The sequence below is a fragment of the Arachis ipaensis genome, chromosome B4 (genome assembly GCF_059453495.1).
Source record: "Arachis ipaensis isolate K30076 ecotype BB chromosome B4, ASM5945349v1, whole genome shotgun sequence".
NCBI lineage: Eukaryota > Viridiplantae > Streptophyta > Magnoliopsida > Fabales > Fabaceae > Arachis > Arachis ipaensis.
Window position 1 is genome coordinate 56,222,123 of NC_142439.1, and position 72,089 is coordinate 56,294,211.

At 39.5% G+C, this 72,089-nt stretch overlaps 2 non-coding genes across 2 annotated transcripts; both read right to left on the bottom strand.

The window, feature by feature from the left end:
- Window positions 1-32,233: 32,233 nt before the first annotated feature.
- LOC148567664 (small nucleolar RNA R71) lies at window positions 32,234-32,341 on the bottom strand. The gene has a single exon (XR_015881476.1). It is a non-coding gene; the product is annotated as a small nucleolar RNA R71 (small nucleolar RNA).
- An 8,541-nt stretch (window positions 32,342-40,882) lies between these two features.
- Window positions 40,883-40,990, bottom strand: LOC148567665 (small nucleolar RNA R71). The gene has a single exon (XR_015881660.1). It is a non-coding gene; the product is annotated as a small nucleolar RNA R71 (small nucleolar RNA).
- Between the last annotated feature and the right edge of the window lie 31,099 nt (window positions 40,991-72,089).

The window sequence follows — 72,089 nt, forward strand, 5'->3', positions numbered from 1 at the left end:
ACCTCCTATAGAATCCTGCATGCCCCAAAAAGCTTCTGATTGCCTTAACATTGGCAGGTGGTGGTAATTTTTCAATTACTTCCACTTTAGCTTGATCCACCTCTATTCCCTTGTTTGAAATTTTATGCCCAAGGACAATCCCTTCAGTCACCATAAAGTGACATTTTTCCCAGTTTAAAACCAGGTTAGTCTCTTAGCATCTTTTCAGAACTAGTGTCAGGTGATCAAGACAGGAGCTGAATGAGTCTCCATATACTGAGAAGTCATCCATGAAGACTTCCAAAAATTTTTCCAACATATCAAAGAAAATAGAGAGCATGCATCTCTGAAAGGTTGCAGGTGCATTACACAGCCCAAATGGCATCCTTCTGTAAGCAAACACTCCAGATGGACATGTGAATGCTGTTTTCTCTTGATCCTGGGGATCTACTGCAATTTGGTTGTAGCCTGAATAGCCATCCAAAAAGCAGTAATAATCATGACCTGCTAGTCTTTCTAGCATCTGGTCTATGAATGGTAAAAGAAAATGATCCTTTCTGGTGGCTGTATTGAGCCTTCTGTTGTCAATACACATGCGCCACCCTGTAACTGTTCTTGTAGGAACCAGTTCATTTTTTTCATTATGAACCACTGTCATGCCTCCCTTTTTGGGGACAACTTGGACAGGGCTCACCCAGGGGCTGTCAGAAATGGGATAAATAATCCCAGCCTCCAGTAACTTGGTGACCTCTTTCTGCACCACCTCCTTCATGACTAGATTTAGCCGCCTCTGTGGTTGAACCACTGGCTTAGCATCATCCTCCAATAGGATCTTGTGCATGCATCTAGCTGGGCTTATGCCCTTAAGGTCACTTATGGACCACCCAAGAGCTGTCTTGTGTGTCCTTAGCACTTGAAGTAGTGCTTCCTCTTCCTGTAGATTTAAAGCAGAGCTTATGATCACCGGAAAAGTGTCACCTTCTCCCAGAAATGCATATTTCAGGGATGGTGGTAATGGTTTTAGCTCGGGTTTAGGAGGTTTTTCCTCTTTCTGAAGAAGTTTCAGAGGCTCTTTCAATTCCTCTAAATCCTCCAGATCAGGCTGAACATCTTTAAAGATGTCTTCCAGCTCTGATTCGAGACTCTCAGCCATGTTGATCTCCTCTACCAAAGAGTCAATAAGATCAACTTTCATGAAGTCTTTTGGTGTGTCTGGATGCTGCATGGCCTTGAGAGCATTCAACTTAAACTCATCCTCATTGACTCTCAGGGTTACTTCCCCCTTTTGGACATCAATGAGAGTTCGTCCAGTTGCTAGGAAAGGTCTTCCTAGAATGAGAGTAGCACTCTTATGCTCCTCCATTTCCAGCATTACAAAGTCAGTGGGGAAGGCGAATGGCCCAACCCTGACAATCATGTCTTCAATCACGCCTGATGGGTATTTAATGGAGCCATCAGCAAGTTGGAGACATATCCAGGTTGGTTTGACTTCTTCAGTTTAACCAAGCTTTCTAATAGTAGATGTAGGTATTAGATTGATACTTGCCCCAAGATCACACAAAGCTGTCTTGGTGCAATTACACTCTAATGTGCATGGTATCATGAAGCTCCCGGGATCTTTAAGCTTTTCTGGGAAGCTTTTCAGAATGACTGCACTGCATTCTTCAGTGAGGAGAACTCTTTCAGTTTCTCTCCAATCTTTCTTATGACTCAAGATCTCTTTCATGAACTTGGCATAAGAAGGTATTTGCTCAAGTGCCTCTGCAAACGGAATCTTTATTTCAAGAGTCCTGAGATAGTCTGCAAAGCGGACAAATTGCCTATCCTGCTCCTTTTGGCGGAGTTTTTGAGAATAAGGCATTTTGGCTTTGTATTCTTCAACCTTGGTTGCTGCAGGTTTATTTCCTACAGAGATGGTTGGAGAAGCCTTTTTAGAGGGGTTATTATCAGCTCTTGTGTGTGTCTGATCCCTCACTGGCGTTTGAATGCTAGGAGTGGAAGCTGGATTGGCGTTGGACGCCAACTCATTACCTGTTCTTGGCATTTAAACGCCAGAACTGAGCATGGGTTGGGCATTTAACACCAGCTCTCCATCCTTTTCTGGCATTTGAGCACCAGAATCATTCCTCTCTGGGCTCTTACTGTCCTCAGAGGGATTTTGGATGATATTTTGCTCATCCTCTGTCAGTTGTTCTTTCCCTGGCTTCCTCTGCTCTGAAGCGAGGTATTTAATGTTTTTCCACTTCTTAATTAAACTGCCTGGCACTCTTCTGTTATTTGATTTGATAACTGCTGTTTTGTCTGATTCAATTGTGCCTCCATATTTTTATTATCATTTTTAGTGTCTTGTAGCATCTCCTTAAATTCTGCTAGCTGTTTTGTTAGAAAGCACAATTGTTGATTGAGTTCAACAACTTGTTCTGGAGGACCAAGTTCAGTAGATACTGCTTTGGCTTCTTCTTTTATGGAGGACCCACTACTTATGTACAGATGCTGATTTCTAGCAACTATATCAATAAGCTCTTGAGCCTCTTCAATAATTTTTCTCATGTGTAGAGATCCACCAGCTGAGTGGTCTAGAGATACCTGAGTTCTTTCTGTAAGCCCATAGTAGAAGATGTCTAATTGCACCCATTATGAAAATATTTCAGAAGGGCATTTTCTTAGCATCCCTTTGTATCTCTCCCAGGCATTATAAAGGGATTCATCATCCTCTTGTTTAAAGTCTTGGATGTCCAACCTTAGCTGTGTCATCCTTTTTGGAGGAAAATATTGATTTAGGAATTTGTCTGATAATTGTTTCCATGTTCTTATGCTTGCTGTGGGTTGGTTATTTAACCACCTTTTAGCTTGATCTTTTATAGCAAACGGAAAAAGTAATAGCCTGTATACATCCTGATCTACCTCCTTGTCACGTACTGTGTCAGCAATTTGCAAGAATTGTGCTAGAAACTCAGTAGGTTCTTCCTCTGAAAGACCAGAATACTGGCAGTTTTGCTGCACCATGACAATGAGCTAAGGATTTAGCTCAAAACTGCCTGCTTTGATGGAGGGTATACAGATACTACTCCCATATGCAGCAGTAGTGGGATTACCATATGACCCCAGAGTCCTTCTAGACTGTTCATTTCCACTTAGATCCATGATGGATAAAATAGAATTGATATGAATTGCAAAGAAAATATATTTTTAAATTTTTTTGAAAACCGAAATTAAAATAGAATAAAATAAAATAAATGAAAAATTGACTATAATTTCGAAAATTAGAAGAAAAAGAAATAAAAGAAAATTGAAAACTAAATTAATTAATTAAAAAAATTTGAAAAAGATGTGGGTGAGGATTTTCGAAAAAAATGAAGAGAGATAAATTGGTTAGGATGTTTTGAAAAAGATATGTCTTAAAATTAAAGATACTTGTAAGAAAATAAAATAAAATAAAAAAAAGAAAAGATATGAAAAAGATTTGATTTTAAGATTTGAGATTAGAAAAGATAAGATAAGCTAGGTAAGAGAAGATAAGGAATTTAAATTAAAAAGTTTTGAAATTTGAAATTTGAAATTTGAAATTTGAAATTTGAAATTTGAAATTTGAAATTTGAAAGTTGAAATTTGAAAATTGAATTTTTGAATTTTCGAAAAAGTCAACAATATAAGATAAGGATTTGAAAAAGATTTAAATTTTGAAAATTAGATTTTGAATCTTAAATTTTGAAATTTGAAATAAGATAAAATAAAATTTTGAAAAAGATATGATTTTTTTGAAAAAAATTTGAATTTTGAAATTTTTAAAACTAAGATAAGATAAAATAGAAATTTTAAAATAAAAATCTGAATTTTTTTGAAAAATTTCGAAATATTTTGCTCAAAAATAGTTAGAGAAGATATTTTTTTATTTTTGAATTTTATGATGAAAAAGAAAAACATACAAAAGGCACACAACTTAAAATTTTTAGATCTAATGCTCCTTGTTTTCGAAAATTTTGGAGGAAAAACTCCAAGGAACACCAAACTTAAAAATTTTAAGATAAAAACACAAGGAAGACTCAAGAACACTTTGAAGACTCACAAGAACACAAGAACATGAAGAAAGAACACCAAACTTAAAATTTTTAGAAAACCAAAATAAAATTTTTGAAAACTAAAGAAAAGTTAACAGGAGAATACCAAACTTAAAGTTTGGCACAAGATTTATTCAAAGAAAAATTATTTTTGAACAAGTTTTAAAAAGAAGATAGCCAATTACCAAGAACATAAGCACAACGCTCTAGCCAATTGAGCTATAAATTTAACGTGTTTTAATAAGGTATTTAATAAATAAATTTTTTTTAGATACTAATAATTCGAAAATGCACAAGAAAAACAAGAAAAATCACAAAACAAGAAAAACTAAAGATTAAACAAGGAAAATAAACAAGAACAACTTGAAGATTAAGAAAGAACAATGAACACAATTTCGAAAATTTAAAAGAAAATAAAAACATGCAATTGACACTAAACTTAAAATATGAAACTAAACTCAAACAGAAAAACTCAATTATCAGTTTATAACATTTTCGAAAAATTTAAAAAGAGAAAATAAGGATTTTAAAAAAATTTCAACCAAAAACAATAGTAGAAGACTCTAGACCAAAAAGAAAAATTTTTTCCTAATCTAAGCAACAAAATAAACCGTCAGTTGTCCAAACTCGAACAATCCCTGGCAACGGCACCAAAAACTTGGTGCACGAATTGTAAATCACACGTTTCACAACTCGTACCACTAACCAGCAAGAGCACTGGGTCGTCCAAGTAATACCTTACGTGAGTAAGGGTCGAATCCCACGGAGATTGTTGGCTTGAAGCAACCTATGGTTATCTTGTAATTCTTAGTCAGGATATCAATTATAATTATCAGTTTGGATTGCAAAAAATAAAAGAGCATGAATTGAATACTTGTTATGCAGTAATGGAGAATATGTCGGAATAGGATCCATTGATACTTTTGCGTCTGTCACTACGCCCAACACTCGTGAGTTTGAAGCTCGTCACAGTCATTCAATCCTTGAATCCTACTCGGAATACCACAGATAAGGTTTAGACTTTCCGAATTCTCAAGAATGCTGCCAATGGATTCTAGCTTATACCACGAAGATTCTGATTAAGGAATCCAAGAGATATTCCTTCAATCGAAGGAAGAACGGAGGTAGTTGTCAGTCACGCGTTCATAGGTTGAGAATGGTGATGAATATCACAGATCATCACATCCATCATATTGAAGTGTGAATGAACATCTTAGATAGAAACAAGCGTGTTTGAATAGAAAACAGAAATAATTGCATTAATTCATCGAGACACAGCAGAGCTCCTCACCCCAACAATGGAGTTTTAGAGACTCATGCCATCAAAAAATATGAAGTTCAGATCTAAAATGTCATGAGGTACAAAATAAATCTCTAAAAGTTGTTTAAATACTAAACTAGTAACCTAGGTTTACAGAAAATGAATAAGCTATGATAGATAGTGTAGAAATCCACTTCTGGGGCCCACTTGGTATGTGCTGGGGCTGAGATATGAGCTTTACACATGCCTAGGCTGTTTTTGGAGTTAAACACCAGGTTGTAACCTGTTTTGGGCGTTTAACTCCAACTTGTAACCTGTTTCTGGCGTTTAACGCCAGAATGCAACATGGAACTGGCGTTGAACGCCAGTTTACGTCATTTATCCTTGAGCAAAGTATAAACTATTATATATTGATGGAAAGCCCTGGATGTCTACTTTCCAACGCAATTGAGAATGCACCATTTGGACTCCTATAGCTCCAGAAAATCCATTTCGAGTGCAGGGAGGTCAAAATCCAACAACATCTGCAGTCCTTTTTCAGCCTGAATAAGATTTTTGCTCAACTCCCTCAATTTCAGCCAAAAAATACCTGAAATCATAGAAAAACACACAAACTCATAGTAAAGTCCAGAAATATGTATTTCGCCTAAAAACTAATAAAAATATACTAAAAACTACATGAAATTAACCCCAAAAAGTGTATAAAATATCCGCTCATCAACTGCCCATTGTAAAATTCTGCCTGCTAGATCTATTTTCTGTAATATCCCTTTTATGGGCTGGTCGGTCCAAACCTTAATGGTGTGAGCCTGGAAGGACGGGCGAAGTCGTCGAGATGTCAGTATGACAGTATAGGCAAATTTTTCTATTTTTTTGGTAGTTCAGCTCGGATCCTCGCAGCGCTTTACTAATGAAGTATACAGGTTGTTGCCCTTTGTCATCCTCTCGAACCAGTGCTGAGGCTACTGCCCGACTTTCTACCGCAAGGTATAATACGAGTGGTCGAGTTAGGATAGGTGGTTGTCCTAGGAAACTTTTGAAATCCTGGAAGGCTTGCTCGTATTCCATTGTCCATTCGAACTTCTTTCCTTTCCTTAAAGTGGCATAGAATGGGAGAGATCTTATCGCTGATCCTGCTAAGAATCTGGATAAGGCTGCCAATCTCCTGTTGAGTTGTTGTACCTCTCTGACACAAGTTGGACTCTTCATGTTGAGTTTGGCCTGGCATTTGTCTGGATTTGCTTCAATTCCTCTTTGTGTGAGCATGAAACCTAAGAATTTGCCCGCTTCTACTGCAAAGGTGCATTTTGCAGGATTGAGTCGCATGTCATGCTTCCTTATAGTGCCGAACACTTAGGCCAGGTCAGACAATAATGTCTCTTCACTTTGTGTCTTTATTAACATGTCGTCTACGTAGACTTTCATGATTTTTCTGATATGATCTGAAAAGACTTTATTCATTAGCCTTTGATAAGTAGCTCCCGCATTCTTGAGATCGAAAGGCATCACGATGTAGCAGTAATTTGCTTTTGGTGTTAAAAACCAGGTCTTTTCTTGATCTGGTGGATACATGGAAATTTGGTTGTATCCAGAATATGCATCCATAAACGAGAGGTATCTATATCCGGACGAAGCATCTACCAGAGCGTCGATACTTGGGAGTGGGTAAGGATCTTTTGGGCAGGCTTTGTTGAGATCGGTGTAGCCGGTGCACATTCGCCACTTCCCATTTGATTTTTTCACCAAGACGACGTTAGCTAGCCATAGTGGGTACTTGACTTCTCTTATGAATCCTGCCTCCAGTAGTGCTTGTACCTGTTCTTCCACAGCTTGGGATCGTTCTGGCCCAAGTTTTCTTCGTCTCTGCTGTACCGGCCAAGATCCTGGATAGACCGTCAACTTGTGACACATTAGCTTGGGGTCTATGCCTGGCATGTCTGCAGCTTTCCATGCGAAGAGATCAACATTATCTCGTAAGAACTGCACTAGTAATTCTTTTGCATCTCCCTTCAGGATCGTGCCAATATTAGTTGTTTTGTTCGAGGTGTCTCTGATCTGAACTTTCTCTACTTCACCTTCGGGCTGCGGACGGAGTTCTTCTCGTCTCTGAACTCCACCAAGCTCAATTGTATGGAACTCTTCTCCTTTGCCTCCGAGGTTTAGACTTTCATTATAACAGCGACGTGCCATCTTTTGATCTGCTTTTATCATAGCTATCCCTTCTGTAGTTGGGAATTTCATGCATAGATGTGGAGTTGAGACTATTGCACCGAGTTGATTTAGTGTTGTCCGGCCTATTAAGGCATTGTGGGCTGAACTCACGTCGACCACGATGTAGTCTATCTTGAGTGTTCTAGATTGGTTCCCTTTTCCGAAGGTTGTATGTAGTGACACGTATCCAGTGGTTGTACTGGGGTATCTCCCAGTCCGAACAGGCTATTCGGGTATGCTCTAAGCTCCTTTTCTTCTAAGCCGAGCTTGTCGAAGGCAGTTTTGAATAAGATATCGGCGGAGCTCCCTTGGTCTATTAATGTGCGGTGGAGATTGGCGTTTGCCAGTATGATGGTGATGACCATGGGATCGTCGTGTCCTGAGATGATACCGGATGCGTCTTCTTTGGTGAATGTGATTGCAGGGATGTCGAGTGCTTCCTCCTTGACATGATATACTTCTTTGAGATATCTTTTGCGGGATGATTTGGAGATTCCTCCTCTTGTAAATCCTCCGTGTATCATATGGACATGTCTTTCTGGCGTACGAGGTGATCGCTCAGTTCGTCCGACATCTTCATCCCTTCTTCTCTTTCTTTGCTCATCATCTCGGGCGGCCAGAAACCGATCTAGTTTTCCTTCTCTCACTAATTTTTCTATGACGTTTTTTAAGTAGAAGCATTCGTTGGTGGAATGCCCTCGGACTCGATGATATTCACAGTATTCGTTCTGATTTCCTCCTTCTCTTTTGCCTTTGAGTGGTTGAGCTGGGGTATCTTTTCTGTGTTACAGACTTCTTTGTAAATATCCACAAGGGACACCCGAAGAGGGGTGTAATTATGATACTTTTTGATTTTTTCCCCCGTTCGATCTTCCTTCCTATTGGATTCTTTATCTTTATCTCGGTAGGTGGAACCGGATCTCGAGGCTTCTCCAAGTCGGGAATTTTCTTCCATGTTGATGTACTTCTCCGGCCGCTCTTGCACCTCATCCAGAGATGTAGGATATTTCTTTGATATAGATTGGCTAAAAGGTCCCTCTCGTAGGCTGTTGATGAGGCCCATGATAGCGGCCTCTGTTGGCAAGCTTTGTATATCTAGGCACGTTTTGTTGAATCTTTCCATGTAGTTGCAAAGACTTTCCCGGTCTCCTTGCTTGATTCCTAGTAGACTGAGGGCGTGCTTAGCCTTGTCTTTTTGGATGGGGAAGCTGGCCAGAAATTCTTTGGCTAGGTCGTCAAAGCTTGAGATGGACTTAGGAGGTAAATTGTCAAACCATCTGATCGTTGTCTTCGTGAGAGTCGTTGGAAAAGCTTTACAGCAAACAGCGTCAGATGCGTCGGTGAGGTACATTCTGCTTCTGAAGTTGCTGAGGTGATGGTTGGGATCTGTAGTGCCATCATACAAAGTCATATCCGGGAGCTTGAAGTCCTTGGAAATTTTAGTTTTCATGATTTCCCTAATGAATGGATCTTGATCTTTGCGTGAGTTGTCCTCAGGGGTGGTCCGGGTAGCTTTTTCTTTGAGATCGGCTTCGAGTTGTAGAAGTTTATCTTCTAATTCTCGACGTCGCCTTACCTCTCTTTGCAGATCCTTGCCAACTTCTCGTTGATGCTGGCTTTCTTTTTTTAAGTTGCTTTAAACGATTTTGAAGCGCTTCTATTACTCTTGGATTTGATGAGTTTTTGTCTCCGTTAGATTCTGGAGTATCTTTTGGTGTAGCGTCTGCGTTTTTGTGCGGTGTTCTGTCCTCTAGATCTGAATCATGGTTGTTGTCATGGTCATCCGCCATGGTAATGGGATGACTTCCAGGTCCCCGGCAACGGCGCTAATGTTCCGAGGGTTACCTGAAGTTGGAGGTCGATCTCGGACGAGATCTTCTGTACTGGTCGGTGCTGACGTGTCCGGCTGGTGAGTGACGGCTGGAGCTGTCGTGTCCGACTTGTTGATCTAGCTGCACTGTTGATCCTTTGTCACCGGAGGGTGGGGGGTACCTGCAACAGACTCCGATGCTTAAGTTAGCATGGGTATTAAGCAGGTTTTTAGTAGAATCAGTGTATGAGTTATAACTGGGTGCTCCAGTGTATTTATAGTAGTGTGGGCTGACCTTTCTGATAAGATAACTTAGTTACTTATCTTATTTTAGGTGAAGTTAGCTTATCTTCAAGGGAACCGCCTTTATCTCTATAGGCTTGGATTGCCTTTGGATGTGGGTCGTGTTCCTCTATTTGGGCCCTTTATTGGGCTTTCCTGTCGATTTGGCCGACCTCTTTGAGAAGAAGTCGGATAGCCTGACCTGAAGAGGTCGGTCGCTTTGTCACTGAACATTTCGAGTCGGATAGCTCGACCCAGGGTGTGAACAGATACCAATACTGGAAATGGCAAATTACCCCGGGTGTGAACTTGACTCATCGCTTGCTTGACAAGAAACAGAATGTTCACCGGCCTTTCCGTGAGAACACACTAAACAAGCAGGGCGAGATCCGCCGTGAAGGACGAATTTTGGGTGCTAGGTAACACATAGTGGGATAGAATTTGGGCCCAAGCTCTAGCTTCTACAGTAAGGAAGTGAGCGTCAATGCTTTTGGGCCTCATCCGGAGTCGACCTTGGGTCCAAAATGTCTCTGGCTCAGCAATGACTCGGAGGATCGAGTCCCAATCAAATCCAAACTTCTCTCGCTGACGTAAGACTTCTTGGTAGCCATCCATGTCACTCGGTACCGGTAGGACATTAAGCACTTGCTGAATAGCCACTTCTGAAACTGAGACTTCCTCCCGGCGCATGTACACTGATTGAAGGGAGGAGAGATGGTAGTTAGTGTAGAATTCTTCCATCCAAGAGAGGTTGATCTCCCTTGGTTTCCTTAAAAGAAACGCCCATCCTCGCTGTTCAATGCGGGGTAGAATATAAGGAGCAACCTTGTCCGGTGGAGCAAGTAAATGCTCAGGATGATAGTTCCTCACAGTTGTGGAAGAGAACATAAGTTCACAGAAGCGGTTGGCGAACCTTGAAGAATCTTTTACCGGTTTACTGTTTTCTTTCTCATCAATAAGAGTGGGTATCTTAGCCTTCTTGGATAGGGATTTGGCTCCTAATGAAGAGTGTGCCTTAGAAGTTGATCTTTGTGGTGCCCTCTTTGCGGCCGGTTTCCTTGGAGCTTTCTCCTTGCCTTTCTTGGTGGCCATCCTGAGAAAGGAAGGGAAATAGGAAGACATTAAACCCAAAGAATCATTTTAACAAAAACATGCAAGTGAAGGATAGTAAAGCATGGGTCACAACACTTGGCATGGGATGCAAGAGGAAGTGAAGCATGCAAAATGGCATGAGAAGTGTAATCTCAAGCAAGTCATGTTCAATGAGTATCTAATTGGCAAGCAAAGTGGACTTAATGCGTAGAGAAGACAACAAGTGAATGATGGGAAGCATCCAATTGAAAGTACATTATTAAAAGAAACCAAAATGGCATTAATGCATTTTCTCGAACACTTGGCGTGCAATTATCAAGAAATGGGCAATTATGAGATACTCAATCAATATAACACCCAAAATGAAACATCAATCATCACATAAACATCACATATTGGCAAAGGTAAGGGAAAAATGACAAAAGATCTATTAAAGCAATTTAAACTCAAATTCAACATCCATGGAAAAATAAGGAAAAAGGAAAAGTAAGCAAACAGAAAATGAGTAATATAATCATGTAACTGAAAGAGAAACTAGGTAAAGCAACAAAAAGAATCCAACTAAGAGAAATGATGCAAAGAAAATGAAAGAAGAGAAATGGAAGAAGTAGAACCTTGAGAAGTGTAAAAGAACAAAGTTGAGTTTTTCTTTTGTGGAGATGAGAAAGAAATAGGGGAGATGTAGTGCCACCGGAAGAGGTGGTTGTCGCCGGTGAGTGGCCAGAGACGGTGGTGGTGGGTTATGGAAGGAGAAGAAGAGAAGGGGGTGTGATGGAGGAAGAAAAAGGATTAAGAAAAGAAAGGGGGTGAGAAAGACAGGGAGCGCAGTTTTAATAATGATTCGCGCAACCGGCGCGCGCGCACAGTGCGCTGGAGCGTCGGTAAGGGTTTTAGCAAGGGACACGTCCGCGGCAGTGGCGCGCACGCGCGAGGTCAGTTGTGCCTTTGGCACAGGACTCGCACAAAGTTGGCATGAGTCTCTGGATTTTGTACCAGAGTTGGTGAGTGACGCAGGCGCGCGGACGCACACAGTGCGCAGACGCGTGCTTGAGGGATTTTGTGACTGGCGCGGACGCGTCAGTTTTGGCACAAGATTGGCACAAGTGTGGCACAACTCTCTGGATTTTGTACCAGAGAGTTCAGATATTGCCATCGGCGCGGGCGCACACAGTACGCTTGCGCGTCGATGGGTGAATTGCAATGGTGCGTGCAGGCGGCAAGTATGCAGACGCGTGAGTGCCTGGCCCGAGTTGGGCACGAAGTGGGCATAACTCTCGGGTATTTGGTCCAAGAGTTGGAATTGCACCACCGGCGCGTGCGCGCAGTGTTCTGGTGCGTCGGTGCCCATTTTTCCTTTTTCTCTTTTTTTTTTCATAACATAACAAGACCTATTCTAACACATTCTTGGTAGGTGCTTAAGCTAGTAGTAAAGGAGAATACTTCACAATTCCATGCACTATCCAAAACATACTATTCTCCCTACTTCAACAATTCATCCATACCAAAATGATGAAAACTATATGAACATCCTATCTATTCACAAGAAGGATAAAACTAGCATTCCTATGCAATCAATCAATCATTAAGAATTCACAAAATCACAAGAATTTAAGGTTACAGACAAGATGGTATAAACAAGGAAGATCTTACCACGGTGGGGTGCCTCCCACCAAGCACTTTTCTTTAACGTCCTTAAGTTGGACGGTCCTTTTCTTAAGCTTCCTCTCTCCTTGGTGCATCCTCCAATAGGTACATCTCTAGCTCCTTTGGGGGCTTGTAGCCATGATACTTCTTCACTCTATGTCCTTTCACTTTGAAAGTTGCTTCACTCTTGGGATCAAACAACTCCACCACTCCATAGGACTTTATCTCTTTTACCTTGAAAGGTCGTTCCCATCTAGAATGGAGTTTGCCAGGCATGAATCGAAGCCATGAGTTGTAGAGGAGGACGTCATCACGTTCTTGAAAGTCCTACTTCCGGATGTGATGGTCATGGAATGCTTTAGTCTTTTCTTTGTAATCCGGGCATTCTCATATGATTCGTTCCTCAAACACTCAAGCTCCTCTAGTTGTAACTTCCTAGCTTCACCCGCCTTGGCTAAATCCATGTTGCACTGCTTTACCGCCCAATAGGCTCAATGCTCAATCTCCACCGGAAGGTGGCATGCCTTACCGTAGACGATCCAAAAGGGACTCATCCCTATCGAAGTCTTGTAGGCCGTTCTATATGTCCATAGTGCATCTCCTAACCGGAGGCTCCAATCCTTCCTTTGCGGATTGACCACTTTCTCTAAGATTCTCTTAATTTTCCGGTTGGACACTTTCGCTTGTCCATTTGTTTGCAGATGATAAGCAGTAGCAACCTTATGCGACACTCTGTAGCGCTTGAGCAATGCTTCTACCTTCCTGTTAAAAAGTAGGATCCTTGGTCGCTCACGATTGCTCGTGGCGACCCATAACGGCATACAATATAATTCCTAATAAAAGAAACAACGGTATTGGCGTTGTCAAGGTGGGTAGGTATGGCTTCTACCCACTTTGACACGTAGTCAAACACTAACAGAATATACAGATACCCACTAGAGTTCAGAAATGGTCCCATAAAGTCAATGCCCCATACATCAAATATCTCGCAGAAAAACATAGGTTGCTGAGGTATTTCATCCCTTTGGGATGTGTTTCCCGACTTCTAACACTGATGACAAGACACATATAACCGGTTAGCATCCTTGAACAAGGTTGGCCACCAGAATCCACAATCCAACACCTTTTTAGCGGTCCTTTGTGGGCCAAAGTGGCCGCCACATTCGGACGAATGGCAAGCTTCAAGAATGGGTTGGATTTCAGACTCCGGGACACATATTCGAATTACTTGGTCCACGCCTCTCTTCCACAAGTGAGGATCATCCCAAATATAGTATTTGGAATCACTCCTCAACTTATCCCTTTGGTTTTTCGAAAAAGTGGGAGGGAAGATTTTTGCAACCAAGTAGTTCACCATTGGGGCAAACCAAGGAAAGCTATCCGACACAGCATGCAAACTATCCAATGGGAATGAGTCATTGATCAGAAATGGATCAAATTTTAAATTCTCAATGCGGCTTAAATGATCCACAACCAGGTTTTGAGATCCACTCTGGTCCCTAATCTCAATGTCGAATTTTTGCAAAAGCAAGATCCAACGTATGAGTCTAGGCCTTGACTCATTCTTTGTGAATAAATACTTTAAAGCTGCATGATCCGTGTATACCACTATCTCTGATCCTAGCAAATAAAATATGAATTTATCTTAAGAGTGAACAATAGCTAGGAGTTCTTTTTCAGCAGTGGTATAGTTGGATTGTACTGCATCTAGTGTTTTAGAAGAGTAAGCAATGGCATAAGGGAGTTTACCATCGCGCTGTGCAAGCGCGGCACCTACAGCATGGTTTGACGCATCGCACATTATCTCAAATGGCAACGTCCAGTTGGGGCCTCACACAATCGATGCCATGGTAAGAACTCTCCTTAGCTCTCCAAAAGCTTTCACACATTCACTGTCAAACTCAAAATCCACATCTTTTTGGAGTAGGCACGACAATGGGAAAGCAATCTTGCTGAAATCCTTGATAAAGCGCCTATAGAATCCTGCATGTCCTAAAAACAAGCAGACCTCCCTCACAGATGAGGGGTGAGGTAAAGTGGTGATAACATCGACCTTGGCCGGGTCTATAGAAATGCCCTCATGAGATACTACATGTCCTAACGCTATACCTTTTCGTACCATGAAGTGACATTTTTCAAAATTTAAGACAAGATTAGTGTCAACGCATCTAGCCAAGACCTTGGCCAAGTTCTCTAAGCAACAATCAAATGAAGTACCATAAACGTTGAAGTCATCCATAAAGACTTCCAGACAATTCTCCATTAGATCGGAGAAGACACTCGTCGTGCACCGCTGAAAAGTAGCAGGTGCATTACATAGTCCAAATGGCATCCTTTTATAGGCAAAGGTGCCAAACGGACAAGTAAACATGGTCTTCTCCTGATCTTCAGGAGTAATATGAATCTGGAAGTAGCCAGTAAATCCATCAAGAAAGCAGTAGTGAGATTTACCTACCAAACGGTCTAACATCTGATCGATGAAGGGCAAGGGGTAATGGGCCTTCCGTGTAGCGGTGTTCAATCTTCTGTAATCAATACACACTTTCCATGCATTTTGTACTCTTTTAGTGACCATTTTACCGTCGTCCTTCTTGACCGTTGTGATGCCCGACTTCTTGGGAACAACCTGGACCGGGCTTACCCACTCACTGTCGGAGATTGGGTATATGATATCTGCATCCAATAATATGGTGACCTCTTTTTTCACTATATCGAGGATGGTTGGGTTCAGCCTCCTTTGCGGTTGCCTAACTGGCCTAGCTCCATCTTGGAGAAATATCCTATGCATGCACTTACGGGGGTCAATTCCCACAATATCCGCTAGGCTCCATCCTATTGCTTTCTTGTACTTTCTTAGAACACCTAGGAGCTTTTCTTCTTCTTCACTTGAAAGCTCACTAGCAGTAATGACCGGAAACCTTTGATTGTCCTCTAAGAAAGCATACTTCAAATGAGATGGTAGGGGCTTCAGTTCACTTTTTACCTCAAGTTGAGGTTCCTTTTCATCAAGGTCATGAAGTTCATTCTTGACAATTTTCTTATGTTCATCCTCTTGGTCATTCGTCTCCTCAACAATAGGGTAGTATAACTTGTTGTGGTCTTCTTCTTGCATTTCCGCTACCACTTCATCAATTACATCACATCGGAGCACGGAATGTTCTTCAGGAGGGTGTTTCATGGCTTCTTCTAAATTGAACATGATAGTCTTGTATCCAACCTCAAAGGAATATGTGCCGGTGAAGGCATCTAACTTAAATTTAGAGGTCTTGAGGAAGGGTCTACCAAGTAGAACGGAAGAGGAGTTTCTATTTTCTGTTTGGTTGGGCATGTAGTTCACTTGTTCCTGCTGCTAATCTTCATAATTTTCCTCATTTTGCCCCCCCCCAGCTGGTGGTTAGCTTGTGACATTCACTGATGCAACTTGTAAGCTGTCAATCCTCTTAGCCATCTGCTCAAATTATTGCTGGATTTGCTGATGCATCACCTTGTTTTGAGCTAGAATAATGTCCACACCTTCCAACTCCAGTACACCCTTTCCCTGGGCTAGTTGGCGTTGTCTTTGATGAGCAAAGAAGTATTGATTGTTTGCCACCATATCTATGAGGTTCTGGGCTTCCTCTGCTATCTTCATGAGCTACAATAAACCTCTTGCTGAATGATCTAGTGCTTCCTGAGCTTTCAAAGTCAACCCTTCATAGAAATTTTGGAGTATGTCCCATTCATTGAACATTTCAGGGGGGCATTTTCTAATCAAGGCCTTGTATCTTTCTCAAGCCTCATAGAGGGATTCTGTATCCATCTGCGTAAAGGTTTGCACCTCTGTCTTCAATCTAATAATTCTTTGAGGTGGGTAGAACTTGGCTAGGAATTTACTCACTAGATCCTCCCCGCTAGTGATGCTTTCTTGTGGAAAGGCTTCCAGCCATTGAGCAGCCTTGTCCCTCAATGAAAATTGGAACAGCAAGAGTTTATATATGTCAGGATGCACTCCATTAGATTTCACTGTGTCACAGATCCTCAGGAAGATAGATAAATGTTGATTTGGATCTTCTAGTGGGCTTCCTCCATAGGAGCAGTTGTTTTATACCAAAGTGATGAGCTGGGGTTTCAATTCAAAGTTGTTTGCATTGACATTTGGGGTAAGGATGCTACTCCCACAATGCCTAGGATTATCAAACGTGTAAGAAGCCAAGACTCTCCTCTGGGGATGACCATTGTTGTTGGCCACTCCCACTAGTGGATTTGTTGAATTTTCCTCCATTTCTTGGTTCTCTTCCTCTGATTCCTCCTCCCCAACAACTCTCTTCCCTCTTACTTCTCTTCTTAGTCTTCTAAGAGTTCTCTCGTCTTGGTCACAAAAGGTAGGGATCTCTCTCCTTGCCTCTGTCATACAACAGTAAGAAAAACAAACACAGAACAAGAAACCAGAAATAATTCACTCTACTAGAAGAGTGAAGTTAATGGTTAGCTTAAACATAAACTCAAACAGTTAATATGCTTAATTAAAATAAAAGAAAATCAAAGAAAAAGTGCTTAATCTAGACCACCACCTTACTTAATCATTGTCAATCTAGATCAATCCCCAGCAACGGCGCCAAAAACATGATGGGTGAAAATTAGATTCCACACCAAAACTCACCGGCAAGTGTACCGAGTCGCATCAAGTAGTAATTACTCTCAAGAGTGAGGTCGATCCCACAGAGATTGATGGATCGAGAAATTTTAGTTAGGTGATGAATTTAGTTAAGCGAATAGTTGATGATTTGAGTGATTTTGATTGACAGAAGCTAAATTGTAAGTAAATAAAGGTGCAAAAAGTAAATCGAGCAGAAGAATAGAATGCAGAAGAGGTAAATTGCAAGTAACTTAAAGAACAAGAAAGTAAAAGAGTTGAAACTCAAATTGTAAGAAAAGTAAATTGCAGAAATTTAAAGTGCAAGAAAACTAAATGATTGAATCTAAATTGCTGAGAAATATAAATTTCTTGAAGAGTAAAAGGGATTTGGGTGCTGGGATTCAGAATTCAACAGGAAAATGTAAAGTGCAATCAATCGGAGAAGTAGAAGATGAAATGAATCTTCAGAAGATCTAAACAGGAATGAAAAATTACTTAAAGAAGTAAACAGAAATAAGACTTAGCTCAATTATGAAATCTAAAAGAAAAATAAAGATCTAAGAGGAGAAATGAGATTAGAACACAGATCTAGATCTCAATTACACGCTTGATCAAGCAGAAAAGAAATTGCATAAGAAATGAAAATGAAAACAGCGAATGAAAATAGATCCAATTCCTTAATTCTCAGAATTATGCAGAAGAAGAACAAAGATGAATTTCAGATCAAGAATTGAAACAGAATTTCTTCAATCTCAGTCCAAAATTCAAAATAGAAATTAGAAGTTGCCAAAGCAAGAACAATCAGAAAGAAAACTCCGATCTCAATCCCAATTCTCCAAATTCAAAGCTAAACTCAAAAATGAAAACTCAATTGAGCTAAAGGTAAATCTGAAAATGAGCAAAAAAGTCCTTTACAAATCAAATTAACTCCTATTTATACACTTTCTATTTTTGGTTTTCAGAGTTTGGAGTGGGCTTTTTAAGTTGGTGAAGAAGTAGATCCAAGATAGTTTTTTATTGAAATTGGACCCAGGGTGCTGGCTCCAGTGGAGCGCTCAGTGAGTAAATAAAACGTAGCGCTACTCATGCTTAGTGTGCTTCCTTCGAACCAAGCTTCTTAGTGTATGCATAGCGCTCAGTTGGAAACTCCAACGGAGCGTCCCTTGCTTGCATTCGTTTCCTTCTTCGAGCCCTGGCCCTTTCAATTTGGGACAATTCTCCTTGTGTTGTAGCTCTCAGTTGGAGTAGAGAACGTAGCGCCTTTTGCTTGTGTGGTTTCCCTCTTCGAACCATGGTAGCTTCCTTTATGAGTGTTGCGCCTTGTTTTTGTTTGTTGGGAGCCCAAAAATGTTGATTGCTTCAACGTAGCGCTCTCTTCATTTTGAGCACTGGTCTTTGATGTTGGGCGCTCCGTTTTGGTTGTCAACGTAGCGCCCTTGATTTGTCTCTTGGTGGGAGCTTGGCCTCCCCAACTAGCGTTCAAAGAGTGACCGCTCCGCTTAATTAGTGAGCGCTTTACTTGGCCTTGTTCCTTGGTTGAGTGCCACACTTTTATGGCCATGGGTCACGCTTTTCAAAGCATAGCCTAAGGTCCAAAGCATTCTCTAAGATTCCTTTTTCCTTTTTTTCATCATTTCTTCACTAACAAGTAATTAAAACAACCAATCAAAGCATCACCAAATTCACAAGATTTATAAATCATTCAAAAACCAACTAATTCTAGCTTAAACTTCATGATTTTGTGCAAATAATTGATGGTTGATTGAATTGACATAACCATACAAATCCACTCCAAATTACTTACTTATAATGCAGGAAAGTGCATCAAACCTAATGAAACAAGTGAAAAATGCTTGAAAAGCTAGCATAAGATGACTTGTCATCAAGGGGTTGGATTGTTCTTTGACCCTCTCTTTTTCATAGGTATAGTCAATTGTTTTTTTGTCACAATCCTTATTCCAGTGCTTTGGTTGATTGCCTTCACTTTTTTGTTTTTAAAAATTGGGTGTTATGGGATGGTTGGAGTGTCCTCTTCATCAAGAACTTCATGGAATGGTGACTCACTTAGTACAAGGATCTCTTTCTCTTGTTCTACCAATTCCTTGTTTTCACCTACCTTAAGCACTACTCCACTCCTTAGACTAATGACATGATATTCTTTTCTTGGCCAAGGAAAGACATTGGTTGATTCATCAACAAAATATTGTGCTAATTATCTCATTTTCTCTTCTTGACTCTTCATTGAGGCTTCCATATCTTCAATTCCTCTCTCATATTTTGCCTTAAGAACTCACTGAGTTGGGAAATGAAGAGATATCTCATGGAGTGTTCTTCTATTGCAAATGCTAGAAGAGTTTGTAGAGGTGCATAGGTTAGACAATTACGGGATGATAGTTGATAAACCACTATTTTATGGTTTATCTTGTGCAAAATAGAGTGGATTTTATCAATCTTTTATACACTTAATCATATGAAATGCATGGTTTTACACTTCTCTTACTAAATTGGTGCTATGACTGAAAACATGCTCCTTTGGCCCTAAATTCACTATTTTTAATCCTCTCTTATTTCCATTCGATACCGTGATATGTGTGTTAAGTGTTTTCAGGGTTTATAGGACAGAAATGGCTTAGAGGGTGGAAAAAAAGCATGCAAAAGAGAAAAGAACACAAGGACTTAAAGATTTCGTGGGCGAGCAGCGACGCGCACGCGTGGAGCGACGCGTACGCGTGGCCGGAGAAAGTTTATCGACGCGCACGCGCGGAGCGATGCGTATGCATAACTGAAAGATTGCGCATCGATGCGTACGCATGGAGCGACGCGTACGTGTGACTGGAAGATTGCGCATCGATGCGTACGCATAGAGCGACGCATACGCGTGACAGGCCATCACGTGCTGTAGATATCAAAATTCGCTGGGGGTGATTTATGGGCCCTTTTTGACCCTGTTTCAGGCCCGAAAGTCCAGATTAGAGGCAGGGGTGTAGCTGAGACTTAGACACTTTCATTCTCACTTTGTTTTTAGTTTTTAGTTTTTGAGTTCTAGAGAGAAAAAAAATACTACCTCTTCTAGGGTTCTAGCATTTTTTTGTTTTTGCTTTTGGATTGGATTTTTGAGAGAGCTGCTACTACCTTTGGTTGAAGTCATCACTTTAGTTTGCTTCTCTATTACTCTACTCTTTTGTTTTCCATTTAGTTATTGGTACACATATTTGTATTTTGTTGAATTCTGAGTTTATTAATGCAATGAACTAGTTTTATGTTTAATTCCAAGTTTCTTTCAATTAATTATTAGTATCAATTTTAATTTTTTTAACTTAGTTTCAATTACCATATTTTCTATCTACTCCCTTTACATGTTTGTGAAAATAGCATTCATGTTAATGGAGTAGAGTCCCAACTTGGCTTTGGAGTTGATTAATAGGAAATCCTTGAGTTGAAATACTCAAGTGTTAATAGGTAATTGGAAATTACTGTCAATTGGATTTTTATTAACTCTAATCCCTCCTTGGGAGGGATTTGGACTTGTAAAGTGAAGGTTGTATTACCTACTTGACTTTCTTCTATTAGTCAGAGGATAATTAAGTAGAAGCAACAACCTTTTTACTGTTACACTTTAGAAATTCAACAAGGATAGAAACTCCAATTAATTTTCTCCTAGCCAAGGCTTTTTATTTTAAATATGCAACACCTCTTGTTAATTGCTCCTTGCATAATTTTCAATTATTTACGTTTCCATTTTCAACTCTAAAAAATTTCTCAGAAAACCCCTAACCAATAGATTGCACTCTTTTGTCAACTCTTTAGGAGATGACCTAGGAATTCTACTCCCAGTTAATTGATTCTAAATTGTGACAACCCCTTTTAAGTTGATAAGTGGAATTTTCGTCAGTTAAGAACTGTACTTGCATCACTATTTTTATTATAAATTCTTAATCGGTAATTTTTTGCCCGTCAATTTTTGGCGCCGTTGCCGGGGAGTTGCAACAGTGTGCTAAATTATTATTGGTGTAAATAATTTTTTTTATTTACATAATTTAATTTTTTTCTTAATATATTTTATTACCATGAGCTATATGTTTCTTTCATTGAATGACACGTTCATTACCAGATCCGAGTGAAGAGAGAGACTTTTGCGTGGTCTAGAATTCAGAATAAATTCCCGTTGCAAGTATAGCTTCTAAACCAACAAAAGTCCTTTCTTACAAATATTTTGGTTGTCACAAGTAACAAACCCCTTTAAAATTGATAACCGAAGTATTTAAACCTCGGGTCGTCTTCTCAAGGAACTGCAGGGAGGTATGTTCTTATTATTGGTTATGAGTTTTGTAAATTAGGGGCTTTAAAGGTAAGGAACAAATAATTTAAATGACAAGTAAAAATAGATAAACAACTGTAAAATAAACTCTTGGCAAGGTATGAAGAATTTGGAAGTCCTATCCTAGTTGTCCTTATCAATGGTGATGAGAATTGAGTTTTAATCCCACTTAGTTAGCCTTTACTATAGCAAAGGAAGGTCAAGTGGACTAATTAGTTTGATCCTCAGGTCCTAGTCAATTCCTAAGAAAGGACTGGAGTTATTAAAGTTCAATTCAATTAGCAAAGACAACAATTATCAGTCACGGTGAGTTTGACAACTCAAGAGTTACCAATTAATGAACCAAAACCAAAAGGGAAAAGTAAACTTACTCGAATAAAAATATCTTCAGATTGGAAGCAACATAAATAAAAGAAAGCAATCATAAACTGAAATACCTCAAATAACATTAATTAAGAGAATCATATGTAACATGGAAGAGTTCATAAATTAAATTGAGAAAATAATTAAAGAGGAACATTGAACCAGATAAATAGTTGGAATACTAACTTGAAATAATAAGAAATCCTAATCCTAAAACCTAAGAGAGAGGAGAGAAACTCTCTCTCTAAAAATTACATCTAAACTATATATATATATATATCACATAATAAGGGAGGGAAAGTAAAACCATGCAATTTACATGAATAAGTGAGTGAAGGATTGAATAAATCTCTTGAATTGAGCACAATATATATCATAAAATATGGGTTTATCACCGAGCTTAGCCGCATTTGATCTTGAGATCAAAAGAACTATTTCACGTATTAGGCGAGCTCCGTGTTGGTTAGCCTCTGAGGGTGGTGAAGGGGTCTTACCCAATATACCAGTCTTATCTGAGGACGGGTCTGACGTGTCAATCGACGAAGATACCAGTTCCTCTCCTGTTAATTCTATTGACGCCTCTTCTGTTGATTTGAGTGTAGATACTATGGCAGAGCCTAGGAGAATCACACTGAAAGAAGCGGGACCTCCAGATTTTACACTGCAACCATATCAAGCGTGTCACCCGAATTCGACTGCAGATTTTGAACTGAAGACTGCTTTGATCAATCTACTGCCTAAGTTCTATGGCTTACCTGCTCAAGAGCCTATCAAGCATCTTAGGGATTTTCAGACAGCCTGCTCAACTACTAGGCGGCACGGAGCTGATGAGACTGCCGTCTGGCTATATGCCTTCCCATTTTCTATGAAGAGAAAGGCCAAGGAGTGGTTCTATACTCAACCGGAAGCTGTTGTTACTAATTGGGACTTGCTAAGAAGGGAGTTCCTGGACAAGTTCTTTCGAGCAGAAGTTACAGACAGATTGAGGAAGGAGATTTCCTATGTCGTTCAAGGTGAATCAAAGTCCCTCTACGAGTATTGGGAACACTTCAGGAATCTCCTAAACTCATGTCCTCACCACAAGATTGACCAGTTGGTGTTGATTAGCTATTTCTGCCAAGGCATGAAGTCTCAACAGAAGACTTTATTAGATGCTGCGAGTAATGGCTCTCTGACGAAGTACAAGACGGCGAAAGAAGCGTGGCAACTGATCACCGATCTAGCCGAGTCTACCCTTAATGCAGGGCAAAGGACTAATCATCCCAAGGGTTTTACAGAAGTTTCTTCTAGTAGTGAGACCGCTGCTCTCACCAAGACTCAGGGAAAGATGACCAGTATACTAAAGCAGCTCCAGCTGAATCAACAACAACCTCCGCCTCCGCCACAGCAGCAGTGTCAATAACTAGTGCCTAGAGAGTGTGTGGAATATGCGCTTGCTACTCCCACTACACTGATGAATGTCTACAACTACAGAGGACAACACCTTGGCAGCTACAAATGCTTACTACAACCGTTCGAATCAAGGGTACTATCAACAAGGCGGTAATTATAACCAAGGTAGTAACTACAATCAAGGTTGGCAGGACAATTCCAACCAAGGTTGGAGAGACAATTCCAACCAAGGATGGAGGGACAACTACAACCAAGGAGGCAGAGACAACGGTGGAAATCAAAGGTGGAATAAAACAATAACTATCAACAGAACCAGAATCAACAGAATCTTCCATACAGAGCACCTCACCAAAGGCAAGCCTAAACACCTCAATTCAACCAACCACAAGCCCCTCAAATCACCTACCCCCCTTTCCTCTAACCAGGATGAAACACTCTGTTCTATCCTTCAAGGACAAAAAGAGCTTTAGAATTCACTTACCTCTAGCCTAACCGGTCTTACCTCTACTCTACAAGCTCTTATATCCCGAATGGAACGACCATCTACCCCCAACAATCAACCTTCAAGCTCTAGTGCACTTCCCTCTCAACCTCTACCTAACCCCAAAGGTGGAATCAATGCCATCACCTTAAGGTCCGGAACTACATTGCAAGAGAGGAGTCCAGAGGAGCCGTGCTCAAGAGAAGATGTCCAAGTTGAAGATGTTGTTGAAGTAGAAGATGTAAAAGAAGAGAACGGGGTATAAGATGCAGTTGAAGAAGAAGCTGGTCAACCAAGGAATGGAGTGCCTAAGGAAGATGATGCTGTGAGAGAAGCCATTCCTATTCCTTTTCCACACCTTGCTAGGAGGACTATGAAGCATGTGAAGCTAGAACCCCAAATGGTAGAGATTTTTAAAAAGGTTGAGGTAACTATTCCCCTTCTTGATTCTATTTACCAAGTACCAAAATATGCTAAGTTTTTAAAAGATCTGTGCATGCATAAAGATAAAATACATGATTTAGAAACTATTCCTTTGGGTAGCTCTATTTCTGCTTTAATGGGGACTATACCGAAAAAATGTGGGGATCCCGATCCATGTATGGTAACTTGCATTATAGAGGGTGTACAATTTATTGACTGCGTGTGTGATTTAGGTGCATGTGTTAGTATTATGCCATTATTTGTATATGATGCCTTGAGGCTTCCACCCTTGAAAAGGTTGGCAACACGTTTTATTTTGGCAGATAGGAGCATAATTTCAGTGGTTGGCATTGCAGAAGACATCTTGGTGAGCATCAAGGGGCTGACGTTTCCTATCGACTTTTACATTCTAGGAATGCCCCCCAGTGACTCCGGAAGGCCCTCGTCCATCTTGCTTGGAAGGCCATTTCTGAAGACTTCGCAATTCAAGTTGGAAGCCTTCTTGGGAACCTATTCTTTTGAGATAGATGGCAGAGCAGTGAGCTTCAACCTTGATGAAGCCATGAAGCACCACCGGAAGATCACTCCATCTTTCAGTGCGACATTATTGATGAGACTGTAGCTGAAGTTCACCAAGAGACAGTAGAAAAAGAAATTACAATCACACTTTTGCAACTCCGCACAACTAACCAGCAAGTGCACTGGGTCGTCCATGTAATACCTTACGTGAGTAAGGGTCGATCTCACGGAGATTGTCGGCTTGAAGCAAGCTATGGTTATCTTGTAAGTCTTAGTCAGGATATCAATAATTCTTAGATTTAATTGTAAAAAGTAAAAGAACATGAAATAAATACTTGTTTTGCAGTAATGGAGAACAGGTTGAGGTTTTGGAGATGCTCTATCTTCTGAATCTCTGCTTTCCTACTGTCTTCTTCTTCATGCACACAAGGCTCCTTCCATGGCAAGCTGTATGTTGGTGGATCACCGTTGTCAATGGCTATCATCTGTCCTCTCAGTGAAAATAGTCTAAATGTGCTGTCACCGCACGGCTAATCATCTGTTGGTTCTCACTCATGCTGGAATAGAATCCATTGATCCTTTTGCGTCTGTCACTACGCCCAGCATTTGCGAGTTTGAAGCTCGTCATAGTCATACCTTCCCGGATTCTACTCGGAATACCACAAACAAGGTTTAGACTTTCCGGATATCAATAATGGCTGCCAATAATTCTAGCTTATACCACGAAGACTCTGATCTGAATCAGGAGGCTAAGAGATATGCACTCAGTCTAAGGTAGAACGGAAGTGGTTGTCAAGTACGTGTTCATAGGTGAGAATAATGATGAGTGTCACGGATCATCACATTCATCAAGTTAAAGAACAAGTGTATATCTTAGAGAAGAGACAAGCGTGATTGAATGGAAAACAGTAGTAATTGCATTAATTCATCGACACACAGCAGAGCTCCTCACCCCCAACCATGGGGTTTAGAGACTCATGCCGTCAAAGATACAATATGAAACGTGTAAAATGTCAGGAGGTATAAAATAAATCTCTAAAAGTTGTTTAAATACTAAACTAGTTACCTAGGTTTACAGAAAATGAGTAAACTATGATAGATAGTGCAGAAATCCACTTCCGGGGCCCACTTGGTGTGTGCTGGGGTTGAGACTTGAGATTTACACGTGCCTAAGCTATTTTTGGAGTTAAACGCCAGGTCGTAACATGTTTTAGGCGTTTAACTCCAACTTGTAACCTGTTTCTGGCGTTTAATACCAGAATAAGGCAAAGAACTGGCGTTGAATGCCAGTTTATGTCAGCTACATTCAGGCAAAGTGTGGACTATTATATATTTCTGGAAAGCCCTGAATGTCTACTTTCCAACGCAATTGAGAGCGCGCCATTTGGACTTCTGTAGCTGCCAAAAATCCACTTTGAGTGCAGGGAGGTCAGAATCCAACAACATCTGTAGTCCTTTTTCAGCCTCTGAATCAGATTTTTGCTCAGGTCCCTCAATTTCAGCCAGAAAATACCTGAAACCATAGAAAAACACACAAACTCCTAGTAAAGTCTAGAAATATGATTTTTATTTAAAAATTAATAAAAATATACTAAAAACTAATTAAATCTTACTAAAAACTATGTAAAAACAATGCCAAAAAGCGTATAAATTATCCGCTCATCACAACACCAAACTTAAATTGTTGCTTGTCCCCAAGCAACTGAAAATCAGATAAGATAAAAAGAAGAGAATATACTATAAATTCCAAAATATCAATGAAACTTAGCTCCAATCAGATGAGCGGGACTAGTAGCTTTTTGCCTCTTGAATAGTTTTGGCATCTCACTTTATCCATTGAAGTTCAGAATGATTGGCATCTATAGGAACTTAAAATTTAGATAGTGTTATTGATTCTCCTAGTTCAGTATGTTGATTCTTGAACACAACTACTTTATGTGTCTTGGCCGTGGCCCTAAGCACTCTGTTTTCCAATATTACCACCGGATACATACATGCCACAAACACATAATTGGGTGAACCTTTTCAGATTGTGATTCAGCTTTTGCTAAAGTCCCCAATTAGAGGTGTCCAGGGTTCTTAAGCACACTCTATTTTTGCTTTGAATCTTGACTTTAACCGCTCAGTCTCAAGTTTTCACTTGACACCTTCACGCCACAAGCACATGGTTAGGGACAGCTTGGTTTAGCCGCTTAGGCCAGGATTTTATTCCTTTAGGCCCTCCTATCCACTGATGCTCAAAGCCTTGGATCCTTTTTATTACCCTTGCCTTTTAGTTTTAAGGGCTATTGGCTTTTTGCTCTTGCCTTTTGGTTTTAAGAGCTTTTTGCTTTTTCTGCTTGCTTTTTCTTTTTCTTTCTCTCCTTTTTTTTTCGCCATTTTTCTTTTCTTTTTTTTCGCAAGCTTTTGTATTCACTGCTTTTTTTTGCTTCAAGAATCAATTTTATGATTTTTCAGATTATCAATAACATTTCTCTTTTTCATCATTCTTTCAAGAGCCAACATATTTAACATTCATAAACAACAAATTCAAAAGACATATGCATTATTCAAGCATTCATTCAGAAAACAAAAAGTATTGTCACCACATCAAAATAATTAAACTAATTTCAAGGATGAATTCAAAACCATGTACTTCTTGTTCTTTTGTTTTTAGAACAGTTTTCATTTAAGAGAGGTGATGGATTCATAGGATATTCATAACTTTAAGGCATAGACTCTAATCTTTATTTATTATTTAATGGAAATAATATAAATTAGGCATAAAAGCAGACACTTAACAATAAAAGAAAAGAAACTAAAGACATAAAGACAAATGACTCTAATTTTAATACTCATATACTCTTAAAATAGATAAAAGGTTATCACAGAGTTAGGACTTAATAACCTTTGCTTTGGGAGGTAGATGCCTCTTTAGTCTGTGGGGTGCTTGGCCCTTCAAGAGATAGCTTCTGGCGCTTCAGCTCTTTCAGTTCACGCCCTTGCTCTTCTTGTTCCCTAAGCAGTTTGTAGAGCATGCTGTTTTGATTTTGCTGTTCTTCCTTCAGTTGATCCATAGCTTCTTACAACTTGGTGATAGATGCTTCTAGGCGCCCCCAGTATTCAAATTGAGGAATTTTCGGGAGGAACTCCTGTGCTCTCCTCTTGATGGGGTCGTCCTGCACTTGTCCTTCCATTGACTTTTTGGTGATTGTTGCTCAACTGAAATATACTCATCTACTCCCATTTTTACTCCAGCATCTTTACATAAGAGGGAGATCAAGCTTGGATAAGCCAATTTGGCATCTTTGGAGTTCTTGTTTGCAATTTTATAAAGCTCACAAGAAATTAGCTAATGAACTTCCACTTTTTTTTCCAGCATAATGCAATGAATCATCACTGCTCTTCTGATGGTGACTTTAGAGCGGTTGCTAGTGGATAGTATAGAGCGCCCAATAAAGTCCAGCCAGCCTCTGGCGACTGGTTTGAGATCTCCTCTTTTGAGTTGGTTTGGGGCACCCTTTGTATTGGTTGTCCATTTGGCTCCAGGGAGGCATATGTCCTCTAGGATTTTGTCCAAGCTCTGATTTGGTCTCATCATTCTCCTATTAAAGGAGTCTGGGTCATCTTGCAGTTGAGGCAGCTTGAAGATCTCTGATGAGCGGATAATTTATATGCTTTTTGGCATTGTTTTTACATAGTTTTTAGTATGATTTAGTTAGTTTTTAGTATACTTTTATTAGTTTTTAAATAAAAATCACATTTCTGGACTTTACTATGAGTTTGTGTGTTTTTCTGTGATTTCAGGTAATTTCTGGCTGAAATTGAGGGACTTGAGCAAAAATCAGATTCAGAGGTTGAAGAAGGACTGCAGATGCTGTTGGATTCTGACCTCCCTGCAGTCAAAGTAGATTTTCTGGAGCTACATGAGTCCAAATGGCGCATTCTCAATTGAGTTGGAAAGTAGACATCCAGCTCTTTATAGCAATATATAATAGTCCATACTTTGCTTGAGTTTATTCAACGCAAACTGGCATTCAACGCCAGCTCTCTGCCCTATTCTGGAGTTAAACGCCAGAAACAGGTTGCAAAGCAGAGTTAAACGCTAGAAACAGGTTACAAACTGGCGTTCAACTCCAAGGAAGACCTCTACATGTGAAAGCTTCAATGCTCAGCCCAAGCACACACCAAGTGGGCCCTGGAAGTAGATTTCTGCATCATTTACTCATTTCTGTAAACCCTAGTTACTAGTTTAGTATAAAAACTACTTTTAGTGACTTATTTCACATCTCTGGAACACATTATGTAACTTTTACTTTCTAGACCTCCATGGGAGGCTGGCCACTTGGCCATGTCTACCCTATTATCACTTATGTATTTTCAACGGTAGAGTTTCTACACACCATAGATTAAGGTGTGGAGCTCTGCTGTTCCTCATAAATTAATGCAAAGTACTATTATTTCTCTATTCAATTCAAGCTTATTTCTTATCTAAGATATACACTTGTTCTTCAACCTGAGGAAGGTGATGATCCGTGACACTCATCATCATTCTCACCTATGAACGCGTGCCTGACAACCACTTCCATTCTACTTGCAATAGCTTAAATGCATATCTCTTAGCCTCCTGGTTCATGACGCATGGTTGCCTCACCTGACAACCGAGCCTTCCATTCTATGAGATCAGAGTCTTCGTGGTATAGGCTAGAATATTTGGCGGCCATTCTTGAGATCTGGAAAGTCTAAACCTTGTCTGTGGTATTCCGAGTAGGATCCGGGAAGGGATGGCTGTGACGAGCTTCAAACTCGCGAGTGCTGGGCGTAGTGACAGACGCAAAAGGATTACTAAATCCTATTCCAGTATGATCGAGAACCGACAGATGAATAGCCGTGCGGTGACAGCGCATTTTGGACCATTTTCACTGTGAGGATGGGATGTAGCCATTGACGACGATGATGCCCTACATAATGCTTGTCATGGAAAGGAGTAGGAATGATTGGATGAAGACAGTAGGAAAGTAGAGGTTCAGGAGGAACAAAAGCATCTCTATACGCTTATCTGAAATTCTCACCAATGAATTACATAAGTATTTCTATCCTGTTTTACGTTTTGTTTATCTTTTAATTATTAAAACTCTATAACCATTTGAATCCACCTGACTGAGATTTACAAGGTGACCATAGCTTGCTTCAAGCCAACAATCTCCATGGGATCGACCCTTACTCACGTAAGGTTTATTACTTGGACGACCCAGTGCACTTGCTGGTTAGTTGTGCGAGATCGTGAAGAATTAAGATTATGAACGTGCGTATTAAGTTTTTAGCGCCGTTACCAAGGAATGAACGATCACGATTTCTGCGCACCAAGTTTTTGGCGCCGTTGCCAGGGATTGTTCGAGTTTGGACAATTGACGGTTCATCTTGTTGCTCAGATTAGGTAATTTTCTTTTAATTTTAAGTTTTTGTTTTTATTGTTTTTATTTTCGAAAAAAAATTTTTCAAAAATAAATTATTCTATGGCTTCAGAATTTTTAAGGATGAATTCTAGAGTTTCTTCATGATCTGTTGACGCCTGGCTGGCTGTCAAGCCATGTCTAAATTTTTGGACTGAGGCTTCCACTTATTATAGTAAGAGTCCTTGGACTCTCATCTAATCAACTGTTATATGCCTGATTTGTATCTGCTGAAGCTTGGCTGGCCATTGGCCATGTCTAGTGTTTTGGACCAGAGCTTTCACTGAAGGCTTGGCTGGCTAGTAAGCCATGTCTAATTCCTGGACCGGAGCTTTAGACTAACATTGCATGATTCCTGGAATTCTCATTAAAAATTTTGAAATCCTTATTTTTCTTTTCAATTAATTTTCGGAAAATAAAAAAAAAAAAGAAAAAAATTTTAATAAAACCATAAAAACCAAAAATAATTTGATGTTTCTTGTTTGAGTCTAGTGTCAATTGCATGTTTTTATAATTTTCTTTAATTTTCGAAAATTCATCATGTGTTCTTCATGATCTTCAAGTTGTTCTTGATGAATTTCCTTGTTTGATCTTTGCATTTTCATGTTTTGCATCTTTTCTTGTTTTTCATATGCATTTTCAAATTGTTAGTGTCTAAAGTTTGAAAATTTCTAAGTTTGGTGTCTTGCATGTTTTTCTTTTCTTAAAAAGTTTCAAAAATAAGTTCTTGGTGTTCATCTTGACATTCAAAGTGTTCTTGGTGTTCATCTTGAAATTCATAGTGTTCTTGCAAGCATCATTTGTTTTGATCCAAAACTTTCATGCATTGAGTCTTTTTCATGTTTTTCTCTTCCATCATTAAAAATTCAAAAATCAAAAAAATATCTTTCCTTTTTTTACTCATAAAATTCGAATATTTGACTTGACTTTTTCAAAAATTTTTAAAATCTAGTTGTTTCTTATGAGTCAAATCAAATTTTGAATTTAAAAATTCTATTTTTTTCAAATCTTTTTCAAAAATCAAATCATTTTCACTTTTTCTCTCATATTTTCGAAAATTTCAATTTGATTTTCAAAAATCTTTTTCTTATTTTGTTTCATAATTTCAAAATCATTACTAACAATTAATGTGATTGATTCAAAAGAAAAAAAATTTTAAGTTTGTTACTTGCCTAGTAAGAAAGGTTCAATCTTTAAATTTTAAATCATATCTTTTTGTTTCTTGTTAGTCAAGTAATCAACTTTAATTTTCAAAATCAAATCTTTTTAAATTTCTTTTTCAAATCTTTTTCAAAATAAGTTTCAATCACATCTTTTTCAAAATCAATTTCAAAATCTTTTCTAAACTTCTTATCTTTTCAAAAATTGATTTTCAAATCTTTTTCAATTAACCACTTGACTTTTTGTTTGATTTTAAAAGTTTACTATTTCAATTATATCTTTTTCAAAACCACCTAACTAATTCTCTCTCTCTAATTTTCGAAAATCATATTCCTCTTTTTCAAAATTCTTTTTTAATTAACTAATTATTTTAACTTTTAATTTAATTTCATTTTTCTTTAAAAAAAATTTCGAATTTTAATTTTAATTTTAATTTAAAAACAAAAATATTTCTATTTTATTTTATTTAATTTTCGAAAATTCTACTCTCTCACCTCCTTCTAATTATTTATTTATCTACTAACACTTATCTTCTTCTTAAAAATTCGAACCCTCTCCCTCTTTCTGTGTTCGAATTTCTTTTCTTCTTCTACTCACATAAAGGAACCTCTCTACTGTGGCAAAGAGGTTCCCTATTATTTTCTGTTCTCTTCTTTTTCATATGAACGGGAACAAGGATAAGAACATTCTTGTTGAAGCCGATCCTGAACCTGAAAGGACTCTGAAGAGGAAACTAAGGGAAGCTAAAGCACAACTCTCTGGAGAAAATCTGACAGAAATTTTCGAAAAGGAATGAGACATGGCCAAAAATAATAACAATGCAAGGAAGATGCTTGGTGACTTTACTGCACTAAATTCCAACTTACATGGAAGAAGCATCTCAATCCCTGCCATTAGAGCAAACAATTTTGAGCTAAAGCCTCAATTAGTTTCTCTGATGCAACAGAACTGCAAGTTTCATGGACTTCCATCAGAAGATCCTTTTCAGTTCTTAATTGAATTCTTGCAGATCTGTGATACTGCTAAGACCAATGGGGTTGACTCCGAGGTCTACAGGCTTATGCTTTTCCCGTTTGCTGTAAGAGACAGAGCAAGAATATGGTTGGACTCTCAACCTAAAGATAGCCTGAACTCTTGGGATAAGCTGGTCAAGGCTTTCTTAGCCAAGTTCTTTCCTCTTCAAAAGTTGAGTAAGCTTAGAGTAGATGTTCAAACTTTTAGACAGAAAGAAGGTGAATCCCTCTATGAAGCTTAGGAGAGATACAAGCAACTGACCAAAAAGTGTCCTTCTGACATGCTTTCAGAATGGACCATCCTGGATATATTCTATGATGGTCTGTCTGAATTATCTAAGATGTCATTGGACCATTTTGCTGGTGGATCCATTCACCTAATGAAAATGCCTGCAGAAGCTCAGGAACTCATTGACATGGTTGCAAATAACCAGTTCATGTACACTTCTGAAAGAAATCCTGTGAGTAATGGGACGCCTCAAAGGATGGAAGTTCTTGAAATTGATACTCTGAATGCCATATTGGCTCAGAATTAAATATTGACTCAGCAAGTCAATATGATTTCTCAGAGTCTGAATGGATTGCAAGCTGCATCCAACAGTACTCAAGAGGCATCTTCTGAAGAAGAAGCTTATGATCCTGAGAACCTTGCAATAGCAGAGGTGAATTACATGGGAGAACCCTATGGGAATACCTATAATCCCTCATGGAGAAATCATCCAAATTTCTCATGTAAGGATCAAAAAAAGCCTCAACAAGGCTTTAACAATGGTGGAAGAAACAGGTTTAGCAATAGCAAGCCTTTTCCATCATCCACTCAGCAACAGACAGAGAATTCTGAGCAGAATCCATCTAGCTTAGCAAACATAGTCTTTGATCTATCTAAGGCCACTCTAAATTTCATGAATGAAACAAGGTCCTCCATTAGAAATTTGGAGGAACAAGTGGGCCAGCTGAGTAAAAGGGTCATTGAAACTCCTCCTAGTACTCTCCCAAGCAATACAGAAGAAAACCCAAAGAGAGAGTGCAAGGCCATTGATTTGACCATCATGGCCGAACCTACAAGGGAGGAGGAGGACGTGAATCCTAGTAAGGAAGACCTCCTGGGACATTCAGTGACCAATAAGGAGTTTCCCTTTGAGGAACCAAAGGAATCTGAGGCTCATCTAGAGACCATAGAGATTCCATTGAACCTCCTTCTGCCCTTCATGAACTCTAATGAGTATTCTTCTTCTGAAAAGAATGAAGATATTACTGAAGAGCAAGTTGCTAAGTACCTTGGTGCAATCATGAAGCTGAATGCCAAATTATTTGGTAATGAGACTTGGGAAGATGAACCTCCCTTGCTCACCAATGAACTAAATGCATTGGATAGGCAGAAATTACCTCAAAAGAAACAGGATCCTGGTAAATTCCTAATTCCCTGTAACATAGGCACCATGACCTTGGAGAAGGCTCTGTGTGACATGGGGTCAGAAATAAACTTCATGTCACTCTCTGTAATGGAGAAACTAGGAATCTTTGAGGTACAGGCTGCCAATTTCTCATTAGAGATGGCAGACAAATCCATGAAAATGGCTTATGGACAAGTAGAGGATGTGTTAGTAAAGGTTGAAGGCCTTTACATCCCTACTAATTTCATAATCCTAGACACTGGGAAGGATGAGGATGAATCCATCACCCTTGGAAGACCCTTCCTAGCCACAGCAAGAGCTGTGATTGATGTGAACAGAGGAGAGTTAGTCCTTCAACTGAATAAGGACTACCTTGTATTTAAAACTCAAGGTTCTCCTTCTGTAACCATGGAGAGGAAGCATGAAAAGCTTCTCTCACTGCAGAGTCAACCAAAGCCTCCACAGTCAAACTCTAAGTTTGGTGTTGGGAGGCCACAACCAAACTCTAAGTTTGGTGTTGAACCCCTACATTCAAACTCTAAGTTTGGTGTTGGGAGGTTCCAACAATGCTTTGAACATCTGTGAGGCTGCATGAGAGCTCACTGTCAAGCTATTGATTTTAAAGAAGCGCTTGTTGGGATGCAACCCAATGTTATTTAATTATATCTATTTATTTTCTATTGTTATTTTATGTTTTTTTTAGGTTGATGATCATGTGGAGTCACAAAAACTACTGAAAAATCAAAAATAGAATGAAAAACAGCATTAAAAACAGCTCACCCTGGAGGAAGAACTTACTGGCGTTAAAACATCACCTCTTCACCACTCACATCCATCCTCTCTTCCCCAAAAACCCCACCTACCTCCAAAATTCAAACTCTTTTCCCTCACAAACCCAACCCTAATGGCCGAACCCTAAACCCTCCCCCACTCCTATATAATACCCTCATTCCTTCTTCATTTTCACATAACACAACCCTTTCTTCTTCCCTTGGCCGAATACACACCTCTCTCCCTCTCATCCATTTTTCTTCCTCTCCTCCTTCTTTCCTTCTTCTTTTGCTTGAGGACGAGCAAACATTTTAAGTTTGGTGTGGTAAAAGCATTGCTTTTTGTATTTCCATAACCATTAATGGCACCTAAGGCCAGAGAAACCTCAAGAAAGAGGAAAGGGAAGGCAATTGCTTCTACCTCTGAGTCATGGAAGATGGAGAGATTCATCTCAAAGGTCCATGAAGACCACTTCTATGAAGTTGTGGCTAAGAAGAAAGTGATCCCTGAGGTTCCTTTCAAGCTCAAAAGGAGCAAATATCTGGAGATCCGACAAGATATTAGGAGAAGAGGATGGGAAGTGCTCTCTAATCCTATTCAAAAAGTCGGGATCTTACTGGTTTAAGAGTTCTATGCAAACGCATGGATCACTAGGAACCATGATCAAAGTATGAACCCGAATCCAAAGAATTGGCTTACCATGGTTCCGGGGAAATACTTAGATTTAAGTCCGGAAAATGTAAGGCTGGCGTTCAACTTGCCAATGATGGAAGAAAATGCACGCCCCTACACTATAAGGGTCAACTTTGATCAAAGGTTGGACCAAGTCCTCATGGACATATGTGTGGAAGGAGCTCAATGGAAAGTTGACTCAAGAGGCAAGCCGGTTCAATTGAGAAGACTGGACCTTAAGCCTATAGCTAGAGGATGGTTGGAGTTTATTCAACGCTCAATCATTCCTACTAGCAACCGGTCTGAAGTTACTATAGACCGGGCTATCATGATCCATAGTATCATGATTGGGGAGGAAGTAGAAGTTCATGAGATTATACCTCAAGAACTCTATAAGGTGGCTGATAAGTCTTCCACTTTGGCAAGGTTAGCCTTTACTCACCTCATTTGTCACCTCTTGAATTCGGCTGGAGTTGACATAGGGGGAGACATCCTCATTGAAGAGGACAAGCCCATCACTAAGAAGAGGATGGAGCAAACAAGAGAGCATGACCTCAACAAGAGCATGAGGAAATTCTTCACCATGAAATCCCTGAGATGCCTCAGGGAATGCACTTTCCTCCGCAGAACTATTGGGAGCAAATCAACACGTCCCTATGAGAATTAAGCTCCAACATGGGACAACTAAGGATGGAGCACCAAGAGCACTCTATCATCCTCCATGAGATTAGAGAAGATCAAAGAGCTATGAGGGAGGAGCAACAAAGGCAAGGAAGAGACATAGAGGAGCTCAAGAGCACCATTGGTTCTTCAAGAAGAGGAAGACGCCACCCTCACTAAGGTGGACCCGTTCCTTAATCTCCTTGTTCTTATTTTCCTGTTTTTCGGTTTTTGAGCCTTATGTTTTATTTATATTTGTGTCTTTACTAGATGATCATTAGTGTTTAAGTGTCTATATCTTAAAGCTATGAATGTCCTATGAATCCATCACCTCTCTTAAATGAAAACTATTTTAATTACAAAAGAACAAGAAGTACATGGTTTCGAATTCATCCTTGAAACTAGTTTAATTATTTTGATGTGGTAACAATACTTTTTGTTTTCTGAATGAATGCTTGAATAGTGCATATGTCTTTTGATATTGTGGTTTATGAATGTTAAATACGTTGGCTCTTGAAAGAATGATAAAAAAGGAGACATGTTATCTGATAATCGGAAAAATCATAAAAATGATTCTTGAAGCAAGAAAAAGCAGTGAATACAAAAGCTTGCAGAAAAAAAAATGTGAAAAAAAAAGAAAAAAATAGCGAAAAAAAAAGAGAGAAAGAAAAAGAAAGAGCAAGCAGAAAAAGCCAAAAGCTCTTTAAACCAAAAGGCAAGAGCAAAAAGCCAATAGCCCTTAAAACCAAAAGGCAAGGGTAATAAAAAGGATCCAAGGCTTTGAGCATCAGTGGATAGGAGGGCCTAAAGGAATAAAATCCTGGCCTAAGCGGCTAAACCAAGCTGTCCTTAACCATCTGCTTGTGGCGTGAAGGTGTCAAGTGAAAACTTGAGACTGAGCGGTTAAAGTCAAGGTCCAAAGCAAAAAACAGAGTGTGCTTAAGAACCCTGGACACCTCTAATTGGGGACTTTAGCAAAGCTGAGTCACAATCTGAAAAGGTTCACCCAATTATGTGTCTGTGGCATTTATGTATCCGGTGGTAATACTGGAAAACAAAGTGCTTAGGGCCACGGCCAAGACTCATAAAGTAGCTGTGTTCAAGAATCAACATACTGAACTAGGAGAATCAATAACACTATCTGAACTCTGAGTTCCTATAGATGCCAATCATTCTGAACTTCAATGGATAAAGTGAGATGCCAAAACTATTCAAGAGGCAAAAAGCTATAAGTCCCGCTCATCTTATTGGAGCTATGTTTCATTGATATTTTAGAATTTATAGTATATTCTCTTCTTTTTATCCTATTTTATTTTCAGTTGCTTGGGGACAAGCAACAATTTAAGTTTGGTGTTGTGATTAGCAGATAATTTATACGCTTTTTGGCATTGTTTTTAGTATGTTTTTAGTAGGATCTAGTTACTTTCAGGGATGTTTTTAATAGTTTTTATGTTAAATTCACATTTCTAGACTTTACTATGAGTTTGTGTGTTTTTCTGTGATTTCAGGTATTTTCTGGCTGAAATTGAGGGACTTGAGCAAAAATCAGATTCAGAGGTTGAAGAAGGACTGCTGATGCTGTTGGATTCTGACCTCCCTACACTCAAAGTGGATATTCTGGAGCTACAGAACTCCAAATGGCGCGTTCTCAACAGCGTTGGAAAGTAGACATCCAGGGCTTTCCAGAAATATATAATAGTCCATACTTTGCCCAAGTTTAGATGACGTAAAAGGGCGTTGAACGCCAGTTCTACATTGCAGTCTAGAGTTAAACGCCAGAAACACGTTACAAACCAGAGTTGAACGCCAAAAACACGTTACAACTTGGCGTTCAACTCCAAAAGAAGCCTCTGCACGTGTAAACTTCAAGCTCAGCCCAAGCACACACCAAGTGGGCCCCGGAAGTGGATTTATGCATCAATTACTTACTTCTGTAAACCCTAGTAGCTAGTCTAGTATATATAGAACTTTTTATCATTGTATTCATAGTCTTGGTTACTTCGGTTCCCCTCTGGGACCGAGACCAATGAACTCCGTTATCACTTATGTATTTTCAACGTAGAGTTTCTGCACTCCATAGATTAAGGTGTGGAGCTCTGCTGTTCCTCATGATTTAATGCAAAGTACTACTGTTTTTCTATTCAATTCAACTTATTCCGCTTCTAAGATATCCATTCACACCCAAGAACATGATGAATGTGATGATTATGTGACGCTCATCATCATTCTCACTTATGAACGCGTGCCTGACAAACACTTCCGTTCTACATGCAAATAAGCTAGAATGAATATCTCTTAGATATCTAATACAGAGGACCGAGTCTGAGATATTAGAATCTTCGTGGTATAAGTTAGAACCCATGGATGGCCATTCCTGAGATCCGGAAAGTCTAAACCTTGTCTGTGGTATTCTGAGTAGGATCTGGGAAGGGATGGCTGTGACGAACTTCAAACTCGTGAGTGCTGGGCGCAGTGACAGACGCAAAAGGAGGGTGAATCCTATTCCAGTATGATCGAGAACCTCCAGATGATTAGCCGTGCCGTGACAGAGCATTTGGACCTTTTTCACAGAGAGGATGGGATGTAGCCATTGACAACGGTGACGCCCTATATAAAGCTTGCAATGGAAAGGAGTAGGACTGGTTGGATGAAGACAGCAGGAAAGCAGAGGTTCAGAGGAACGAAAGCATCTCTATACGCTTATCTTTATTTTCTGTTTATTTATTATTATTATTCGAAAACTCCATAACCATTTGATATCCACCTGACTGAGATTTACAAGATGACCATAGCTTGCTTCATACCAACAATCTCTGTGGGATCGACCCTTACTCACGTAAGGTTTTATTACTTGGACGACCTAGTGCACTTGCTGGTTAGTTGTATCGAAGTTGTGAAAAATTATGAATTAAGATTAGAGCACCAAGTTTTTGGCGCCGTTGCTGGGATTGTTCGAGTTTTGACAACTGACGGTTCATCTTGTTGCTCAGATTAGGTAATTTTTTTTTTCGTTTTATTTTCAAAAAAAAAATTTCTTCAAAAATCTTTCAAAAAAATTTTTCCTTTTGTTTTTGTAAATTATTCAAAATTTTCAAGAATGAATTCTAGAGTTTCATGGTAACATGTTGAAGCCTGGCTGGCTGTAAAGCCATATCCAAATTCTTTTGGATTGAGGCTTCCACTTGTCAACATAAAAGGCATGTATATGGAGTTGGATGAAGTATCAGCTGTTGCATGCCTGATTTATATCCTAAAGCTGGCTGGCTATTAAGCCATGTCTAACCCTTGGATTGGAGCTTTAGGCTAACATTGAAAGATTCCTGGAATTCTTATTAAAAATTTTTGAATTTCTTATTTTCTTTTTCCTATATGTTTTCCGAAAAAAAAATATACAAAAATCCAAAAAATTTAATAAAATTATAAAAATCAAAAAAATATTTTATGTTGTTTGTTTGAGTCTTGAGTCAATTTTTAATTTTGGTGTCAATTGCATTTTTTTCTAAAAATTTATGCATTTTTCGAAAATTCATGCATTCATAGTGTTCTTCATGATCTTCAAGTTGTTCTTGGTAAGTCTTCTTGTTTGATCTTGATGTTTTCTAATTTTGTGTCTTTTGTTGTTTTTCATGTGTATCTTTGTATTCATAGTGTCTAAGCATTAAATATTTCTAAGTTTGGTCTCTTGCATGTTTTCTTTGCATTAAAAATTTTCAAAAATAAGTTCTTGGTGTTCATCATGATCTTCATAGTGTTCTTGGTGTTCATCTTGACATTCATAGTGTTCTTGCATCCATTCATTGTTTTGATCTAAAAATTCTCATGCATTAAGTCTTTTTCATGTTTTTCTCTTTCTTCATTAAAAATTCAAAAATCAAAAAAATTATCTTTCCCTTTTTCACTCATAAATTTTCGAAAATTTGAGTTGACTTTTTCAAAACTTTTTAAAAATTTAGTTGTTTCTTATGAGTCAAATCAAATTTTCAATTTAAAAATCATATCTTTTTCAAAATGTTTTTCAAAAATCATATCTTTTTCAATTTTCTTAATTATTTTTGAAAATTTTAAAAATATTTTTCAAAAATCTTTTTCTTAATTTTATATCATATTTTCGAAAATATCATCAACAATTAATGTTTTTGTTCAAAAATTTCAAGTTTGTTACTTACTTGTTAAGAAAGATTCAAACTTTAAGTTCTAGAATCATATCTTGTGATTTCTTGTGAATCAAGTCATTAATCGTGATTTTAAAAAATCAAATCTTTTTCAAAACTAATTTCAATCATATCTTTTCAAAATTATCTTTTTATCTTATCTTTTTCAAATATCTTTTCTAACTTCTTATTTTCTTATCTTTTAAAAATTGAATTTCAAAATTTGTTTCAACTAACTAATTAACTTTCTGTTTGTTTCTTATCTCTTTCAAAACTACCTAACTAACTATCCCTCTCTAATTTTCGAAAATATCTTCCTCTTTTTCAAAAAAAAAAATCTTTTTAGTTAATTAATTGTTTAAATTTTAATTTTAATTTTAATTCACCTTTAATTTTCGAAAATCATCAACTTCTTTTCAAAAATTAATTTTCGAAATTTCCTCTCCCTCATCTCCTTCTATTTATTTATTCATCTACTAACACTTCTCCTCATCTCATATCTCTGCTCCTATCCTCACCTTTGTGTTTGGATTATCCATTCCCTTCTTTACATTACATTCTTTTCTTCTTCTACTCACACAAAGGAATCTCTATACTGTGACATAGAGGATTCCATATTTTCTTTGTTATTCCCTTCTTTTTCATATGAGCAGGAGCAAGGACAAGAACATTCTTGTTGAAGCAGACCCTGAACCTGAAAGGACTCTGAAAAGGAAACTAAGAGAAGCTAAAAATACAACAACCCAGAGACAACCTTACAGGAATTTTCGAACAAAAAGAGGAGATGGCAGCCGAAAATAATAATAATGGAAGGAGGATGCTTGGTAAATTTACTGCACTTAATTCCAATTTACATGGAAGAAGCATCTCCATCCCTGCCATTGGAGCAAACAACTTTGAGCTGAAACCTTAAGTAGTTTCTCTGATGCAGCAGAACTGTAAGTTTCATGGACTTCCATCTGAAGATCCTTTTCAGTTTTTAACTGAATTCTTGCAGATATGTGACACTGTTAAGACTAATGGAGTAGATCCTGAAGTCTACAGGCTCATGCTTTTCCCTTTTGTTATGAGAGACAGAGCTAGAATATGGTTGGACTCTCAACCTAAGGATAGCCTGAACTCTTGGGATAAGCTGGTCAAGGCTTTCTTAGCCAAGTTCTTTCCTCCGCAAAAGCTGAGTAAGCTTAGAGTGGATGTTCAAACCTTCAGACAGAAAGAAGGTGAATCCCTCTATGAAGTTTGGGAGAGATACAAAGAACTGACCAAAAAGTGTCCTTCTGACATGCTTTCAGAATGGACCATCCTGGATATATTCTATGATGGTCTGTCTGAATTAGCTAAGATATCATTGGATACTTCTGCAGGTGGATCCATTCACCTAAAGAAAATGCTTGCAAAAGCTTAAGAACTCATTGACATGGTGGCTAACAACCAGTTCATGTACACTTCTGAGAGGAATCCTGTGAATAATGGGACGCCTATGAGGAAGGGAGTTCTTGAAATTGATACTCTGAATGCCATATTGGCTCAGAATAAAATATTAACTCAGCAAGTCAATATGATCTCTCAGAGTCTGAATGGATTGAAGGAATCATCCAACAGTACTAAAGAGGCATCTTCTGAAGAAGAAGCTTATGATCCTGAGAACCCTGCAATAGCAGAGGTGAATTACATGGGTGGACCTTATGGAAACACCTATAATCCCTCATGGAGAAATCATCCAAATTTCTCATGGAAGGATCAACAAAAGCCTCAACAAGGCTTTAATAATGGTGGAAGAAACAGGTTTAACAATAGTAAACCTTTTCCATCATCCACTCAGCAACAAACAGAGAATTTTGAGCAGAATCCATCTAGCTTAGCAAATTTAGTCTCTGATCTATCTAAGGCTACTGTGAGTTTCGTGAATGAAACAAGGTATTCCATTAGAAATTTGGAAGCACAAGTGGGTCAGCTGAGTAAAGGAATCACTGAAACCCCTCCTTGTACTCTCCCAAGCAATACAGAAGAGAATCCAAAGAGAGAGTGCAAGGCCATTGATATAACAATCATGGCCGAACCTACAAGGGAGAAAGAAGACGTGAATCCCAGTGAGGAAGACCTCCTGGGACGTCAAGTGATCAACAAGGAGTTTCCCTTTGAGAAACCAAAGGAATCTGAGGCTTATCTAGAGACCATAGAGATTCCATTGAACCTCCTTATGCCCTTCATGAGCTCTGATGAGTATTCTTCTTTTGAAGAGAACGAGGATGTTACTGAAGAGCAAGTTGCCAAGTACCTTGGTGCAATCATGAAGCTGAATGCCAAATTATTTGGTAATAAGACTTGGGAAGATGAACCTCCCTTGCTCATCAATGAACTGAGTGATCTGAATCAACTGACATTGCCTCAGAAGAAACAGGATCCTGGAAAGTTCTTAATACCTTGTACCATAGCCACCATGACCTTTGAGAAGGCTCTATGTGACCTTGGGTCAGGGATAAACCTCATGCCACTCTCTGTAATGGAGAAACTGGGAATCCTTGAGGTACAGGCTGCCAATTTGTCATTAGAGATGGCAGACAAATCTATGAAAATAGCTTATGGACTAGTAGAGGACGTGTTAGTAAAGGTTGAAGGCCTTTACATCCCTGCAGATTTCATAATCCTAGACACTGGGAAGGATGAGGATGAATCCATCATCCTTGGAAGACCCTTCCTAGCTACAGCAAGAGCTGTGATTGATGTAGACAGAGGAGAATTGATCTTTCAACTGAATGAGGACAACCTTGTGTTTAAAACTCAAGAATCTCCTTCTGTAACAATGGAGAGGAAGCATAGAAAGCTTCTCTCAGTACAGAGTCAACTAAAGCCCCCACAGTCAAACTCTAAGTTTGGTGTTGGAAGTCTAAAAAGTTGACCTGATCACCTGTGTGGCTCCATGAGAGCCCACTGTCAAGCTATTGATATTAAAGAAGCGCTTGTTGGGAGGCAACCCAATTTTTATTTTATTTTTATTTTTATTGTTCTTTCGTGTCTTATTAGGTTCATGATCATGTGGAGTCACAAAACAAATACATAAATTAAAAATAGAATCAAAAACAGCAAAAGAAAAATCACACCCTGGAGGAAGGACTTACTGGCGTTTAAACGCCAGTAAGGAGCATCTGGCTGGCGTTCAACGCCAGAATAGAGCATGGATCTGGCGTTGAACGCCAGAAACAAGCAACATCCTAGCGTTCAGACGCCAGGAATGCACACTGAGGAAAGCTGGCACTGAATGCCAGAAACAAGCATAGAATTGGCGTTCAACGCCAGAAACATGCTGCATCTGGGCGCTGAACGCCCAGAACAAGCACCAATTCGGCGTTTAAATGCCAGAATTGCATGCAAAGGCATTTTACATGCCTAATTGGTGCAGGGATGAAATTCCTTGACATCTCAGCATCTGTGGACCCCACCGGATCCCCACCTACCTCCACTCATACTCTTCCCTCTTCTCATTCATCCTCTCTTCCCTACCACCCCTTCACCACTCACATCCATCCACTCTTCCCCATAAACCTACCTCATAAACCCCACCTACCTTCAAAATTCAACATCACTTTCCCACCCAAACCCACCCTAAATGGCCGAACCTAACCCCTCTCCCTCCACTATATAAACCTTTCCATTCTTCTTCCTTTTCACACAACACAACCCTCTCTTCCTCTTCTTGGCCGAAACATAAACCTCTCTCCCTCTCCTCTATTTCTTCTTCTTCTTCATCTCTTCTTTCTTCTCTTGCTCGAGGGCGAGCAATATTCTAAGTTTGGTGTGGTAAAAGCATAAGCTTTTTGTTTTTCCATTACCATTTATGGCACCTAAGACCGGAGAAACCTCTAGAAAAGGGAAAGGGAAGACAAAAGCTTCCACCTTCGAGTCATGGGAGATGGAAAGATTCATCTCCAAAGCCCATCAAGACCACTTCTATGATGTTGTGGCCAAGAAGAAGGTGATCCCCGAGGTCCCTTTCAAACTCAAGAAAAATGAGTATCCAGAGATCCGACATGAGATCCATAGAAGAGGTTGGGAAGTTCTAACAAACCCCATCCAACAAGTCGGAATTCTAATGGTTCAAGAGTTCTATGCTAATGCATGGATCACTAGGAACCATGATCAAAGTAAGAACCCGAACCCAAAGATTTATCTCACCGTGGTTCGGGGGAACTACTTAGATTTTAGTCCAGAAAATGTGAGGTTGGCGTTCAACTTGCCAATGATGGAAGAGAATGCACGCCCCTACACAAGGAGAGTCAACTTTGATCAAAGGTTGGACCAAGTCCTCATGGACATATGTGTGGAAGGAGCTCAATGGAAGATTGAATCAAAAGACAAACTGGTTCAACTGAGAAGACTGGACCTTAAGCCTGTAGCTAGAGGATGGTTGGAGTTCATTCAACGCTCAATCATTCCCACTAGCAACCGGTCTGAAGTTACTATAGACCGGGCCATCATGATACATAGCATCATGATTGGACAAGAGGTGGAAGTTCATGAGATTATACCTCAAGAACTCTACAAGGTGGCTGACAAGTCCTCCACTATGGCAAGATTAGCCTTTCCTCACCTCATTTGCCACCTATGCAATTCGGCTGGGATTGACATAGAGGGAGATATCCTCATTGAAGAGGACAAGCCCGTCATTAAGAAAAGGATGGAGTAAACAAGAGAGCCTATTCATGGATCTCAAGAGACGCATGAAGGAGCCCATCACCAAGAAATCCCTGAGATGCCTCAAGGGATGCACTTTCCTCCACAGAACTTTTGGGAGCAAATCAACACCTCCCTAGGAGAACTGAGTTCCAACATGGGATAATTAAGGGTGGAACATCAAGATCACTCCATTATCCTCTATGAAATTAGAGAAGATCAAAGAGCTATGAGGGAGGAGCAACAAAGAAAAGGAAGAGACATAGAAGAGCTCAAGGACATCATTGGTTCCTCAAGAAGAAAACGCCACCATCACTAAGGTGGACTCATTCCTTGTTCTCAAATTTTCTGTTTTTCGTTTTCTTTAGTTAAGTGCTTATCTATGTTAGTGTCTTATTACATGATCATTAGTATTTAGTAACTTTGTCTTAAAGTTATGAATGTCCTATGAATCCATCACCTCTCTTAAATAAAAAATGTTTTTTTTAATTCAAAAGAACAAGAAGTACATGAGTTTCGAAATTATTCTTGAACTTAGTTTAATTATATTGTTGTGGTGACAATACTTTTTGTTTTCTGAATGAACGCTTGAACAGAGCATATGTCTTTTGAAGTTGTTGTTTAAGAATGTTAAATATGTTGGCTCTTGAAAGAATGATGAACAGGAGAAATGTTATTTGATAATCTGAAAAATCATATAAATGATTCTTGAAGCAAGAAAAAACAGTGAATACAAAGCTTGTAGAAAAAAAAAGAAAAAAAATGGCAAAAAAATAGAAAAAGAAAAAGCAAGCAGAAATGGACAAAAGCTCTTAAAACCAAAAGGCAAGAGCAAAAAGCCAATAACCCTTAAAACAAAAAGGCAAGGGTAAATAAAAAGGATCCCAAGGCTTTGAGCATCAGTGGATAGGAGGGCCTAAAGGAATAAAATCCTGGCCTAAGCGGCTAAACCAAGCTATCCCTAACCATGTGCTTGTGGCGTGAAGGTGTCAAGTGAAAACTTGAGACTGAGCGGTTAAAGTCAAGGTCCAAAGCAAAAATAGAGTGTGCTTAAGAACCCTGGACACCTCTAATTGGGGACTTTAGCAAAGCTGAGTCACAATCTGAAAAGGTTCACCCAATTATGTGTTTGTGGCACTTATGTATCCGGTGGTAATACTAGAAAACAAAGTGCTTAGGGCCACGGCCAAGACTCATAAAGTAGCTGTGTTCAAGAATCAACATACTGAACTAGGAGAATCAATAACACTATCTGAACTCTGAGTTCCTATAGATGCCAATCATTCTGAACTTTAATGGATAAAGTGAGATGCCAAAACTATTCAAGAGGCAAAAAGCTACAAGTCCCGCTCATCTGATTGGAGCTATGTTTCATTGATATTTTGGAATTTATAGTATATTCTCTTCTTTTTATCCTATTTGATTTTTAGTTGCTTCGGGACAAGCAACAATTTAAGTTTGGTGTTGTGATGAGTGGATAATTTATACGCTTTTTGGCATTGTTTTTAGTATGTTTTTAGTAGGATCTAGTTACTTTGAGGGATGTTTTTAATAGTTTTTATGTTAAATTCACATTTCTGGACTTTACTATGAGTTTGTGTATTTTTCTGTGATTTCAGGTATTTTCTGGCTGAAATTGAGGGACTTGAGCAAAAATCAACTTCAGAGGTTGAAGAAGGACTGCTGATGCTGTTGGATTCTGACCTCCCTGCACTCAAAGTGGATTTTCTGGAGCTACAGAACTCCAAATGGCATGCTCTCAACGTCGTTGGAAAGTAGACATCCAGGGCTTTCCAGAAATACATAATAGTCCATACTTTGCCCAAGTTTAGATGACGCAAAAGGGCGTTGAACGCCAGTTCTACGCTGCGGTCTAGAGTTAAACGCCAGAAACACGTTACAAACTAGAGTTGAATGCCAAAAACACGTTACAACTTGGCGTTCAACTCCAAAAGAAGCCTCTGCACGTGTAAACTTCAAGCTCAGCCCAAGCACACACCAAGTGGGCCCCGGAAGTGGATTTATGCATCAATTACTTACTTCTGTAAACCCTAGTAGCTAGTCTAGTATATATAGAACTTTTTATCATTGTATTCATAGTCTTGGTTACTCCGGTTCTCCTCTGGGGCCGAGACCAATGAACTCCATTATCACTTATGTATTTTCAACGGTAGAGTTTCTGCACTCCATAGATTAAGGTGTGGAGCTCTGCTGTTCCTCATTATTTAATGCAAAGTACTACTGTTTTTCTATTCAATTCAACTTATTCTGCTTCTAAGATATCTATTCACACCCAAGAACATGATAAATGTGATGATTATGTGTCGCTCATCATCATTCTCACTTATGAACGCGTGCCTGACAAATACTTCTGTTCTACATGCAAACAAGCTAGAATGAATATCTCTTAGATATCTAATACAGAGGACCGAGTCCGAGATATTAGAATCTTCGTGGTATAAGTTAGAACCCATGGATGGCCATTCCTGAGATCCGAAAAGTCTAAACCTTGTCTGTGGTATTCCGAGTAGGATCTGGGAAGGGATGGCTGTGACGAACTTCAAACTCGCGAATGCTGGGCGCAGTGACAGACGCAAAAGGAGAGTGAATCCTATTCCAGTATGATCGAGAACCTCCAGATGATTAGCCGTGCCGTGACAGAGCATTTGGACCTTTTTCACAGAGAGGATGGGATGTAGCCATTGACAACGGTGATGCCCTATATAAAGCTTGCAATGGAAAGGAGTAGGACTGGTTGGATGAAGACTGCAGGAAAGCAGAGGTTCAGAGGAACGAAAGCATCTCTATACGCTTATCTGAAATTCTCACCAACGAATTACATAAGTATTTCTGTCTTTATTTTCTGTTTATTTATTATTATTATTTGAAAACTCCATAACCATTTGATATCCACCTGACTGAGATTTACAAGATGACCATAGCTTGCTTCATACCAACAATCTCCGTGGGATCGACCCTTACTCACGTAAGGTTTTATTACTTGGACGACCCAGTGCACTTGCTGGTTAGTTGTATCGAAGTTGTGAAAAATTATGAATTAAGATTAGAGCACCAAGTTTTTGGAGCCATTACCAGGGATCACAATTTCGTGCACCAACTCTCTTCTTTTATCCTAGTTGATTTTCAGTTTCTTGGGGACAAGCAACAATTTAAGTTTGGTGTTGTGATGAGCGGATAATTTATATGCTTTTTGGCATTATTTTTACATAGTTTTTAGTATGATTTAGTTAGTTTTTAGTATACTTTTATTAGTTTTTAAATAAAAATCATATTTCTGGACTTTACTATGAGTTTGTGTGTTTTTCTGCGATTTCAGGTAATTTCTGGCTGAAATTGAGGGACTTGAGCAAAAATCAGATTCAAAGGTTGAAGAAGGACTGCAGATGCTGTTGGATTCTGACCTCCCTGTACTCGAAGTGGATTTTCTGGAGCTACAGAAGTCCAAATTGCGCGCTTTCACTTGCGTTGGAAAGTAGACATCTAGGGCTTTCTCTTCCATATTTTGGAGTTAAACACCAGAAACAGGTTGCAAAGCAGAGTTAAACACCAGAAACAGGTTACAAACTGGCGTTCGACTCCAAGGAAGACCTCTACACGTGAAAGCTTCAATGCTCAGCCCAAGCACACACCAAGTGGGCCCCAAAAGTAGATTTCTGCATCATTTACTCATTTCTGTAAACCCTAGTTACTAGTTTAGTATAAAAACTACTTTTGGTGACTTATTTCACATCTCTGGAACACATTATGTAACTTTTACGTTCTAGACCTCCATGGGAGGCTGGCCACTTGGCCATGTCTACCCTATTATCACTTATGTATTTTCAACGGTAGAGTTTCTACACACCATAGATTAAGGTGTGGAGCTCTGCTGTTCCTCATAAATTAATGCAAAGTACTATTGTTTCTCTATTCAATTCAAGCCTATTTCTTATCTAAGATATACACTTCTTCTTCAACCTGAGGAAGGTGATGATCCGTGACACTCATCATCATTCTCACCTATGAACGCGTGCATAACAACCACTTCCATTCTACTTGCAATAGCTTAAGTGCATATCTCTTAGCCTCCTGGTTCATGATGCATGGTTGCCTTGCCTGACAACCGAGCCTTCCATTCCATGAGATCAGAGTCTTCGTGGTATAGGCTAGAATTATTGGCGGCCATTCTTGAGATTCGGAAAGTCTAAACCTTGTCTGTAGTATTCCGAGTAGGATCCGGGATAGAATGGCTGTGACAAGCTTCAAACTCGCGAGTGTTGGGCGTAGTGACAGACGCAGAAGGATTACTGAATCCTATTCCAGTATGATCGAGAACCGACAGATGAATAGCCATGTGGTGACAGCGCATTTTAGACCATTTTCACTGTGAGGATGGGATATAGCCATTGACGACGGTGATGCCCTACATAATGCTTGCCATGGAAAGGAGTAGGAATGATTGGATGAAGACAGCAGGAAAGTAGAGGTTCAGGAGGAACAAAAACATCTCTATACGCTTATCTGAAATTCTCACCAATGAATTACATAAGTATTTCTATCCTATTTTACGTTTTGTTTATCTTTTAATTATTAAAACTCTATAACCATTTGAATCCGCCTGACTGAGATTTACAAGGTGACCATAGCTTGCTTCAAGCTGACAATCTCCGTGGGATCGACCCTTACTCACGTAAGGTTTATTACTTGGACGACCCAGTGCACTTGCTAGTTAGTTCTGCGAGATCGTGAAGAATTAAGATTATGAACGTGCGTATTATGTTTTTAGCGCCGTTACCAAGGAATGAACGATCACGATTTCTGCGCACCAATCTCCCTTATTTTGTCGGGGTGGGTGTGAACAATCTTCTCTCTGACCAGAGTTCGTTAGTCATAGAATACGGTTCCAGCTATTCTCTGCTTGTCTGTCTGCCACAAATTAGAGTAGAATTCCTGAACCATGTTTCTTCCCACCTTTGTTTTAGGATTAGCTAGGATTTCCCAGCTCCTGTTTCGAATTTGCTCTTGGATCTCCTGATATTCGTCTTCTTTCAGATCGAATTTAACTTTCCGGATCACTGACCTTAGACCCATTATTTTGTAGTAATGGTCTAAATGTTCTTTGATTAAGAACTTCCCTTGATTCCAAAGTGGTTTTGGAATATTCTCTTTCTTGCCTCTTGAGGTGGTTTGTTTTCCCTTAGGAGCCATGATCTTGGTGGGTATTAGCTTAGTGATCACGGATAAACACACCAAACTTAGAGGTTTGCTTGTCCCCAAGCAAAAGAAAGGAAAGGAGAGGGATAGAGGGAGAGCCAAGGTCGAATTGTGGAAGAGAGGGGGAAGCCGAACGAGGATTTATAGGGAAGGGGGTGGGTCTTCGAAAATTTTTGAAAAGATATGATAGAAAATATGATTTGGAAAAGATAAGTATGATAGGAAAAGTTGTAATTTAAAATTGAAAAGATTTGAAAGATATTTGAAAAAGATAGATTTATTCTAAAAATATTGTGAAGATTTGAAAAAGATATTGATGAGTTTGAAAAAAAAATTTGAAAAAGATATATTTGTTTTGAAAAAGATTTGAGAAGAGGTTGAAAAAGAATTGAGAAAGATTTAATTTTAGGATTAAGATTTTTTTTTTTTAAAAAATTTTTTGGAAAAAGTTTGAAAAATAAAAGTATGAGAACATGTTCATGCAAGAAAAATGGAAGGAGATATGAAATTTTGAAAAAAAATCAAGTTGGGAACAAAAACTTCCTCCCCTCCACAATCTTGGCGTTAAATGCCCAACTGCTACTTGTTTTGGGCATTTAATGCCCATCTGTAGCCTGTTTTGGGCGTTTAACGCCCAACTGTTGCTTCTGGCTGGCGTTAAACGCCAGAAATCTTTCGTTACTGGGCGTTTTTCTGAACGCCCAGGATGCTACAGGTATGGCGTTAAACGCCCAGAATGGTGCCCATTCTGGCTTTTAACGCCCAAAAAGGTATCATTACTGGCGTTAAACGCCCAATAGATGCTTCTTTTGGGCGTTTAACGCCCAAATATACCTCTTACTGGCATTTTCTTGCCAGTGAGCTCTTTCTCCCTGTTTTGTATTCTGAATCCTTCTGTAACCCTGTTAACTTATGCAATTGATTTTTTACCTTGAAGATTATTTATATTAAACTTTTATAAAAAAGAAAAATAAATAATTAAATAAGATAAAAAGCTTTGCTAATGGCTGGGTTGCCTCCTAGCAAGCGCTTCTTTATTGTCTTTAGCTGGACCTTGCTGAGCTTTTAATCTAGCCTCAGCCTTGAACACTCTTGCTGAACATTGCCTTCAAGATAATGCTTGATTCTCTGTCCATTAACAATGAATTTCTTATTAGAATCAATGTCTTGAAGCTCCACATAGCCATATGGTGACACACTTGTAATCACATATGGTCCCCTCCACCGGGATTTCAGTTTCCCGGGGAATAGCCTGAGCTTAGAGTTAAACAGTAAAACCTTCTATCCTGGTTCAAAAACTCTAGATGACAGCTTTCTGTCATGCCACCTTTTTCCTTTCTCTTTGTAAAGCTTTGCATTTTCGAAAGCAGTAAGTTTGAATTCCTCTAGCTCATTCAGCTGGAGCAATTTTTTTTCTCCAGCTAATTTGGCATCAAAGTTTAGGAATCTGGTTGCCCAGTAAGCCTTATGCTCCAGTTCCACGGGCAGATGGCATGCCTTATCATACACAAGCTGGTATGGAGAGGTCCCTATAGGAGTCTTGAATGCTGTTCTGTAAGCCCACAAAGCATCATCCAAGCTTCTCGCCCAATCCTGTCTACGGGTACTTACAGTCCATTCCAGGAATAGAGAACTCAGCTTGCCCGTTTGTCTGTTGATGATATGGAGTTGCCACCTTGTGACTAATTCCATACCGGACCATTGCAAAGTAAAGCTGTTTATTGCAGAAGTGAGTGCCTCCATCACTAATTAGTGCTCTAGGGACACCAAACCTGCTGAAGATATGTTTCTGGAGGAACTTCAGCACTGTCTTAGTATCATTAGTGGGTGTGGCAATGGCCTCTACCCATTTGGATACATAGTCGACTGCCACCAGAATATAAGTGTTTGAGTATGATGGTGGGAAAGGCTGATAAACCCCGATTTTGTGGTTTATCTTATGCTTAATTTGGGGGATTTTATCACATTTTCCCACATTTATTCAATGAAATAGCATGGTTTTGTAATTCTCCCTTGATTTGTGCTTAAAAGTGAAAACATGCTTTTTAGGCCCTAAATTTGGTGATTTTAATTCACTTTAATTCTATTCGATGCCTTGATATGTTTGTTAAGTAATTTCAGGTTCATAAGGCAAGTATTGGATGGAAGAAGTGAGGAGCAAAGCATGCAAAGTGGGAGAACTCATGAAGAAATGAAAGAACCGTAAAGCTGTCAAGCCTGACCTCTTCGCACTAAAACGACCATAACTTGAGCTACAGAGCTCCAAATGAGGCAGTTCTAGTTGTGTTGGAAAGCTAACATCTAGGGCTTCGAAATGATATAAAATTTGCCATATGTTTCCTGACGCATAGGGGCGCGCACGCGGCATGTACGCGCGCGCACTGATGGAGCACGTGGGTCTACTAAAGAGAAATTGTGGCCAACGATTTCTAGCTCATTTTGTGCCCAATCCAACTCATTTCTGATGCTATTGAACCCAAGGATTGAGGGGGGAATGAACCAAGTAGTCATAGTTTAGTTTTCATCATGTTGTAGGTAGAATTCTAGAGAGAGAAGCTCTCTCTTCTCTCTAGAAATTAGGGTAGTTTAAGTTTAATTTTCTTAAATCCAACTTTTAATTCTTGTTTGAATTTAGTTCCTCCTTTTAATTTCTTGTTGTTACATCTCTACTCTTCTAGTCTTACTTGTCATTTCCTTTATTTTGTTCCCTTTTATGTTCATGGATGCTCTTGTTGGATTTGATTTACTTTTAATACAATTTAATGTTTGATGTTTCTTTATTGTTGATTTGAGTTGTTGATCTTGTTTCCTTGCAATTGGTAGCTGGTAGATTTATTATTCTTACACTTTTATTATGCTTTCATTTATTACCCACCAAGTGTTTGACAAAATGCTTGGTTGCATGTTAGAGTAGATTTTGAGCATTCTTGGCTTGGAAAGAGTAATTGGGCAATCTTGAGTCATGAAAACCCAACTCATGTTGGTGATCTAGAGTTGTTAGCTAATATTGTTTTCATTGACGCTAATATTTTGCTAATTTAATTAGTAAGTTGATTAGGACTTTTGGATTGAGATTAGCTAGTCTTATTAGACTTTCTCTCATGGAAGATAATATGATACCTTCTTCCAATGTTGGAGATGACGTAATAAGATAAATTCTTGTTATTATTGTGATATGATTGATTAATCTTGTTTAACTTTCTCCCTATTTATTGGAGTTGACTAAATAAGATGAATTAATCATTGCATGACTAGGATAGAAAGCCTATGATCTCAAACCTTGCCATGAATTTCTCTCTTTATTAATTGCTTCCTTTAATTGCTCTCTTTACTTTTCTTGTCATTTACTTTCTTGCCCTCTCACCAAGCGAAACCCCCTTGCATTTTCATAGCCAATAATTGAGCACTTCATTGCAATTCCTTGTGAGACGACCCGGAGTCTAAATACTCCGGTTAATTTTCATTTGGGGTTTGTTACATGTGACAACCAAATTTTTGTATGTGAGGATTCTTTGTTGGTGTAGAACAATACTTTACAACGAGAATTCATTCAACTGAGAAATTCTATATCAATAAAGAATTCAATCATCAAAGGCCCCATGAAATCAATACCCCATACATCAAACAACTCAATCTCCAAGATGCCTTGTTGAGGCATGGCGTAACCCTGAGGCAGATTACTAGATCTCTGGAAACTGTCACAGTTACGTACAAACTCTCGGGAATCTCTATAGAGGGTAGGCCAGTAGAAGCCACATTGGAGGACCTTAGTGGCTGTTCGCTCACCTCCGAAATGGCCTCCATATTGTGATCCATGGCAATGCCATAAGATCTTCTGTGCTTCTTCTCTAGGCACACACCTACGGATTATTCCGTCTGCACATCTCTTAAAGAGATAGGGTTCATCCCACAAGTAGTACTTTGCATCAGTAATTAATTTTTTCTTTTATTGCCTGCTGTACTCCTTGGGTATGAACCTTGCAGCTTTATAGTTTGCAATGTCTACAAACCATGGTGTTTCCTGAATGGCGAACAAATGCTCATCCGGAAAGGTTTCAGAAATCTCAATAGAGGGAAAGGACGCCCCTTCTACTGGTTCTATCCGGGACAGATGATTAGCCACTTGGTTTTCTGTCCCTTTTCTGTCTCTTATTTCTATATCAAACTCTTGCAGAAGCAACACCCATCTTATGAGCCTGGGTTTTGAATCCTGCTTTGTAAGTAGATATTTAAGAGCAGCATGGTCAGTGTACACAATCACTTTTGATCCTACTAAGTATGATCTAAACTTGTCAATGGCATAAACCACTGCAAGCAATTCTTTTTCTGTGGTTGTGTAATTTTTTCTGGGCATCATTTAAAATACGGCTAGCGTAATAAATGACATGTAGAAGCTTGTCATGCCTCTGCCCCAATACTGCACCAATGGCATGGTCACTGGCATCACACATTAGTTCGAATGGTAATGTCCAGTCTGGTGCAGAAATAACTGGTGATGTGACCAGCTTAGCTTTCAGAGTTTCAAACGCCTGCAGACACTCTGTGTCAAACACAAATGGCGTGTCAGCAGCTAGCAGGTTTCTCAGAGGTTTTGCAATTTTTTAAAAATCCTTTATAAACCTCCTATATAATCCTGCATGCCCCAGAAAGCTTCTGATTGCCTTAACATTAGCAGGTGGTGGTAATTTTTCAATTACCTCTACCTTAGCTTGATCCACCTCTATTCCCTTGTTCGAAATCTTGTACCCAAGGACAATCCCTTCAGTCACCATAAAGTGACATTTTTCCCAGTTTAAAACAAGGTTAGTCTCTTGGCATCTTTTCAGAACCAGAGTCAGGTGATCAAGAAAGGAGCTAAATGAGTCTCCATATACTGAGAAGTCATCCATGAAGACTTCCAGAAATTTTTCCACCATATCATAGAAAATAGAGAGCACGCATCTCTGAAAGGTTGCAGGTGCATTACACAGCCCAAATGGCATCCTTCTATAAGCAAATACTCCAGATGGGCATGTGAATGCTGTTTTCTCTTGATCCTGGGGATCTACTGTAATTTGGTTGTAGCTTGAATAGCCATCCAAAAAGCAGTAATAATCATGACCTGCTAGTCTTTCTAGCATTTGGTCTATGAATGGTAAAAGAAAATGATCCTTTCTGGTGGCTGTATTGAGCCTTCGGTAGTCAATACACATGCGCCACCCTGTAACTGTTCTTGTAGGAACCAGTTAATTTTTTTCATTATGAACCACCTTCATGCCTCCCTTTTTGGGGACAACTTGGACAGGGCTCACCCAGGGGCTATCAGAAATAGGATAAATAATCCCAGCCTCCAGTAACTTGGTGACCTCTTTCTGCACCACCTCCTTCATGGCTGAATTTAGCCACCTCTGTAGTTGAACCACTGGCTTAGCATTGTCCTCCAATAGGATCTTGTGCATTCATCTTGCTGGGCTGATTCCCCTAAGATCACTTATGGACCACCCAAGAGCTGTCTTGTGTGTCCTTAGCACTTGAAGTAGCGCTTCCTCTTCCAGGGGATTTAAAGAAGAGCTTATGATCACTGAAAAAGTGTTACCTTCTCCCAGAAATGCATATTTCAAGGATGGTGGTAATGGTTTGAGCTCGGATTTAGGAGGTTTTTCCTCTTCCTGAGGAAGTTTCAGAGGCTCTTTCAATTCCTCTGATTCCTCCAGATCAGGCTGAACATCTTTAAAGATGTCTTCTAGCTCTGATTTGAGACTCTCAGCCATGCTGATCTCCTCTACCAAAGAGTCAATAAGATCAACTTTCATGCAGACTTTTGGTGTGTCTGGATGCTGCATGGCTTTGACAACATTCAACTTAAACTCATCCTTATTGACTCTCAGGGTTACTTCCCCCTTTTGGACATCAATGACAGTTCGTCCAGTTGCTAGGAAAGGTCTTCCTAGAATGAGAGTTTCACTCTTGTGCTCCTCCATTTCCAGCACTACAAGGTCAGTGGGAAAGGCAAATGGCCCAACCTTGACAATCATGTCCTTAATTATCCCTGATGGATATTTAATGGAGCCATCAGCAAGTTGAAGACATATCCGGGTTAGTTTGACTTCTTCAATCAAGCCAAGCTTTCTAATATTGGATGCAGGTATTAGGTTGATACTTGCTCTAAGGTCACATAGAGCTGTCTTGGTACAAGCACCTTCTAATGTGCATGGTATTATAAAGCTTCCTGGATCTTGAAGCTTCTCTGGTAAGCTTTTTAGAATGACTGCACTGCATTCTTCAGTGAGAAACACTTTTTCAGTTTCTCTCCAATCCTTCTTATGACTTAAGATCTCTTTCATGAACATAGCATAAGAGGGTATTTGCTCAAGTGCCTCTGAAAATGGGATCTTTATCTCAAGAGTCCTGAGATAGTCTGCAAAGCGGGCAAATTTTTTATCCTGCTCCGCTTGGCAGAGTTTTTGATGATAAGGCATCTTGGCTTTATATTCTTCAACCTTAGTTGCTGCAGGTTTATTCCCTACAAAGGTGGTTGGAGAAGCCTTCTTAGAGGGGTTATGATCAGCACTTGCAGGTGTCTGATCCTTGATTGGCATTTGAACGCCAGGATAGGGTGCTGGATGGGTGTTTAACGCCAGCTTCCCACCCTTTTCTGGCGTTTGAATGCCAGAACTGGGCAGGGAATGGGCGTTTAACGCAAACTTTTCTCCCTTTTCTGGCGTTTGAACGCCAGAAGTGGGCATCCACTGGGCGTTTAACACCAATCTTTCACCCTTTTAACGCTAGAATTATTCCTCTCTGAGCTCTTGCTGTCCTCAGAGGGATTTTGGGCAGTGGTTTGGTCATCCTCTGTCAGTTGTTCCTTTCCTGGTTTTCTGCTACTTTGAGCTGATTTATTCAATGTCTTCCCGCTTCTTAATTCGACAGCTTAGCATTCTTCTGTTATCTGTTTAGATAGCTGGTGTCTTGTCTGATTCAATTGTACTTCCATATTCTTGTTAGCATTTTTAGTGTCTTGGAGCATCTCTTTAAATTCTACTAATTATTTTGTCACAAGGAGTAATTGCTGATTAAGTTCAACAATCTGTTCTTGAGGATTAGGATCAGTAGTTACTGTCCTAGCCTCTTCTTTTATGGAGGACTCACTGCTTGAGTATAGATGTTGATTTCTAGCAACCGTATCTATAAGTTCTTGAGCCTCTTCAATCATCTTTCTCATGTGTATAGATCCACCAGCTGAGTGGTCTAGAGACATCTGAGCTTTTTCTGTAAGCCCATAGTAGAAGATGTCTAACTGTACCCACTCTGAAAACATTTCAGAGGGGCATTTCCTTAGCATCCCTCTGTACCTTTCCCAGGCATTATAAAAGGATTCATGATCCTCTTGTTTAAAGCCTTGGATGTCTAGCCTCAGCTGTGTCATCCTTTTTGGAGGGTAAAATTAATTCAGGAATTTGTCTGATAGCTGTCTCCATGTTTTTATGCTTGCTGTGGGTTGGTTATTTAACCACCTTTTAGCTTGATCTTTTACAGCAAATGGAAACAGTAATAATCTGTAGACATCCTGATCCACTTCTTTATCACGTACTGTGTCAGCAATTTGTAGGAACTGTGCCAGAAACTTAGTAGGTTCTTCCTATGGAATATCGGAATACTGGCAATTTTGCTGTACCATGATAATGAGCTGAGGATTTAGCTCAAAACTGCTTGCTTTGATGGGAGGTATACAGATGCTACTCCCATATGCAGCTGTAATGGGGTTAGCATATGACCCCAGAGTCCTTCTGGACTGTTCACTTCCACTTATGTCCATGATGGAGAAAAGGGAATTGATATGAATTGCAATTAAATTATATTTTTAAATTTTTTATTCTATTTAATTAAAAGTAACAGAAAATAAAACAAAATAAATGGGAGATAAAATAAAACTTTCAAAAATTAGAAGAAAATGAAATAAAAGCAAATTGAAAACTAAATTAATTAATTAATTAAAAAGATTTTGGAATTAGCAATCAGAAAGATATGATTGAAAATTATTTTGAAAAAGATATGATTTAGAATATATGATTGCAATTTATGAAAAAAAAGATATGATTGAGAATTATTTTGAAAAAGATATGATTGAGAAGATATGATTGCAATTTATAAAAAAAAAGATATGATTGAAGAAATTAAAAAGATTTGATTTTTGAAAAAGATTTGAAAAGATCAATTTTTGAAATTAGAATTTTGACTTGACTAAAAAAAAGATATGATCTTGAAAATCTTTGACTAATTTAATGCAAAATTTCGAAATTCATGAGTAAAATAAGGGAAAGATATTTTTTTAATTTTTGAATTTTAATGAGGAAAGAGAAAAACGACAAAATGACACTAAACTTAGAATTTAAGTAAATAAAAGTACAAGGGACACCAAACTTAAAATTTTTAGAAAATCAAATACAATATTTTCGAAAATTTAAAGGAAAACTGGTGCGTAGAAATTGTGATTACACTTTAATTATGTAAAATTCATTGCTCTTTCTTTCTCTGGTAATGGCGCCAAAAACATGATGCCAATACCATGGTTCACAACTTCGCACAACTAACCAGCAAGTGCACTGGGTCGTTCAAGTAATACCTTACGTGAGTAAGGGTCGAATCCCACGGAGATTGTTGGTATGAAGCAAGCTATGGTCACCTTGCAAATCTCAGTCAGGTAGGGTTAAATGTGATTGGATTAGATAATAAAAAGATAAATAATAAAGGATAGAAATACTTATGTAAATCATTGGTGAGAATTTCAGATAAGCGAATAGAGATGCTTTCGTTCCTCTGAACCTCTGCTTTCCCGCAATCTTCATCCAATCAGTCTTACTCCTTTCCATGGCTGGCTTTATGTGATACATCACCATTGTCAATGGCTACTTTCGGTCTTCTCTCGGGAAAATGATCCAAATGCCCTGTCACGGCACGGCTAATCGTCTGGAGGCATCACCCTTGTCAATGGTTTCATCTTATCCTCTCAGTGAAAATGGTCAACGCATCCTGTCACGGCACGGCTATTCATCTGTCGGTTCTCGATCCTGCTGGAATAGGATTTACTATCCTTTTGCGTCTGTCACTACGCCCGGCAATCGCGAGTTTAAAGCTCGTCACAGTCATTCAATCATTGAATCCTACTCGGAATACCACAGACAAGGTTTAGACCTTCCGGATTCTCTTGAATGCCGCCATCATTCTAGCTTACACCACGAAGATTCCGATTAAGAGATCTAAGAGATACTCATTCAATCTAATGTAGAACGGAAGTGGTTGTCAGGCACGCGTTCATAGGGAATGATGATGATTGTCACGTTCATCACATTCAGGTTGAAGTGCGAATGAATATCTTAGAAGCGAAATAAGATGAATTGAATAGAAAACAGTAGTACTTTGCATTAATCTTTGAGGAACAGCAGAGCTCCACACCTTAATCTATGGAGTGTAGAAACTCTACCGTTGAAAATACATAAGTGAAAGGTCCAGGCATGGCCGAGATGGCCAGCCCCCAAAACGAGATCACAGGATCAAAATACAATCCAGGATGTCTAATACAATAGTAAAAGGTCCTATTTATAATAAACTAGTCACTAGGGTTTACAGAAATAAGTAATTGATGCATAAATCCACTTCCGGGGCCCACTTGGTGTGTGCTTGGGCTGAGCTTGAGTGTTGCACGTGTAGAGGTCCTTCTTGGAGTTGAACGCCAGCATTTGTGCCAGTTTGGGCGTTCAACTCTGGTTTTGGATCCTTTTCTGGCGCTGGACGCCAGAATTGGGCAGAGAGCTGGCGTTGAACGCCAGTTTGCGTCATCTATTCTTGGCTAAAGTATGGACTATTATATATTTCTGGAAAGCCCTGGATGTCTACTTTCCAACGCAATTAAAAGCGCGCCATTTTGAGTTCTGTAGCTCCAGAAAATCCACTTTGAGTGTAGGGAGGTCAGAATCCAACAGCATCAGCAGTCCTTCTTCAACCTCTGAATCTGATTTTTGCTCAAGTCCCTCAATTTCAGTCAGAAAATACCTAAAATCACAGAAAAACACACAAACTCATAGTAAAGTCCAGAAATGTGAATTTAATATAAAAACTAATGAAAACATCCCTAAAAGTAACTAGATCCTACTAAAAACATACTAAAAACAATGCCAAAAAGCGTATAAATTATCCGCTCATCACAACACCAAACTTAAATTGTTGCTTGTCCCCAAGCAACTGAAAATCAAATAGGATAAAAAGAAGAGAATATACTATAATTTCCAAACTATCAATGAAACATAGCTTCAATCATATGAGCGGGACTTATAGCTTTTTGCCTCTTGAATAGTTTTGGCATCTCACTTTATCCATGGAGGTTCAGAATGATTGGCATCTATAGGAACTCAGAGTTCAGATAGTGTTATTGACTCTCCTAGTTCAGCATGATGATTCTTGAACACAACTTCTTTATCAGTCTTGGCCGTGGCCCTAAGCACTTTGTTTTCCAGTATTACCACCGGATACATAAATGCCACAGACACATAGTTGGGTGAACCTTTTCAGATTGTGACTCAGCTTTGCTAAAGTCCCCAATTAGAGGTGTCCAGGGTTCTTAACCACACTCTTTTTTTGCTTTGGACCTTGACTTTAACCACTTAGTCTCAAGTTTTCACTTGACACCTACACGCCACAAGCACATGGTTAGGGACAGCTTGGTTTAGCCGCTTAGACCAGGATTTTATTCCTTTAGGCCCTCCTATCCACTGATGCTCAAAGCCTTGGGATCCTTTTTATTTGCCCTTGCCTTTTGGTTTTAAGGGTTATTGGCTTTTTGCTCTTGCCTCTTGGTTTTAAGAGCTTTGGCTTTTTCTGCTTTCTTTTTCTTTTTCTTTCTATTTTTTTTTCCATTTTTTTTTCTGCAAGCTTTGTTTTTTGCTGCTTTTTCTTGCTTCAAGAATCATTTTTATGATTTTTCAGATTATCAAATAACATGTCTCCTAGTCATCATTCTTTCAAGAGCCAACATATTTATCATTCTTAAACAACAACTTCAAAAGACATATGCACTGTTCAAGCATTCATTCAGAAAACAAGAAGCATTGTCACCACATCAATATAATTAAACTAAGTTCAAGGATAAATTCGAAACTCATGTACTTCTTGTTCTTTTGAATTAAAACATTTTTCATTTAAGAGAGGTGATGGATTTATAGGACATTCATAACTTTAAGACAGAGTTACTAACTACTAATGATCATATAATGAAGACACAAACATAGATAAGCACTTAACATAGAAAACGAAAAATAGAAGAAATAAGAGCAAGGAATGAATCCACCTTAGTGATGGTGGCGTTTCCTTCTTGAGGGACCAATGACGTCCTTGAGCTCTTCTATGTCTCTTCCTTGTCTTTGTTGCTCCTCCCTCATTGCTTTTTGATCTTCTCTTATTTCAGAAGGATGATGGAGTGCTCTTGATGTTCCACCCTTATTTGCTTCCAATAATTGTGTGGAAGAAAATGTATCCCCTGAGGTATCTCAGGGATCTCTTTATTTGCAGTCAAATGTTCTACCACTGAGCTATAGACCCTTGATGGAAGCTTTTGTCTTCCCTTTCCTCTTTTTAGAGGTTTCTCTGGCCTTAGGTGCCATCAATGGTTATGGAAAAAACAAAAAAGCTATGCTTTTACCACACCAAACTTAGAATGTTGCTCGCCCTCGAGCAAAAGAAGAAGGAATAGAAGAAGAAGAAGAAGATATGGAGGAGATGGAGGGAGGTGTGTATTCGGCCATATGGGTGGGATTGGGTGGGAAAGAGATGTTGAATTTTGAAGGTAAGTGGGTGTATGGATGTGAGTGGTAAAGGGTTAATAGGGAACAGTATTTATTGGGAATAGAGGATGATTGAGAAGAGAGAAGAGAGTGAGTGGAGGTAGTAGGGATCCTGTGGGGTCCACAGATCCTGAGGTGTTCAAGGAATTACAACCTTGCACCAAATTAGGCATGTAAAATGCCCTTGCACACAACTCTGGGTGTTTAGCGCCAGGTTGGTGCCCATTTTGGGCGTTCAACGCCCATTTACTGGCCATTTCTGGCGTTGAACGCCAGAACCATGCTTGTTCTGGGCGTTCAGCGCCAGGATACTGCCCATTTCTGGCGTTGAACGCCAGAACCATGCTTGTTCTGGGCATTCAGCGCCAGGATACTGCCCATTTTGGGCGTTCAGCGCCAGAACCATGCTCTGTTCTGGCGTTGAACGCCAGGCAGATGCTTCCTCCAGGGTGTGATTTTTCTTCTGCTGTTTTTGATTCCGTTTTCAATTTTTATATTTATTTTGTGACTCCACATGATCATGAACCTACAAAGACATATAACTAAGAAAAAATAGAGTTAGATAAATAGAAATTGGGTTGCCTCCCAACAAGCGCTTCTTTAATGTCAATAACTTGACAGTGGGCTCTCATGGAGCCTCACAGATGTTCAGAGCTTTGTTCAGACTCTCCAACACCAAACTTAGAGTTTGGATATGGGAGTTCAACACCAAACTTAGAGTTTGGTTGTGGCCTCCCAACACCAAACTTAGAGTTTGACTGTGGGGGCTCTAGTTGACTCTGTTTTGAGAGAAGCTTTTTATGCTTCCTCACCATGGATGCAGAGGGAGATCCTTGAGTTGTAAACACAAGGTTGTCCTTATTTAATTGAAGGATCAATTCTCCTCTGTCCACATCAATCACAGCTCTTGTTGTGGCTAGGAAAGGTCTTCCTAGGATGATGGATTCATCCTCTTCCTTTCCAGTATCCAGGACTATGAAATCAGCAGGGATGTAAAGGCCTTCAACCTTTACTAACACGTCCTCTACTTGTCTATAAGCCTGTTTTCTTGAATTGTCTGTCATCTCTAATGAGATTTTAGCAGCTTGCACCCCATAGATTCCCAGTTTCTCTATTACAGAGAGTGGCAAAAGGTTTATTCCTGAACCAAGGTCACACAGAGCCTTAAAGATCGTGGTGCCTATGGTACAAGGTATTATGAACTTTCCAGGATCCTGTTTCTTCTGAGGCAATGTCAGTTGATCCAGATCACTTAGTTCATTGGTGAACAAGGGAGGTTCATCTTCCCAAGTCTCAATACCAAATAATTTGGCATTTAGCTTCATGATTGCATCAAGGAACTTGGCAGCTTGCTCTTCAGTAACATCCTCATTCTCTTCAGGAGAGGAATACTCATCAGAGCTCATGAAGGGCATAAGGAGGTTCAATGGAATCTCTATGGTCTCTAGATGAGCCTCAAAGTCCTTTGATTCCTCAGAGGGAAGCTCCTTATTGATCACTGGACGTCCCAGGAGGTCTTCCTCCTTGGGATTCACGTCCTCTCCTTCCCTTACAGGTTCGGCCATGGTGCTTATGTCAATGGCCTTGCACTCTCCTTTTGGGTTCTCTTCTGTATTGCTTGGGAGAGTACTAGGAGGGATTTCAGTGATCCTCTTACTCAGCTGGCCCACTTGTGCTTCCAAATTTCTAATGGAAGACCTTGTTTCATTCATGAAACTTACAGTGGCCTTGGACAGATCAGAGACTAAATTTGCCAAATTAGAGGTATTTTGTTCAGAATTCTCTGTCTGTTGCTGAGTGGATGATGGAAAAGGCTTGCTATTGCTAAACCTGTTTCTTCCACCATTATTAAAGCCTTGTTAAGGTCTTTGATCCTTTCATGAGAGATTTGGATGATTTCTCCATGATGGATTATAGGTGTTTCCATAAGGTTCACCCATGTAATTTACCTCTGCTATTGCAGGGTTTTCAGGATCATAAGCTTCTTCTGCATAAGAAGCCTCTTGAGTACTGTTGGATGCAGCTTGCATTCCATTCAGACTCTGAGAAATCATATTGACTTGCTGAGTCAATATTTTATTCTGAGCCAATATGGCATTCAGAGTATCAACTTCAAGAACTCCCTTCTTCATAGGCGTCCCATTACTCATAGGATTCCTCTCAGAAGTGTACATAAACTGGTAACAATCACAGTTTTGCAACTCCGCACAACTAACCAGCAAGTACACTGGGTCGTCCAAGTAATACCTTACGTGAGTAAGGGTCGATCCCAAGGAGATTGTCGGCTTGAAGCAAGCTATGGTTATCTTGTAACTCTTAGTCAGGATATCAATAATTCTCATATTTAATTGTAAAACGTAAAAGAACATGAAATAAATACTTGTTTTGCAGTAATGGAGAACAGGTTGAGGTTTTGGAGATGCTCTATCTTCTGAATCTCTGCTTTCCTACTGTCTTCTTCTTCATGCACGCAAGGCTCCTTCCATGGCAAGCTATATGTTGGTGGATCACCGTTGTCAATGGCTACCATCCGTCCTCTCAGTGAAAATGATCCAAATGCGCTGTCACCGGACGGCTAATCATCTGTCGGTTCTCACTCATGCTGGAATAGGATCCATTGATTTTTTTGCGTCTGTCACTATGCCCAGCATTTGCGAGTTTGAAGCTCGTTACAGTCATCCCTTCCCGGATCCTACTCGGAATACCACAGATAAGGTTTAGACTTTCCGGATCTCTAGAATGGCTGCCAATAATTCTAGCTTATACCACGAAGACTCTGATCTGAATTAGGAGGCTAAGAGATATGCACTCAGTCTAAGGTAGAACGGAAGTAGTTGTCAGGCACGCGTTCATAGGTGAGAATGATTATGAGTGTCATGGATCATCACATTCATCAAATTGAAGAACAAGTGTATATATTTGAGAAGAGACAAGCGTGATTGAATGAAAAATAGTAGTAATTGCATTAATTCATCGAGACACAGCAGAGCTCCTCACCGCCAATCATAGGGTTTAGAGACTCATGCCGTCAAAGATACAATATGAAACGTGTAAAATGTCATGAGGTACAAAATAAATCTCTAAAAGTTGTTTAAATACTAAACTAGTAACCTAGGTTTACAGAAAATGAGTAAACTATGATAGATAGTGCAGAAATCCACTTCCAGGGCCCACTTGGTGTGTGCTGGGGCTGAGACTTGAGCTTTACACGTGCCTAGGCTGTTTCTGGAGTTAAACGCCAGCTTGTAACATGTTTTGGGCGTTTAACTCCAACTTGTAACCTGTTTCTGGCGTTTAACGCCAGAATAGGACAGACAACTGGTGTTGAACGCCAGTTTGCGTTGTCTAAATTCGGGCAAAGTGTGGACTATTATATATTTCTGGAAAGCCCTGGATGTCTACTTTCCAACGCAATTGAGAGCGTGCTATTTGGACTTCTGTAGCTCCAGAAAATCTACTTTGAGTGCAGGGAGGTCAGAATCCAACAGCATCTGCAATCCTTTTTTAGCCTCTGAATCAGATTTTTGCTCAGGTCCCTCAATTTCAGCCAGAAAATACCTGGAATCACAGAAAAACACACAAACTCCTAGTAAAGTCCAGAAATGTTATTTTTATTTACAAATTAATAAAAATATACTAAAAACTAATTAAATCCTACTAAAAACTATGTAAAAACAATGCCAAAAAGCGTATAAATTATCCGCTCATCAGGAAGCCCTCTGAGTATAGTGAAGACGCCTTACTACCTACAGTGGTTTCAGATGATCAAGTGCCAAGCCATGAACTGAAAATGGATTTGAATCCCCTTCCACCCCACCTCAAGTATGCCTATCTTGAGGACAATCAAAAGCTCCCAGTTATTATTGCAAAGGAACTCACTTCCCAACAAGAGGAGCAGCTGGTTAGTATGCTGAGAAGACACAAGAAAGCTGTTGGGTGGAGTTTGGCAGACATAGTAGGTATAAGCCCTCAGGTTTGCGAGCACCGGATATTTCTAGAGGAAGGAGCGAGTCCTATCCGTCAACCTCAAAGGCGATTGAACCCCACCATTTTAGAAGTTGTGAAGAAGGAAGTGACCAGACTGCTTGAAGCTGACATCATCTATCCAATCTCGGATAGTGAATGGGTTAACCCAGTATAGGTGGTTCCAAAGAAGTCTGGCGTCACCATAGCGAAGCATGAGCATGGGCAACTCATGGCTACCAGAGTGTAAAATTCCTGGAAGGTGTGCATTAACTACAAGTGCTTGAACTAGGCCACTCGCAAGGATCACTACCCACTGCCTTTCATTGATCAAATGCTTGATCGCCTGTCAGGTGAATCACACTACTGGTTTCTAGATTGTTATACAGGATATTTTCAAATCCATATTGCAACTAAAGATCAAGAGAAAACTACTTTTACATGTCCCTTTAGAATGTATGCATATAAAAGGATGCCTTTTGGCTTATGAAATGCACCGGCTACGTTTTAAAGATGGATGATGAGTATTTTCTCAAACTTTCTTGAGAATTGTATGGAAGTTTTTATGGATGACTTTAGTGTCTATGGTAATTCATTTGACCTTTGCTTGGATAGTTTAGCTAGAGTATTAGAAAGGTGTACTAGTTCTAGGCCTTGTTATTTTTAATACTTGTATATCTGTTGATCATGCAAAGGTAGATGTAATTTCTGGTTTACCTTACCCCTCCTCTGTGAGGGAACTCTGTTCATTTCTTGGTCACGCAGGTTTCTACCGGCGATTTATCAAGGACTTCAGTAAGGTAGCACTGCCTTTATCCTGTCTGCTGCAGAAGGACGTAGAGTTCGAGTTGAGTGAAGACTATATTGAGGCATTCGACAAGCTGAAGATTGCCTTGACCCAAGCTCTGGTGCACGAAATTGTGATCATCAATGGCGCCAACAACTTGGTACGCACAATTATAATCTCAACTCTTTATCACAACTCCGCACAACTAACCAGCAAGTGTACTGGGTCGTCCAAGTAATAAACCTTACGTGAGTAAGGGTCGATCCCACGGAGATTGTCAGCTTGAAGCAAGCTATGGTCATCTTGTAAATCTCAGTCAGGCGGATTCAAATGGTTATGGAGAATTGATAATTAAAAGATGAATAAAATATAAAATAAGATAGAGATACTTATGTAATTCATTGGCGAGAATTTCAGATAAGCGTATGAAGATGCTTTGTTCCTCCTAAACTTCTGCTTTCCTATTGCCTTCTTCCAATCATTCATACTCCTTTCCATGGGAAGCTTATGTTGGGTTTCACCGTTGTTAATGGCTACCTCTCGTCCTCTCAGTGAAAATGGTCCAAATGCGCTGTCACCGCACGACTAATCAGCTGTTGGTTCTCGATCATGTTGGAATAGGATCCATTGATCCTTTTGCGTCTGTCACTACGACCAACACTCGCAAGTTTGAAGCTCATCACAGTCATTCCTTCCCAGATCCTACTCGGAATACCACAAACAAGGTTTAGACTTTTTGGATCTCAAGAGTGCTGCTAATTGATTCTAGCCTATACCACGAAGACTCTGATCTCACGGAATGGAAGGCTCGGTTGTTGGGCGAGGCAACCATGTGTCATGAATCACGAGGCTAAGAGATATGCACTCAAGCTATTGCAAGTATAACGGAAGTGGTTGTCAAGCACGCGTTCATAGGTCAGAATGATGATGAGTGTCATGGATCATCACCTTCTTCAGGTTGAAGAACGAGTGTATATCTTAGAGAAGAAATAGGCTTGAGTTGAATAGAAAAACAATAGTACTTTGCATTAATTCATGAAGAACAGCAGAGCTCCACACCTTAATCTATGGTGTGTAGAAAATCCACCGTTGAAAATACAAAAGTGATAATGGTGGTCATTGGCTTCGGCCCCAGAGAGGGAACCAGAAGAACCAAGATGAAAATACAATAGCAAAAGGTCCTATTTATAGAGAACTAGTAGCCTAGGGTTCACAGAAATAAGTAATTAATGCAGAAATCTTCTTCCGGACCCACTTGGTGTGTGCTTGGGCTGAGCTTTAAAGCTTTCACATGTAGAGACTTTTCTTGGAGTTAAATGCCAGCTTTTGTGCCAGTTTGGGCGTTTAACTCTAGCTTTCATGCCAGTTCTGGCGTTTTGATGCCAAAATTTTTATGCTGACTTGGAACGCCAGTTTGGGCCATCAAATCTCAAGCAAAGCTTGGACTATTATACATTGCTGGAAAGCCAAAGTTGTATACTTTCCAACGCAATTTGAAGCGCGCCAATTGGGCTTTGGTAGCTCCAGAAAATCTACTTCGAGTGCAGGGAGGTCAGAATCCAACAGCATCTGCAGTCCTTTTTCAGCCTCTGAATCAGATTTTTGCTCAGGTCCCTCAATTTCAGCCAAAAAATACCTGAAATCACAAAAAATACACAAACTCATAGTAAAGTCCAGAAATGTGATTTTTATTTAAAAACTAATAAAAACATAACAAAAACTAACTAAAATATACTAAAAACATACCAAAAACAATGCCAAAAAGCGTATAAATTATCTGCTCATCACAACACCAAAATTAAATTGTTGCTTGTCCCCAAGCAACTAAAAACAAAGTAGGATAAAAAGAAAAAAATATACAACGAATTCCAAAAACATCTATGAAGATCAGTCTTAATTAGATGAGCGGGGCTATTAGCTTTTTTGCTTCTGAACAATTTTGGCATCTCACTTTATCCCTTGAAGTTCAGAATGATTGGCATCTATAGGAACTCAGAATTCAGATAGTGTTATTGATTCTCCTAGTTCAGTATGTTGATTCTTGAACACAATTACTTTATGAGTCTTGGCCGTGACCCTAAGCATTTTGTTTTCTAGTATTACCACCAAATACATAAATGCCACAGACACATAACTGGGTGAACCTTTTCAGATTGTGACTTAGTTTTGCTAGAGTTCCCAATTAGAGGTGTCCAGAGCTCTTAAGCACACTCTTTTTGCTTTGGACCACGACTTTAACCACTCAGTCTCAAGCTTTCACTTGTCACCTTCACGCCACAAGCATATGGTTAGGGACAGCTTGGTTCAGCCGCTTAGGCCAGAATTTATTCCTGTTGGCCCTCCTATCCACTGATGCTCAAAGCCTTGGATCTTTTTTATTTCACCCTTGCCTTTTGGTTTAAAAGGCTATTGGATTTTTCTGCTTGCTTTTTCCTCTTTTTTTTTTACAAGCTTTTCACTGCTTTTTCTTGTTGCAAGAATCATTTTTATGAATTTTCAGATTATCAAAAACACTTCTCCTTTTCCATTATTCTTTCAAGAGCCAACAATTTTAACATTCTTAATCAACAAATTAAAAAAAAATGCACTGTTCAAGCATTCATTCAGAAAACAAAAAGTATTGCCACCACATCAAAATGATTAATCTGTTTTAAAATTCGAAATTCATGCACTTTTTTTTATTAAAACATTTTTCTTTTAAGAAAGGTGATGGATTCATAGGACATTTATAACTTTAAGACATAGACACTAAGACACTAATTATCATGTAATAAAGACACAAACATAGATAAACCTAAAGCATAATTTTCGAAAAACAGAAAAATAAAGAACAAGGAAATTAAAGAACGGGTCTACCTTAGTGATGGCCGCTTGTTCTTCCTCTTGAAGATATTATGGAGTGCTTGAGCTCCTTAATGTCTCTTCCTTGCCTTTGTTGCTCCTCTCTCATGACTCTTTAGTCTTCTCTAATTTCATGGAGGAGGATAGAATGCTCTCGATGCTCCACCCTTAGTTGTCCTATATTGGAACTCAATTCTCCTAGGGAGGTGTTAATTTGCTCCCAATAATTTTGTGGAGGAAAGTGCATCCCTTGAGGCATCTCAGCAATTTCATGATGAGGAATTTCCTCATGCTCTTGCCCATGAGTGGGATCTCTTGTTTGCTCCATCCTTTTCTTAGTGATGGGCTTGTCCTCATCAATGAGGATGTCTTCCTCTATGTCAATTCCAGCTGAATTGCAGAGGTGACAAATGAGATGAAGGAAGGCTAACCTTGCCAAAGTAGAGGACTTGTCTGCCACCTTGTAGAGTTCTAGAGATATAACCTCATGAACTTCTACTTCCTCTCCAATCATGATGCTATGGATTATGATGGCCTGGTCTACAGTAACTTCAGACTTGTTGCTAGTGGGAATGATTGAGCGTTGGATGAACTCCAACCATCCCCTAGCCACAGGCTTGAGGTCATGCCTTCTTAGTTGAACCGGCTTCCCTCTTGAGTCTCTTTTCCATTGAGCGCCCTCTTTACAAATGTCTATTAGGTAAGTTGAATGTCTAGTGTAGGGGTGAGCATTTCCTTGCATCATGGGTAAATTGAATGCCAACCTTACATTTTCCGGATTGAAATCTAAGCATTTCCCCCGGACCATTGTAAGCCAATTCTTTGGGTCCGGGTTCACACTTTGATCATGGTTCTTGGTGATCCATGCATTGGCATAGAACTCTTGAACTATTAAGATCCCGACTTGTTGAATGGGGTTGGTGAGAATTTCCCAACCTCTTCTTCGAATCTCATGTCGGATCTCCGGATATTCACCCTTTTTGAGCTTGACAGGGACCTCAGGGATCACCTTCTTCTTGGCCACAACTTCATAGAAGTGGTCTTGATGGACCTTTGAGATGAATCTCTCCATCTCCCATGACTCAGAGGTGGAAGCTTTTGCCTTTCCTTTCCTCTTTCTAGAGGTTTCTCCGGCCTTTGGTGTCATAAATAGTTATGGAAAAACAAAAAGCAAAGCTTTTACCACACCAAACTTAGAAGGTTTGCTTGTCCTCGAGCAAAAGAAGAAAGAAAAGAGTAGAAGAAGAAAATGGAGGAGATGGAGGGGATTTTATGGTTCGGTCAAGGGGGAGAAGTAGTATGTGTGATGTGTGAAAATGAAGGAGTGAAGATGGGTTTATATAGGAGTGGAGAGAGGGGTAGGGTTCCTCCATGTATGGGTGGGTTTGGGAGGGAAAGTGGTTTGAATTTGAATGGTGAGGTAGGTGGGGTTTTATGATGGATGGATGTGGATTGATGAAGGGATTATGGAGAAGAGGGTAGGATTTGATAGGAGAAGGGTTTTTGGGAAAGAGGTATTGAGGTGATGGGTGAAGGGTATTTGGGGGAGAGTGTTATGGGAGGGTGTGAAGAAGAGAGAGAGAGATGAGGTAGATGGGGGATCCTGTGGGGTCCACAGATCCTGAGGTGTCAAAAATTTCGCATCCCTGCACCATGTTGGCATGCAAAGGCCCCTTGCTTGCCAATCCTGGCGTTAAACGCCAGGTTGCTGCCCATTTCTGGCATTTAACGCCAGCTTTTCTCCACTTTCTGGCATTTAACGCCAGCTCTGTGCCCCTTTCTGGCGTTAAACGCCCAGAATGGTGCCAGACTGGGCGTTTAAAGTCCATTCTGCTACCCTTACTGGCGTTTAAACGCCAGTAAGCTTCTCCTCCAGGGTGTGCTATTTTTAATACTGTTTTTCATTCTATTTTTGCTTTTTAGTTGTTTTTGTGACTTCACATGATCATCAACTTACAGAAAATATAAAATAACAATGGAAAATAAGTAGATATAATAAAATTAGGTTGCCTCCCAACAAGTGCTTCTTTAATGTCAATATCTTGACAGTGGGCTCTCATGGAGCCTTACAGATACTCAGAGCATGATGATGGCCTCCCAACACCAAACTTAGAGTTTAAATGTAGGGGCTCTTTTTGACTCTGCATTGAGAGAAGCTTTTCATGCTTCCTCTTCATGGTTACAGAGGGAGATCCTCGAGCCTTAAACACAAGGGAGTCCTCATTCACTTGAAGGACCAATTTTCCTTTGTCAACATGAATCACAGCTTTTGCTGTGGCTAGGAAGGGTCTGCCAAGAATGATGGATTCATCCATACACTTCCCAGTGTCTAGGATTATGAAATCAACAGGGATGTAGTGGTCTTCAACCTTTACCAAGACATCCTCTACAAGTCCATAAGCCTGTTTCCTTGAATTGTCTGCCATCTCTAGTGAGATTCTTGCAGCTTGCACCTCAAGGATCCCTAGCTTCTCCATTACAGAGAGAGGCGTGAGGTTTATGCTTGACCCTAGGTCACACAGAGCCTTCTCAAAGGTCATGGTGCCTATGGTCCAAGGTATTGAGAACTTTCCAGGATCCTGTCTCTTCTGAAGTAACCTCTGCCTAGTCAAGTCATCTAGTTCTTTGGTGAGCAAGGGGGGTTCATCCTCCCAAGTCTCATTACCAAATAACTTGGCATTTAACTTCATGATTGCTCCAAGGTACTTAGCAACTTACTCTTAAGTAACATCTTCATCCTCTTCAGAGGAAGAATACTCACCAGAGCTCATGAATGGCAGAAGTAAATTCAATGGAATCTCTATGGTCTCTGTATGAGCCTCAGATTCCCATGGTTCCTCATTAGGGAACTCCTTGGAGGCCAGTGGACATCCATTGAGGTCTTCCTCAGTGGAAATCACTGTCTCTTCCTCCTTTCCAAGTTCGTCCGAGTGGGTAATGTTGATGGCCTTGCACTCTCTTTTTGAATTCTCTTCTGTATTGCTTGGGAGAGTATTAGGAGGGAGTTCAGTAATTTTCTTACTCTGCTGACCCACTTGTGCCTCCAAATTTCTAATGGAGGATCTTGTTTCAGTCATGAAACTTTGAGTGGTTTTAAT